General features: G+C 46.2%; 3 protein-coding genes across 3 annotated transcripts; 2 read left to right on the top strand and 1 right to left on the bottom strand.

Annotated features, from left to right (window-relative positions):
• The first annotated feature begins 4,070 nt into the window (after window positions 1–4,070).
• Window positions 4,071–4,855, top strand: LOC149348909 (uncharacterized). Its single transcript, XM_089585938.1, has one exon. It carries the CDS (start codon window positions 4,170–4,172, stop codon window positions 4,719–4,721), a length of 552 nt encoding a protein of 183 aa, XP_089442064.1. The 5' UTR covers window positions 4,071–4,169; the 3' UTR covers window positions 4,722–4,855.
• An 8,051-nt stretch (window positions 4,856–12,906) lies between these two features.
• LOC149348908 (uncharacterized) lies at window positions 12,907–37,707 on the top strand. The gene is made up of 10 exons (XM_089541865.1): window positions 12,907–13,048; window positions 15,642–15,671; window positions 16,860–17,039; window positions 19,293–19,515; window positions 20,307–20,460; window positions 23,497–23,609; window positions 25,781–25,913; window positions 30,432–30,608; window positions 34,271–34,390; window positions 37,498–37,707. Exons 1-10 carry the CDS (start codon window positions 12,907–12,909, stop codon window positions 37,705–37,707), a joined length of 1,482 nt encoding a protein of 493 aa, XP_089397991.1.
• Window positions 37,708–47,312: 9,605 nt separating this feature from the next.
• Window positions 47,313–70,618, bottom strand: LOC149348907 (uncharacterized). Its single transcript, XM_089585937.1, has 9 exons — window positions 70,597–70,618; window positions 64,938–65,099; window positions 62,204–62,429; window positions 60,724–60,901; window positions 57,370–57,500; window positions 54,243–54,405; window positions 52,287–52,526; window positions 48,733–48,864; window positions 47,313–47,576 (listed from the first exon to the last, which is right to left on the bottom strand). The coding sequence occupies exons 1-9, from the start codon at window positions 70,616–70,618 to the stop codon at window positions 47,313–47,315; spliced, it is 1,518 nt and encodes a 505-aa protein (XP_089442063.1).
• Between the last annotated feature and the right edge of the window lie 918 nt (window positions 70,619–71,536).

Here is a 71,536-nt window from a genome sequence, read left to right as displayed (position 1 = left end):
GGCAATGTGCTCTATATCCATGGTCGTTGTCGTCGGAGGGTAAACGATGATGATGATGACGTCCTCAGTCTGTACCTGATGCTTCGGCAACGACCGTTTTCTCCTCTCCTTCTCTGCTTAGCACGTAGTCTCAAGGAAAATCAGTGAAACTCGCGAATTTCCATCTTGAAACTAGAAATGTTGCAGATGGACAGTGGAAGGAAAAGAAAAACATTTTGCTGATACACTAGCGAAAAGCTTAGTCTATCTGCTGCCACAGTGTATTCACTGCAATTGCTTCTTGCAGTTGGTGAGGGATTATCGCACTTTGTACGGTTGTTCTTCCTACGGGAGCTTTTAGAGTAGTCTACGTATTCTACGGAGAGAGAGGCAGCACGCATTTCTGTCTTCCGTAAGCAATATTCGAAGCTATATATTCTTCGCTTACTGTGCCCTCTAATTCATATTCCTCTTCTTACAAGTTCGCCTGGGGGGGGGGGGGGGGACATGTATGGCATATCATTTTACTTATGCGGATATGGGTGCCGTATACCCTTATGAAAACAGCATCATCATCAACCCAGTTTCACCCACCGCTGGTCAAATGCCAAATACTTCTCTCACCGATCTCGAACTGACCACATCGTGCAGCAGTTACAGACACCCGTACCCTGCAAACCTCCTCATCTCATTTTCGCACATGCTTCTCTGGCACGTCGTGATTTGTTTACGTGCTATTGAAATCCACCCAATTATATGAATTAACCATCTTTCACTATTTCTCAAGAGCGTACGCACTGGCCATGCCCTTTTTGTCGTCTTGATCTTAGGTATGGCATCACAAACTCCCGTCTGTTCCTTGTACCATTGTGCTCTCTTCCGGTCTCGTTACCAATATAAATTCCTTCGCTTTAATTCGCTGCTTTCTATCCCAGATGCGAATTCCTGACTTAAATAAATAAAAAAACTTTGAGAACACATTCTTCGCGCCAAGGAGATATGAGCACAATAGCGTGTTAGTATCCTTCTGCGTGAAATCTCTCGCGTGAGACCCTTGGAAACCTGTTCTTTGTTTTTGTTTTTTTGGACATTCCAAGGCCGATGACAAAGGGTTCCAGGCAAGCGGTTTCTCGCAAATGTCACACCGCACGCTATGGCGCTCAGATATCGCTCTTTGGCGGCTATAGGCGCGCAGCTTACGTGGTGCCAGACGCGAGAAAACCTCCTCACATCCATCATATCTTCTGAACAACTCTATTGTCTCCCTCTATCGCTGTTAAACATTAACTTTACATTAACATTAACGAACTTTCATTAAAAGACTCTGTTGTCCCTGATGACTGGCGCTTAGCTAGCGTTGTTCCAATTTTTAAGAAAGGTGATCGTTTGAACGTTAACAATTACCGTCCCATATCGCTAACTTCAGGTACCTGCAAGCTTATGGAGCATGTCGTATCTAAATATCTTATGTCATTTCTGGAAAAAAATAACATCCTGTCTCCCTTTAAACATGGTTTTAGAAGAGGTTTATCTACGGGTACTCAGCTCGTCACTACAGTTCATAAATTCGCTTCATCGATTGACAATGCTGGACAGGTTGACGTCATATTTTTAGATTTCAGCAAAGCGTTTGATCGCGTCATGCACAATAAGCTCATCTTTAAACTTCAGCATCTTGGTCTTCCAACAGCATTTGTCGAATGGATTAAAACCTATCTTTCCAACAGAAAACAGTTCGCCGATGTTAAAAAAATCTCATTCAGGTATTTTACCCGTTACCTCTGGTGTACCTCAAGGCAGCGTACTTGGGCCTCTTTTATTCCTTATTTATATCAATGATTTGGTTAACTCCGTAAATACGTCCGAGGTCAGTATTAGACTATTTGCAGATGACTGCATTCTGTTTAAGAAAATTAGCAGTACTACCGACCAAGAATGCCTGCAGTCAAATCTTAATAATGTCCTAGAGTGGTGCACCCTTTGGTCCATGAAAATAAACAGCGACAAATCGGTTCTTCTTCAGGTTACTAACAAGAAAGCGCCATACAGTTTTAATTACGCAATAAACAATCTTCCACTGCTACAGGTGAGCGAATACAAATATCTTGGAGTCACCATTACAAATCGCCTTTCATGGTCCAGCCACATTAATAACATTTGCTCGTCTGCTTCAAGAAACCTTGGCCTTCTAAGACACAATTAAAACACGCTCCCTCTGAACTTAAACAACTTGCCTTCAACACACTAATTCGTCCGAAACTTGAGTATGCTTCAGTCGTATGGGATCCGCACTTAAAAAAGGATATAAAGAAACTTGAAATGATCCAAAGAAAAGCCGTCCGTTTCATTTTTAACGCTTACCATAGCTCTATCTCACCATCCGTTCTGATATCTACGAAGAACATATCCACTCTAGAAAGAAGGAGAGCACTTGCAAGGCTTAAATTTCTGTACTCATTTTACTCTAGTCAATTTAATATCAATGCTGCTCCCTATATATCCCCCCGTTCCACACGACAGACACGCAATAGCCACAACCATAACCTTACCCCGTACTTTGCACGCACAAATATGTTCAAAAACTCATTTTTTCCCCGAACAATCACAACATGGATCTCACTGCCAGCAAATGTCTTTTCGGCTCAGGATGCCGCTGCTTTTGAAAAGAGTATCCTATTGTATGTGTAAACTTAACAATATCATTGCCCTCTGTTTGGTTTTCTTTTTGTTTGTTGCCGGAACGCTGTATTTGCGTAGTGTTTGATATTATTTTTGCTTTTGAATGTTGCCCCCCTGCTTGGTCTCTATGACGGCAGTATGTGTAAATAAATAAATAAGCTATGCAGCTGAGGTGCAGTAAAAAGAAAGTATGCGTCGCTGAGGGCTAGCGCGCTCGCTTCGCGACCTACGAGACCCAAACTTAGTCAAGACTGCCCAATGATTCACTGGTTTATTTTGTCACGAAATCAATTTAATTTCATTTAATTGCTTCTGTGGCCCTTTGTACTTTTGGTGTGACGTAATACCCCACATACCACCATGCGACCTCTGACATTACCGCCAAACATGATTCCCTACGAAGGTTGTGACGTCACAGTCCCTTTCGACCAATGGGGAATTATCGTCCCACAGACTGCGGCGCTCGCCACGAGCGAGAAGACCAACGTTGTCGCGTCAAAACTGCTGTATACTTTAATCCTTGGGGAAATTAGTAGGCCGCCATACATGACTTCAGGAGGAGGAGGAAAAAGAGGAAAGGCAGAGAGGTTAACCGGACGAATAATCGGTTTGCTACCCTACACGACTACACGGGGGAAAGGGGGGGGGGGAGGGGATAAAAAAAGAAAGGCAAAGGGGAGTAACGGAAAATTGAAGAGACTCCAAAAAGTCAGTATTCGTTGAAGTTACAGCCTATCGTGCAGGCCAGAAGTTCACAAGAAGCGGAGCAGTGCCTTGGAGGCCTGCACCGCCGACGATCGCCCCGGCCAGTTGCCGAGAATCTTCATTTCCGTCAGTGGGCGTGGATTTAGGCGCTCCAGCGCACGGTTGAGAGACTGCCTTTCGGCGCTGTGGGCAGGGCAGTCACAAAGAATGTGGGATATAGTCTCGTCATACCCGCAGATGGCACATGCAGGGCTATCAGTCATACCGATTAAGAAAGAGTAATGGTTGATGAAAGCTACACCAAGCCAGAGGCGACAGAGCAGTTTCTTCACGTCGTGGTAGGCCTGATGGAAGCCGGAGCTCAAGTAATGGAATTGAGTGGGCGATTTGGTTTTCCATCTTGACAGTGAAAGCACTCAAAAGAACAAGGACGACAGAAAAGGAAAGACATACAAAACGCTTTGTATGTCTTTGCTTTTCTGTCGTCCTTGTCCTTTTGAGCGCTCTCACTGTCAAGACGGAGCTTAAGATCTGTATCCAAGGATTTTAAGCGTGAATTGCAAAAATGGCCGGAATTCCACGCAGCAAGCGTGATTGATGTCCCGCGCAAGTGCGCGAAGCCTGCCCGCTGCGTCTGAACTCGAAATGGGGATATAGTCTTAAAAATAAACAAACTAAAAACTAAAGCTTTATTGTTCCATCCGAAGGGGCAGCATATAGGCAGTGTGCCACCACTCTATTTCGACAACGCCCCCATTGAGTACGTGGAAACCTTCACATTACTCGGAGTGGTATTTACTGCTACTATGTCGTGGGACGCTCATGTAAGCAAAGTGTGCCTATCCCTTTCCAGATATATTGGGATAATTTCGCGGAATAAACATATTTTACCCGCCAAAACTAAGCTGAATCTGTACTATGCGTTCTTTTATTCTTATGTATCGTATTGCTTCCTTGTATGGGGACAAACCACAGCATCTAACATCCAGAAGCTTCTAGTACTGCAAAAAAGAATACTTCGCGTAATTGCTAATGTACCGTATGATGCTCCGACACGTCCTATCTACCAGCAATACAGAATGATACCCGTAACAAGAATGTTCGATTACAGGTTTGCATCCTTCTATAAAAAAATAATAGCCGAAGACGACACATTTCTTTCTAGCATTGTGACACTTACACCACATCGGACACCGTATATGACACGACAGCGTATCATCTATTCATTACCACGATGCAGAACAAACTATGGTTTTTCCACACTAAAATACATTCTTCCCAAATACTTGAACACGCCCTTTTATGACATGTTGCTCAGCATGTCTGTCTCGGCTATTCGAAATGTGTTTGCAAGCTAGGTCCCACAGTATGCGTACCCATGTATAGAATTCTATTGCATTGAACCGTAAATGTTGTGTAAAACCTTTATTCTGTTGTGCGGAAATACTACTTGTCCATGCAAAATGAAAACAAAGTTTCCTTTCATGCATGTATTTAAAAAAAAAAGTTTCTTTTTATGCACGTATTTAAAAAAAAATGTTTCCTTTTATGCATATATTTACATGCCTTGTCTTTCCGTCTACCTTGCGTTGTTACCAGTGTATGTAGTAACCATCATAGTCGCTACCAAACTGCCTCTTTGTAGGGGTGGCGAGGCTTGTCAAGCGGTCGTAATGACTGCTTTTTTCTTGCCGCCCTCAGTTTTTGTAAAAAAAAGCTGGAATAAAGTGATTGATTGATTGGGATACTTGATAAATGCTATGTACCTTACACTTCGCCTCAGGACTATTTTGTTCTGAAAGTGTAAATGTACGCTCGCTACTAGACCTAAATAAATTAACTTTTTCCCCACTTCCAGTACCTCTCTGTCTAGCGAAAGGTGTTTGCCTTCCCATATGAAGGTAGACAGCAGTCAGTGACATCATAGTCGAAATCAAGAGGAAGAAACGGGCTTGGGCAGGGCATGTAATGCAGAGGCAAGAAAGATATTCGGTGCTCCTTAAGAGTACCGGACTGGATTCAAGAGAAGGCAAATGTTGCAGGGGGCGGAAAAAAGTGGAAGTGCATGTGGACGTGCAAGGTTCGATCCCCCAATGCCACCTCGTAGCCAACAGTGATACAAGCTTTTCTCGTTAAATTTTGCCCGTTTCAGTGAGGCCTCATTGATGGCATGAATATGGCCTGCTATCGAAACGATTTCCATAAAGCCAGCTTGATATATTTGTTAGTTGAAGGTTAGCATTACTCTAATGATATTTGCACTTGCCATAGTTACTGTTCTGTGGCCATTGCATAGTAAGGTGGTCAGTCCATAACTATAGAATTTATTTATTTATTTATTGTACCCTCAGGGCCCAAAGGCATTACAGAGGCATTACAGAGAATTAAAAGCTATGTAATTATATATTTATAGATGTTGCTTCTGTTGTCATCAAACCACCCTTCATGCTGATCTAAATACTTTTGTTTTTTATCCACGATTCTCATATACTCACTGCTGACTGTAGGAGGAGTCAACGAACCTCTCAGTCAGTCCCGTGGCAGCTTGCCGCTCTGCCGTCGGCGCAGTGATACGAGCGATCGGCGAAAGCAAAGAGTCCACGCGTATTTTTATTTTCGTGGACCTAATTTGCAGATATGTAGTCTCTGACTGAATCTTTTTATTCACGGAAACCTAAAAAAGTAAATAAAGGCGAAAGCAAAGCCATCACGTGACTACCTGAAAGGAACTCTATGCGTTAGCTGAGTCCTCCTACCGTCAGCGGTGAGTTCAAAAAAGGCGGCAGCCAGGACGTTGAATTCGATTTAAATAAGGGAAATCGGCCGCGCAGGGCAATAACAGGAAGTTTCTAAGAATGTTGGGAACGTGTAGGTCGGGTTCCCACGGTAAAAAGACGAATTCAGATTCCTCTTTAGTGCACCTTTCACTTTATGTGTGTATAGCCATATCTCGGCGTGAATATTTTGATAGTGATAAAAATGGGAGGAGACACCTAAGCTCCGCCTTAAGGATATGACGAGATAGCGTTTAACTGCCACCTGCTACGCTGGTCAGTTTGCTCGCAATCCGATGGGTAGGCTGTGATGACGCCGCAGGGTCACGTGCCCTTGCTTCTCCGGCCGGTGGCCACGTGTGCCACCCTCCGTCACGACCCCGAAAGTGTGCTCTAGCGTCGCGTCTCGAGGAATGTTATTTGCAAGGGCATGACAAGCAATGTCAGCATGAGCATTGTTCGACAAAATCATATGCTTTAATGCGACCACTAAGAGAGACTTTATGCGAGTGCATTTAAAGAGACCAGTTTCATCTCTGTCAAATAAGTGTTTGCTGAACTTGGAGAATAAGCACGCGACATTTCTCAGAAAGTCCCTCTTTTTGTTCGCCGCCACATGGGACGATTGATCACAATGCATTAAAATGTCAACAGATCGCGCTCACGCAAAGAAGCCACATGGCGCAGTTTGACGGCGTGGTCTCGCCGTGGCACATACTGCTTTGGGCTTGGCTAAAGAAGCGGCTCAGTTATTGCTTTACGGTATTGCTGATCGTCTTCGTGTTTAGTGTTTACGGGATACGTACAGGGTCTATCAACTGTCCCTCGGCCACGGGCTCGGCTTCTGACTCATGTAGTGAGGCATTTATGATACCCTCGTAGCTCGGTATTTCAGAATGGTGATGGTTTGGTTTGGTTTATGGGGTTTAACGTCCCAAAGCGACTAAGGCTATGAGAGACGCCGTAGTGGAGGGCTCCGGAATTTTCGACCACCTGGGGTTCTCTAACGTGCACTGGCATCGCACAGTACACGGGCCTCAAGAATTTCTCCTCCAAAGAAATTCTAGCCGCCGCGGCCGGGATCGAACCCGCGTCCTTCGGGTCAGCAGCCGAGCACCATAACCGCTGAGCAACCGCGGCGGCTCAGAATAGTGAGGAAGAGGGTCATCCTCGCCTCGGTTGGCCTTGGTAGCTTCACAAGCGTGCTGAGTGCCCGATTGTGTTGCTCAAAAGAACAGCCTGTGGTATGATGAATTCAACCTACCCTACACGTGTCTGTAAGAAATGTTTTATTCCTTCCGTAAAGCATCACAAGACACTCTATTTGCTGTTTTGACTCCAGGAACAAAGAGGGGCTTCATCGCTGGGCCATAGCAAGTGTCGAAATGTTAGAGCAGCTCTATTTGCAAGCTTATCTGCTGCAAGCCCCCAGCTTTCAGACATTCCCGATGTCGAGCAAAGCCTAGCGTCTGCCATCACATCTGCCGTTCTCAAGCTTGCGACATTTTAAAATTTCAGAATCAAAGATTTATATCGATATTGACGCACTTCGTGACGAAGAAATCTTGAACGTTTTCTTTTGTTAAGTGTTGCCAAAAGTACCAATTTCAGAATGCGGGGTGGCTCAGTGGTTATGACGCTCGGCTGCTGACCAGGAAGAAGAGGGTTCAATCCCGGCCGCGGCGTTCGAATTTCGATGGAGGCGAAATTCCAGATCCCCGTGTACTGCGCGATGTCGGTGCACGTTAAAGATCCCCAGGTGGTCGAAATTTGGGAGCCCTTCACTTGGCGTCCCTCGTAGTCTGTGTTGCTTAGGGACGTTAAACCCCTACAAACCAAACCGAAAGTATCAGTTTCTAAGAAGTAACATTTCTGTATAAGGCATGTTTTCTGCACTCCGTGTAATATATGTGTGTATGTGTTGTAGCTTAAGTTAAGGACAGCGCAGCGAGCTATGGAAAGAAAAATGATAGGTGAACGTTAAGAGATCGGAAGCGGGCGGAGTGGGTGACGGAACAAACCTGGGTTAATGACATCCTGGTCGAAATGAAGAGGAAGAAATAGGCTTGGGCAGGACATGTAATGTGAAGGCTAGATAACCGCTGGTCCTTAAGGTTAACGGAGTGGATTCCAAGAGAAGGCAAGCGTAGCAGGGGGCGGCAGAAAATTAGGTGGACGAATGAGATTAAGAAGCCTGCGGGGATACGGTGGCTGCAACTGGCAAAGGACAGGGTTAATTGGAGAGACATGAGAGAGAGTCCTTTGCCCTGCAGTGGGCATAGTTAGGCTGATGATGATGTGTATTGTGATACAAGGTCATCGCTCGCCCTATTAGCACGCCCGATCCTGGCGACAACTACGGGAGTTGTACAAAGGCAGCCTTGCCGCCGTTGCAAACATCTACTTTCACACACTCTTCGAGGCTCTAACTGCAAATATGAGGAAGACATCCAACATGTCCTTAACGCTTGTCGTGTCTGTCGTTCAACACTTGATACTGTCAGCTGTTTTATGTTATCTGAATATCAGATTCTTCGCCACCGAGTTCTGTCGCTTCATCGTTTGATGAAGCAGAAACATACCTGACCTTTCAGTCCTTGTAATCTATGTACGCGTCCTTTATTGGCCACTTCTATTCCTTGTGTGCACGCCAACTCTTAGGTGCTGTTTGATCGTTGCCCAGAGCTGAGCGACTTTTCCCCTTGCAGAGTGACGGCTGTGTGGCCATGGGTTACTGGCAGGATCCAGTCGCTGTAAGTGGCCGGGCGGAGAGCAAAAGGAAATTCTATGAGCTTTGTTCCACTATAATCCGAATATTCATGGCATTCCCAGACGATGTGGGTAGCGGTCGCTGGACTTCGGCAGTGAGGGTACATCCCTTCGTCGGGGTCGTTGCTGTAAAACTTGCGTCTTGATAGCGGAGTTTGCGCGGTGTTGGTTGCGAGGCAGTGGTCTGGAGTCAAGCGTGCCCCTTGATAGCTCCATAGTAATAGGCCGCGCTTGGTCCTGGGCGCGTTCCTCTCTTTCTAGGCGAAGGTGCTGAATGGATCCAACGGGCAGGCGTGTGTACCAGCTAAGGTGGTAACTGCGTTCGGCGTGGATGCTATCTTGTGAGCTGCTGCTCGCTTCTCGCTGTTGGCCCGCTCATTACCTTCAATGCCTGCATGTATAAGCACTTAGGAAATCGTCGCTGTGACGTCTAGTTCGAGATTGAGTTCGGAAAATACTGCTAATAAATCACCGACGATAGTATGGTATGTCCACAGGATTGCTCTCATGTGCTTGCACGTTTCATACGTGTGAAACGAATCCGTGTACAGGTAGAGTTTTTGCCTGGAGTCGTATTGCGTAACTGCTTCCAGAACCCACTGCGCTGCTTTCAGGTGAGCTGTGAATTCTACGTCCACAGTGTTGACGTCGTCAACGATGGACAGTATAGCCGTATTCACCATGCGAGGGGTGACGTTGACACACGCCACTGTCCGGATATGCTTGGGAACTCCATTCTCGCCGGTGTTCACTGGCTGTGGGGAGTGCAATCTCTGCCATATCGGTATATATGGTAGAGGAAATTGCCGGTGGTGTGCACGCTATCCTAAGGCTGCGCAGATTAGCGAAGTACTTGCGTCGTTCAGAGTCGACAACTCGTGGACCCATACTTCGTTCAATGGTTTACCGTCCGTAAGTACAACTGTAGTGGCCCAAGGAAAACGGACACATTCATCTGAGGGGGGAACTTGCGATATGAAGTTTCTCCAAGATATAAATGATATAAAAAGAGTGATAGTAAATTAGCAGATTGCAAGAGAGGACATCTGTAGCAGTGCAGGTAACGGCAGAGGGACAGGTGCACCGATGAGATTAGAAAATTTACGGGGATAAAACGAAAGCTGTTCGAAATGGTATGAATGCTCCTCGACTAGGACACACCGAACCGATTTTCTGTGAATTTAGAATCATCCGCTTGCCACAGCTGTACTAAACTATACTCCTTCGGCGGTGTACAGCTAGTGTTAGTAAAAACAATATCCCAATGGCAACCCTGTCAGGATTACAATGCCAAGAGTCAAAGTAGTCTACATGAACTACATTCAAATGATTTGTACCTAAGATCCGAACATATTATGGTTATCAGATGGTGAGATGCACTCTCCCGCATCAACTAAACAAGGAGTCCGAATTGACGCAATGCTAATGCAAAATCTTCTACGTTTTTGTTGTTTTTATCTGAGGAGGAGTAGGAAGAACATTTATTTCCACCGAATATGGCGCGGCAGCCACCTCCGGGTCCGCACGCAGGCGTCCGGGGAGGCAGTCTGTCGCACCGCGGCCGGAGGACATCCGATCCTGTCTAGGAGAAGAGGTCTGAGAGTCATATCATGTTGTGTACCACAGCAATGCCACTAATGATGATGATGATGATGATGATGATGATGATGATGGGGCTAGGTGTCCAGATGCTCAGGATGTGTCTTTCAATCGCACGAATGCGCACCGCTTCGTGAGGAGCGCTGCCGAACGTCGTAGAAGAGAAGGGAGAAGTGTGGCACGTGTCTCGAGGTGAACGTGATTTCCGCTTTCATCCAGGCAGACCCTGTACCCGGTCCGACTTTGACGCTTTCTTCGACTGGTTCCTTCTGCCGTTGCCTGGTTCACTTCTCAGGACGACTCGGTGAATCGCTTGCTCTTTGCTGGCTGCTGCACGCATTTATGTACCCCATCAACTTGTTCGCTTAGTTAACTACAGACGCAGCATAGGGCTATCGGCATCTGGCCGGAACAGCGAACAAAGGTCAGTCTTCTCCTAAACGAAGGCTATACACATGACAGCGTGGTCTCCAACAGGAAGTGACTATGCGCACGACGCGAATGTCGAGTTATTTCACTGCACGTTTCGAAACCGTTCACGCTTTTCGTGAGATGAGCTGACATCTGACGTCGGTACATGATTCTGACCGCCACCTCAGTAGCTGCAACAACTTCGAAATCCAGCCGTAAATGCATTGGCCAAATGCAGCTGTCATAGTTTGAGAGTGGTAACTGAATGCCACATGAAATTCGAACTGTCGCCTCCTGCATCATGAGTGCGCGGTAATAATACGCAACGCCTTAGAACCGCTGCCATGTTGTGGTTTTACCGGCTGTTGATGCTGAGAATAGCTTTGCGATGATAAACACCCCCACTTGGACTGCGTGATCTCTTTTTCTTAAGACTATGTTTATAGCGGTTGGGCACCTAACAGAGTATTTCTTTTTAACTACTTCTCAATGAGATATCATTTAGGACGTCGTCTCACAAAAAAAAAATTCCGGCTTCTTTGTCACGAAATCTCTTTATTGGTCGAGAGAGGTCACGTGACCTTGTGACGTCATCACAACCTGGCCACCGTAGCATATGGCAACTTGTCCATCGGGTTGTGAGCTTGTCCACCCCCGTGGCACGAGAAAATGAAATTAGTTCAAATAAATTCAATGAAATTACCACCTGCCCATTGTGGCGCTGCTCATTAGCCTTACAGGAGCTGAGGAGTGCAAAATGTATCTCGCAATCTCCACCGGTGCTTGTGTTTGAAGCTGCCACCTGCCGTGGTTGTGGAGCATCGCTTAACCACTGCACCACTGCACAGTAGTGGTATGAGGACTCTCCACGATCCATGAATACGACTTAGGGTTCATGACGTCAGCACCACGTGACCACCAGGGTAACAATCACAGGGCACCGCCAAGTTTGAAAATCCGAGCACCCCAAAATTTAAAGTTGACTCAGCACAAAAATGTTAACGGACCGCCCAAAATTTTGAAATTAGGCCAACCTATGGCAATGGAATCGGTTTGTACCTAAGTGTTGGCGAGAAAATCACAATAACAACATTACACACTAATTATAAACATCATACTAGGCAAATTAATTGCTATTGCATTCTCTTCTTAAGAATGTGGTTATGAAAACGAAGTTTTTTTTTTTACTTCTTTTGCTGCCTAGATGAAATGGCAGGGTGGATGAATAGAAAAAGGCGCTACAGGAATGGCGTTTGATCGATTGTCGCTGTTTGAATACCACAGACGGAGTAACTAGCGACCGAAAAACGCTAAAGAGCAAAGGATGCGTTTTCTCAGCGCATAGCACTAGGCGTCGAGCGAAATTTTTATACTTCTGCTATAAGGCAGATCCAGACAACCAAGAACGTTGACGGACTCGCATCTGTGAAGACGTCACTTTGCTTTCTCTGGTCCTTACGAACAGAGAGGTAGCACGCCTTCACAAACCACGTGAATCAAAGTTTAGCGATTCCTTGGTGTGCTGGACAAGAAGAGGACACTAATATGTCTTCGCCTATGCGTTTTTAGGTTGATGTGGGTTTTCTGAGCACACTGTGTAGTCAAATTCAGAAGTGAGCTAGCGCACGTTTCCTTCATGTCCTTTCTTTTTTAAGTTTTGTGTTTTCACGCGTTAGGACGTCGTAACTGAGAGCCATAGAAATAGAGTACAGGTGTCCATTATTTAGTACATTTTCACCGCGCCACGTACCTTAATCTTATGTAGGGCACTGGCGTTGTGAGCTTCACAGAACACAAAGCAGTTTCAGTGCAGACTTCTCGCATCTTTATACTTAGATGGCTCTGCTTGTTCCGAATCTCTATATCTCAGTCCAAAGCTATTACCAGGGGTCTTCGCTTTCATCGCTGTCGAGGTCTCGCTGACCTCTCCAGACTGACTGAGTTCACTCCACAAGGACCGTTATTTACATTTCCAGGTTGCCGAATCGCCATGTCGTACGATCCTGCCTACCACGACCCTGCGGCTTACGCCCCAGCTTACGGTCCATACGGCTACGACCAGTCTGCGTACGGACAGCCCACGTATGATCATACGCAAAGCACCACGCAGGTCCTCACGTCAAGACCTGAAGGTATGTATGGCAGTGGCCTTATCCCCCTTCCAAGGGTTCATTTTCCAGGCTTGCAAACAAGATCGCCATCAATGGTCGATAAACCACACTAATAGCATTGCCTAAACCACATCTATGGTTTATAGAAAAATGCTTCCCACGATGTCTATGGCTCGGTGTTGCCTTCACGAATAAGTATGCTTTACGGATCGCGATGGCCGACAGCCCTTCTTGTGTACTGCGCCTGTGATGAGGCAATCACCCATATCTTGTGTGAGTGCCCTGCCTTTGTAGCCGAAAGACATAAGCTGCGATGTTCTCTGGACCACCTGGACCCTCGCCCTTTCACAGAGGCCAAGATCCTCGGTCCGTGGCCACAACAGTCGACTGCCATCAAGGCTTACAAGGCACTCTTTCGCTTTTTGAGACAGACTGCCTTGATTGACAGGCTGTGACTATTTCCCTTTGCTTCTCTCTTTCCTCTTTAATAACCCTCATTCCCTTCCCCTGTGCAGGGTAGCCAACCGGAATCCTTTCTGGTTAACATCCCTGCCTTTCCCTCTCTCTCTCTCTCTTCCCACGATGTGCTACTATTAGTAAAATGTCATAGCCAAACTCCAGCATAAAACGGAAGAGCGGCTACCAGTGCGAAGGAAAGAATTTATGTCCCATTATATAATTTTTTTCTCTTATACTGCCGAATGACCTTGCTTGGCCAATTCTGTCCCAAAATTTTCAGCAGCTTCATTGGGACTCAAGGTTCGTTGCAAATTGCCTCAAACTGTTTCGATAGTTTTGTTCGTACATCTTTATGCACACAGACTCAAATCTGGACAAACGTCTGAGCCTAATTGAGATCATGACACCACGAAATTACGTCCTGCGGGATGCTGATACCAATACGCTCTTCAAACGCGCAATCCACCATAAAATTTTTTCAACACCTGTTCGTTTATCTTTTCTCATCGTTCTGTTTTTTCAGACGCTGAACCTAAGTCGTAAGTAGCCTTGCGTTGTAGATCTAATGGAGTCAATCTTTAGCAGCTGCTCCAGTGCTCGTAATTTCTTCACTTTAATAAACTGCTTGGAATAGTAACAAGTGCGTTACGTAATCTTACGGGAACTATTTATAAACTAGCCCTGCTGGAGAGTTTCATAAGTAGCCTTGTATTGTAAATCTAAGGACGTCCGTCTTTCTCAGCTGCTCTTGTTGAGGCTAGGAGGAACCTGAATGAAAATTCGTTCGTAAATACGGAACTGAAAATTATCAACACAAAGAAAACAATGAAAAAAAAATGCGATTCTTGCTGGATGCGATATAGAAAAAGTACAACACTCTTAACGATTTGAAACTAATCTTGTGTGGACGCTTGCTCTTTCTCTGCAACAGAAGCCCTGCATGAAGACATCTTTGTTTGATCAAGATGTAGTAGGGCTTAGAAATATGTGAAACGCTTAAGAAGCCCATGGTCTAATTTCGCAATAGCACATAGAAAGTTTAATTTCCCTGCTGTGTTTATTTAACAAAACGGCTTTTACATCTCATGGCGTCAGTTTTAGTCGCCCTAAGGTTCCTTAGTAAGTTTCACTTTAAAAATTGATTATTTTGAACTTACTAGCGAACCTTAGGGCTATTTTAAAATAATTTTAAAAATTGATTTTAAAGTAAGACTATCAAACTCGGCGATACAGAACATGCATCAGAAAATGTGCGATGGCTGAGAGCCTTACCCTCTTCTCGTTCACGCAAACGTCAGTGTAGGTGTTCTAGCTACCTAAGTGCGACGCTGTCCTAGTGAAACGTTCCATATCACGATTGCCATAATTCTATATCTGTTCCATATGAATCGTATGGTTTATGAAATATACTGAATCGATATGGACTTTACAGATTGCGCACATGGAAACAAACAGAAACCTATGACGCCATGGAGGTTATATGGAAATCCTTTGGAAACCATACGGAAAGAAACGGAAGACATGCGGAGAAGATAATAGTAATAGTAATGCTTATTTCACCACCAGAGTGTACGTGGTGGCAGGATATCAACAGCAAAAGCTCCCACTTGGGCAGCTTGACTCGGCCATGGACATCCAGCATCTCACTTTGGCAGCAAAACAGTGGCTCATACAACTTTCTATACACATGTATTGAAGGATACGGGGAATATATGAATTTCTGTTTTGTTGCGAAAGCAACACTACGCGAGTCACCGAGCCATTTCTTGGAGCTGACGAAGGGCCATACTGCGCATGCGTGAGGAGCAGTGACGTCACATGGCGCACAGCTGGCGCGCCGCCGCCGTCGCTGCGTGGGTGACTCAGAGGTGCCGCCGCCGCGCTCGCCAGTTGCGCATGCGCAGTAGCGGCGCATAGCTAGCGTGCCGGGGCCGCCGCCCCTGCCGCGCGCTCTCCATCGCCTCTCTCTCCTTGTTGCTTTCGCAATCCTCCAGGTTTAACCAGAGTTAAACTACTGCCATTTTCTTATGTCATATTATATGGACTCCGTTATTTATGGGCCTGTTATCTCATTCGCTCCGTTTTTTCTCCTCCAGGGAGAACCGTGTGACCGCAACCATTTGTATAACGTGCATCTGTGCTTCCGTGCTTGCAGCCATCCTCATGCTGGTGATTCTAACACTCGGTAAGAAGAGTCCCGACAAAGCAGCTGTCCGATATGTATTGCCTCATTCATCCCTCATAGTCCTCGTGACGCTATAGATGTTAAATCCTGCATACCATATACATACCATACCGAGCCCTGTCATAGCATATCGCGCTGTACGGTTTGTTTCAGGCAATACTTTAAGAAATTTTCGAAAATCGAATTTTTGAGTTAGAAATATGGCTTTTGCGGCATGGTATTGCCAGGGTTGACGGACACCAGAAAACCGTTGAATCATGTTAACCAGTAAGATGGCTAACTAATTACCTATAATTAACTTTTTAATCATTAGAGTTAGGTTCCTGGTGGCAATTAGAGATTTGTAGAGTGTCGTTGGTAAAGTCATACCAATTTTTAGAATTTCGAAAAGGCGGTTACCCTCGGCGCTGTGGCTCGACAAAACTTGGCTATTTCGACTGCTTATGTGCACTGTGGGAGTTGCTTTCCCTGCATGCTCTTCGAATGCGCCTGTATTTCCCCACTATGCAGGCAAAAATTATTTGGCCCCACCGCGAAGGGTAATCGCGTTTTGTAAATTCTGAAAACTGATATGGCGGTAACTAACGACCGGCTACAAATCTATAATTGCAACCAGGCACCTATAACTCCATAGTTAAAACGTTAATTATTGGAAATTAGTTAACCAGCTTACTAGTTAAGGTTCAGCGGTTTTCTGGTGTCCTCCAACCCTGGCAATACCATGCCGCTAAAGCCATATTTTTATATAAGAAACCTATTTTTGAAAATTACTCAGTCTCCCCTGAAACTCTAGGTATTATCATACCGCACTATACTATACGGCGCCACCCCCAGCGGCGCAGGCGAACAGGCCCAATATTGGATATGTATTGGCAATGGCCGGTTCTACAAATGACCAGAGTGATACCATACATTTCCAATATTGCCTATTTGTCTGTGCTGATTGGGACAGTACACCGCCATGGCACAAAATACCATAACACAATGGGGGATTCCGATACGCAGTCCCTATGCTGCACATATTCGGGACCGTCTGGAATTGAGTCATTGGTCGGGAAGAGAACGAGGGAGTTCTAGATCACGTGTCTATTGCATCGATGCCGCATTACGATGTGACTGCACAGAAATGGACGTGTAGAAGAGTCAAGGCATATGTCACTAACTAAGCCACTGCATTCCATGTACCAGATAGACGGCTTGGCTTCGTCACCGAGACCCAAATTATGGACACCACGTACTACGTGCCGCGTCTGCTGTCTGGTGGTCCCGTAGTACGGGTGCCGGGTGCCCCTTCAGTGACGACGACGACGACGACGGTGACAAATAGCAACGTCACGCCGACAGCATCCACCCAGTCTCCCAGGGCAGGTCAGTCATACGGCGACAGTATACCCACGTAATCGTTAACAGGGTTACTGTAATTAAATAATCGCTTTATCCGAACGCCCGGTTAATGCGAACTGGCATTTGTGGAATTCAGTAATCGCTTTATCCGAACGCCCGGTTAATGCGAACTGGCGCTTTGGTCCAAGTCTACGGGTGGCGTCGTGTAATGGCTACCCCTTCATTTTTGTGGGTTATGTTTTTTGGAAAACAGGAGCTGCGTCTTTAATTGTAAGCGAATATTTATATTGCTACTTTTATTTCGAGCCAAACTTTGTGCTGCAGGTTCCAGCCTTCATTACCATGCCTCTTTCGAACGTTGGGATCCAAAGTATAGAGAAGTGGGGAAGATGGGATTTTTGTATGCACGAAAAGTACCCGGATGGGGACGGATAATTGCACATGAAGGGAAAAGCCCTCTTGTCGAAACAATACGTAGCTAACTGAAGCTTGCTTGCGGATTTTTGTTTAAATTTAAAGCGCTGTGAGGCATGTATAGTAATTTCAACAAACCTTAGAATGCTTTCAACGGATATGGCTGATATTGATGATATTTTGAAGTTGAAGTTGAAGTTTATTTTAAAACACCGATCACATTTAAATCAATATCAGTGTCTGGGTTCTCAGTCCACTCTGTTCTCACCATTTCCCAAACCACACGGTGCTATGACTGAATAACAGGCATTCATTACGTCGTCGGCATGGCACTAATATATGAATGGTAAAGAGGGAGTGGGAACATGGGTTCTTTGACAACACAAAATTAGCAAGGGAGTGGGGAGCCTGAGCAAGATTAGCCAACGTTTCTACAAAACGACTTGTCTTCGTCTAGGCAAAGCGTTAATCACTGGTTTGGGTTAATAGGCCCTTCTGCCGACCTAGACGACCTAGTGTGACTGTGCGCTTGTGTCGTTACAATAGATCTTTTTTTATTGTCGTGGGTCTCCCACATGAGGAAAAATTCCTAGCGCTCAGTGGTCGACACAGTATGCCTTCGAACGCGTAAAGATATGTATGTCATTTTGTAATCGCACAATGTCATCTTCTTACACCTACTCATTCAAAGATAACTCATTGAAACAAGTGTCCGAGTACAAATACTTAGGTCTTCCTTTTTCTTCTAACTTGTCCTGGTCAAAGCACATTAACACAATATCTAATAATGCAATGTGGAGGATCGGGTATCTGAAACGTACACTTTGGGTTGCCTCCCGAGAAACTAAATTGGTAACCTACAAAGCTATAATTCGTCCACTTTTGGAATATGGGTCGATAGTCTGAAATCTTCATAAACAGTCGGATATCAGTAAGCTGGAATCCGTCCAAAGGAAAGCAGTACGGTTTATTTGCCGATGGTATGGCAGAAATTTTTCACCTTCTCGCCGCGGCAATGAACGTTTAAAATATTTTCATGGTATTGTGAATTCATCTTGCTTTGCTTCATTGTCTGAGTTTTTGCAATTTTCAAAACCTTCAAGTAAAAACCAGCAATCAGTGCTTATTGTGCTTTTTGTCCTCATTCTCCTTCACACATCATGACCTTGACAAGATAATCATTGTTAGTCATCTATACCTGTACCATACGTGATCTTTATAAGGCTGTCAGCGCCAAATAAAGATCGTTCAGTTAAAGTTTAGCGCTCGTGTTGTGTCCCTTGAATATTGTGCGCTATGGATCCTCATGTTGACTACCCACTAGCCCGAACCTTGACCCTTCTAAGAAAAAAAATTGGAGGCTTATCAAGGTTAAGCCCAGTGGATGCGAAGCATGTCCTTAGCGTTTGGAGGCATCTTGACCGCATACACGCCCGGCGCAAAGACGCTGGCGCGGTTGCGGGCACAGACACTGACGCCACGGCGGGCGCGCGCCGCCTCATCCCTGGCGTGACGTCACATATCACGTGATGAAGCGATGGTGGCGCCGCCGCCGCGTCACGCGCGACGGCGCGAACCGAAGCGTGGAGGCCTCCGCCGGGCGACGTCCGACGGCACGATATGAGGCCCCATCTGCAGCCGGTGTGACGTCATCACGTGACGTCACATCATGTGATCTCACTTCAAGGTCAATGTATGCGGGCCCATCTGCAGCCGGTGTGACGTCATTACGTGACGTCATGTCACGTGACCTACTTGAAGGTCACTTGAAGGTCAATGGTGGCCACCGCCGGGCGTCGCGCGAAGGCCCGAAACCTACGTTAATATGCTTCGCATAATAGTTGTTTTTATCATATCGCGCAGTCATCGACGAGCAGCCCTTGGTCTGCACCATGGGCTCCAAGACAAGCTCCGCGTCGATGTTCCCACCAGATGGCCTCTGCGAGTTCATCTTCTTCGACTCGGTCGAGAAAGACAACCGCAACCCGCTGGCCCTTCCTAACCAGTGGGAAAACGATCTGACAGTCTTCCTTAATATCTACGGCCAGTACAGCATCACGGCCTTCGGAATTGGCTTCGCCTTCGAGTAAATGGGCAGCCATCGTGAGCCATCGAAGCCAGGCAATCTGAATTCGGGGCTAAACCGTAAACAGTTGTGGTAGATTTGCCACTATAGCTCCGTCCAGCCGGTGAAGGCTGAGGCCTACGGAAGTTTTGTTGGCTGTGCGCTTTCAGAAAAGCGGCTTCACTGAGGACGTTCGTTATTCTCGCGTTCTTAATATCAGTTACGATATAAGACTCTTCTATGAAATGAGTGCCGAGTGTCTTCTTTGTGCTATGCCTTGCGAGAAATTCGTGTTTGGGTTGGTTTGCTCTTTAACCTCAAATACCTCAGGATCTCATTTTGCGTTATATTTGGCTTACTACTACAAAAACAAGAATAGGGAGTGGGCCAGTGTTCTTGCGGGTTTACGTACGTAGAGTTGCAAAGCTGCCGAGGTAGAAAAGTAAGCATCTCGACTAAAGGGTTTTTTCTATGAGAGTTTTATTTTGTAAGAAGGGTAAACAACTTAAGGTGTCGATTACAAAATCACCAAAGTGCAAATTTTAAAAAGTAGTCAATAATTGTGGTTACATTAGTTAAAAGCAGACAAACGGTAATAAAAAAGCAGGCCAATGTAAACTATGTGCAGTAGTTGGTAAGAGAACGGGTTGTAAGTATTTTGCAAAGTACTTTCGCCTCCACGCACTTTAGACATTCAAAGTGTCCCCTGAATTTTATGGTTTTGGTAACTCCGGTTACTTCGAGCTGAAAAATCCAACCGAGCAGCACGGGAAAAATACAAACCACACCTGAAGGTTGCCCCCATTACGCAGCAAGGCCTCCAGCCTCGTGCGACAGCTGAACACAACCAATTCGTCGCTGCTGGAGCCCTTCTGGAACAAGAACATCTTCCACTTCGGCATCCTGGACACGGCCACGTGGAACTTGACGGAAGCCGAGGTGGAGGTCGCCTTGAACCTCTTGAAGGCGAGCAACTCTCAGTTCTCAGTTCCCACACATCGCACGCAGAAGCTCGAGCGTTTACCGGAGTAGATTGTTGCGCGTGTTGATGCATTGTCGATCATGAAAAACGTGGGACAAAAGGGAGAGGGCAAAAAAAGGTACCACGGTTTTAATGTAAATAAATCGAGTAGAAGTGCGAAAGCGTGCGTTTAGACTGGTCGGCTCATGGTATTGCTTTGCGGGGTCGTCGGCATGTCTGGCGACTCTGGTTAAACTCTGGTTAACCGAGGTTAAGCTGATCTTGTCTGTTCGCATGGAAGTTGAAGAGGACGATGTGCAATGCACAGCGCGAGAGTGGGTTGCAGTTTAATAAGAGGCCGACCTTTGTGAGTCTTGTGGCGAAATCGAGTCCATAGAACACTTTTTTCTCTCCTGCCGGCGGTTCGCTGCTCTCCGTAGAAGTGACTTGGAGATTCCCCTCTCTCGACTCGGGCTTCCTCTATCTATTCCGATTCTCTTATCCTTCGGGGCAAGCGCGAAGGGATATGCCCTGAGACCAGTGTGCGATTATATTCACGATTATATAATTTCATCTAGTAGATTCCTCTGCTAGAATGTGAATTCGCTACTTTTTCTTTGCCGTATTTTTTATTTTGCACAAACTCTAGCTTTAAGTCCCAAAATTATGGAAATACTCCACTACTTGTACATGAGTGCGTTTGTATCCGCTATGCACCCTAGCCAATCTCCCGCCATTAAGCCTAAAGACATCATCGTCATCATCAACAAGAGGAGTGATCGGCTGCACCGATAGCACAGCGCTCTCGGGCAGTGGCCAGCGAAGCTGATGTTTTCGCGCCGTCGCGGGTTCGAAACACTGTCGCGGCAGTATTAATTTTATTTCGGCATGGGCTGATGCTATACTAGGTTCGGCCAAGGTGACCCTCCGATTGGCTACACCTGGCGCGATGCTCCTCCGAGCTAACCCGAGCTTACCCGAGTCTCCGAGGCTTCATGCAAGATGTTAAGGCGAAAGCCTTACTTGCCTTATGCGTGTGCGCAATATCTGTTTAGAAAAAGTGTCCGCTAAACCTGTCAATAAAATCAGAGGTCACCGAAGGTCACCATTAAACACCAATTAATCAATCAATAATCAATAAATAGTTACTTGATGGTAGTCTGTTAGACAACCAGTTAATAAATTATAATGAATAATTCCTTGTACAATGGTGTAGCATGTCGTAACTCTAAATCGGTTGTAACGAACACACCGAATATAACGAAGATGTTGCAAGTCTTAACTCGAAACCGGTTATAACGAACACTCAGGATATAACGAAGGTCCAGTATGTCGTAACTCGAAATTGGTTATAACGAACACACCGAATATAACGAAGGTGCAGTGTTTCGTAACTCGAAATCGATTATAACGAACATACCGGATGTAACGAAGGTGTAGTATGTCGTAACACGAAACCGGTTATAACGAACACACCGGATATAACGAAGGTGTAGTATGTCGTAACTCGAAATCGGTTATAACGAGCATAACACGAAACAAATCAACACAATGAAGAATCAGAAGCGTTCCAGAGAACTCAGCAGGATGGCACATAGGCTTTCGTCTTGCTGCACGTAAGGTGACTTAAGCGCTCCCCCTGAATTTTTATTTGGTTTGGGCCATGTCAAGTAGTGCTTTCGCGAACGAAAGGAACAGGCACGGCCCGCCAGGGTGGTGCGATTAAACGGAGTCGGCATACAGGCCACGCTGCGCTTTCAATACGTGTGGTAGGCCGGAAGAGAAAGGAGTAGGCGAGGAGGGAACAGCAGGAGAGGTGAATGGATACCCAGAAGAAACGTTCACAGTGCGCTAGCTATGGCTGGCTTACTCGCTGCGATTGCCTTAGATGCACGGAGCGACTCACTTAACCAGCAAACAACGACAAGTGACCACATGAAGTTAAAATAGTATATAGACCTAACTTTTGAGTGCGTGTTTTCTTCTTTGTAATGAGGTGTAAGGCATCATTATACACGGATTACCACGCGGTATTCTCCTACGACCGACAAATAATTCATAATGGAATTTCTTTCTCGCGCTTTTCAGTTTCGGTTTCAACAGCCGAATGATGACTGTGACGTCAAAAAGAGGTTATAGGTCACGTGAGGCATGAAAAACTGCAATATACCCGGTACATCTACATACGTTATCAGTATGGCTCTTGAGGAAGGCTGGCTTCAATACTGTAGTGTATTAAAACGATTAAGCAACGATTGTATCGCAGTTTTTATATCCCTCACGTGACTTATAGCCTTTCTCTGACGTCACAGCCTCCGTTCGGCTGCTGAAACCGAAACTGCATGACAGAAAAATTCGATTCGAAATTATTTAGCGGTTGTAGGCGAATACCACGTGGTGATTGATGCATAGAAGTGCCTTCCGCATCATTATAGAGAAGGAAACATGCCACCAAAACTAGGTGTCTATACTCCTTTAATAGGGTATACTACAGCTCCTTTGTGCATCAAAAAAAACAAACTATCCTGGACCACGACGATATTTTGAACTACGAAAATTCTGCGGAAGCTGTATATTTTCTTTTGTGCCGTATGGGTGTGCTTGAGAGAATCCTAATGAATAAGTTCTTCCTTGTTACACTACAGAAGTCTTATGAACTTTGATATCGGTTCTTGGAGGAATACTGCCGAACCACTTGTTTGGGCTCATTGTCACATGTGTGCGACCACTTAGAATTTTTCCAAGATGTCTGTCAATTCTCAAGTTATTGCAGCGAACTTTTCTTTACACATGTAAAAAAAAACTGCTGCTTCCTGTTTGCTTCGCTTAAAAATTAATTGTATTAAGGATAGCAAGTGTGTCCGTCTCCTTCTTTCAAAGGCATGTATCAAAGTTTTCTTCGACAAAGTTCGGAGAAGTACATTCTAGATTCAAGCAGGTTTACATCGCAAAGCACTCTATTCAAGCAAACCTTGCGCTGGTGCACGCGAGATAGTTCTTCTCTGCTCACTCAGCTAACTTCAGCCGCGAATTTCCCTCAGGCCCTCGACACGCATGCCGAGACGCAAAGGCAGCGAGGGAACCCATCTTTCATTTTCTACGCCGGAGTGCTGTTGCATAACAACTGGGATGCCTTCTACACCGACAAATTTTTGTAAGTTGTCACGGCGCTGTTTGAGATGTAGTAGTTAAGGAGCTGTGTAGTAGTTAAGAAACTGCACTTCGCAAACCTTGAACATCGGCGACTATCGCCAGCTGACGCCGACTGCAGGAATGCTGAGCTTAATATTGTTTAGAAGCAGTCCTCAACGGCTCATTAGGTATTCATGTAACCGCCTTTGACATAGAGGCCTTCATCCCATACATATTTTATATAAAGGCCTTCACTTTAAAGGCCTTTGACATCAAGTCCTTTGAGACATTAGTACTAGTTCCTAAGTAGTAACTAAATAGTAAACAAATATAACCAATTAGTCCACAAAGAGAAATGAATGCATTTAAAGCACGTAAGTCGTCTCCAAAATTTTTTTTAACTTTGCGGCGCAAAGACCATGGCTGGCTTTTATGATGGGCATGACTGGAAGGCATTGCGCTTTTTATGACATTTCAAGTCAATTATAAATATGCCTTAATATAAACCAGAGACTACCTCGTGTTCAGACTTTGCGCTGGTCAAGTAGCGAGGAGCGCACATCGCCTAGTTCAATCGCGTTCAAAACATTCATAAGAGAATGGCGATCATTTCCCCCACAGCACTGAACAGCTCCGTCGTTGCACAAACATCGTTTTTGACTTAGCTCTAACAATTGAATGTAAGCGCTCACTGAGTAATTGTGTCGACGTGGGCCATAATAGCAACGCTTGAGATGGTGACCATCGTAAGTTATTTAAATGGCATTCATGTGGCAAATCTCAACGGAGTTCATAACTTACCTCGTACCTAAGAGCTCCTGTCTGGCGGCATCAAGCCCAACCAAGCGCAACATGCCTGCTTGACTTTTACTTGATTGTTGTAAAACATTATTGTGGCTGCTAAATAACGATGGAATACGACAATAGACAATAGTATTATGCGCAGAGATGTTACCAACCATATCGGCCCGCCGCGGTGCGCTCGGCTGCTGACCCGAAAGACGAGGCTTCGATCCCGGCCGCGGCGGCTGAATTTCCATGGAGGCGAAATTCTAGAGGCCCGTGTACTGTGCGATGTCAGTGCATGTTAAGAACCCCAGACGGTGGAAATTTCTGGAGCCCTTCACTACGGCGTCCCACATAGCCTTAGTCACTTTGGGACGTTAAACCCCCCTAAACCAAACCGTTACCAACCATGACAGAGTCTGAACACAAAAAATGGCAGGCCAACAAACAACCACAGCTGAGAGAGCTTGTCGCCGGTTTGTACCAGACATGGTTGGTCTTGGTATAGTATTTGCCAAGCAGCACAGATAATGGGCCCAATATTGGAAACGTATTGGGAAAGGCCTACAAAGGACCAATGTGAAACGATCCATTTGCAATATTTGTTTACTTGTCCTGCTTGGGTTGGATGATGTCAAATGAAGTGTTTCTTTCCTTTTAGTATTCTTTCACGAATAAAATGTTCATCTGGACGTTTCTCTAGCAGTACTTTTTCTCAGGTAAGCCGAAGTCAAGATGCCATCGCGTAGTCCCTACTCACGACAGAACCGGTATCAAACTGTAGCAGCGTTTTCTGCCTGATTGTTAAGCTTGATATGCAGAAGCTTCGGCTTACATACACTCTACATGTCATTGACGAATTGACTCCGATATATACGAGGGCAAATTACTTGCAAAACATCTGTGTTAATCGCTCGCAGGCGTCGAGTGTTCTCACAGTACGTCAATCCACTGTTCTTCAGCGGAGGACCAAACCGTGCGATTCTGCGATAAGGCTCAGTATGCATACCTTGTCGTGTTCAGGTGCCTTGTTTCCTTAGTACAGGGTGGTACAACGGGAAATTAACTTTTTATGATCTCAAGGCTATAAAACCAGTAGACAGTTAAGAGAAGTTTATTTGGACTCTCGATCAAAAAGGCAGATCCGTCCCTCTACAAAAACAAAGATACATTGCGGCAACTGATGTCGCCCTATGCACACACACTCACAGGGAACGTAAGTGTCCAAAAACAAAGTGTCCAAGAAAGTTCTAGTGGGCCCATACGCGGGGGAAGCACGCCGAGTTGAAAACCGCGCACAAAAACCCGCGCACGAACAACGCGCACCACACACGCGCGCCACTCTTCTGTAGCGGGGAGGAGGCATTGGAAATGGCGAGCTTAAACCCCTGTTATATATACACGCAGGAACTTCTACAAGCCGGACCTGTTCATTGCCCAGGGCCATTACCTCTACGGCGACAACACCTTCTCCGGTTGTCTCGTGATGCCGCCTCAAGTAACTCATGTACCACTACTAGGTATTTACAAGCACGACATGGTGAGATTCCGGTTAACAAGACCTTTTCGTCTGTTTCCGTTCTGTGTGTGTGTTTAAATTCTAGCCGCCGCGGCTGGGATCGAAGACGCGGGTTCGATCCCGGCCGCGGCGGCTAGATTTTCTTTGGGGGAGAAATTCTAGCGGCCCGTGTACTGTGCGATGTCAGTGCACGTTAAAGAACCCCAGGTGGTCGAAATTTCCGGAGCCCTCCACTACGGCGTCTCTCATAGCCTGAGTCACTTTGGGACGTTAAACCCCATAAACCAAACCAAACCATCCACTTTCCTGACCCAATGCAAAAGTACAGTGTGACACGCCATACACCCGCTCCACTTTACGGACCCAATAAAGAAGTATAGTGTGACACGCTCTACCCCGTCTCCCCCTCCCCATCCGGCACCCGTCGCCTCCACCTTCTTAACGTCTTTCCTGGCCTACTATCCCGCTCCCTCCTCTGCCCTGAAAAGGGAGGAAGGAGATTTCCCTGTCTCCACTACGCCGCCTGCCAACCATCGCCTCCCACCCTCCCTTTGTCTCCCCTCTCCAACTGTCCCTCACCTTCCTTTCTCTGAAATTGGAGATCGGTATTAACGCAATGGCGTTAAGGCTTCCGTTGTGCATAAAATCCTGCCTCGTCATCGGTATCGGATTTGTGAGCGAAAAAAATTAAAGGGGGGGGGGGGGGGGATTAACGTAGTTAAACCGAGGAGACGTGCGAAAGCAGGTGTTCATTCTTCAATAGACCCTTTAGAAAATTCAGCGCCATCTGGTGTGTGGTGCGCAAACCGCGGTGCCTCCGCCATTACTTGGGCATACGCCTGCCGGTATGCGCTCGGGCCAGATTGAAAAGTACGGCGCCTGTCGAAGCCACAACAAGCGTAATTTTCTTGTTTCTGTGTCCTAGCCATGTTCCTTAACATTGGCTCTCTGCACCAAGCTATAGTCGCGATGCCGGCATGCTGCTGTGTGCATTTCTGCAGCCAGCGCGGCGAAGAGACGCGCACGGAAACAAGCTGTGTTTCCAGAGCACGGAGCGCACGGGGTAGCTGTATGCTTCTTTCTTCTCGTCCGTGACCTGTTCATTTTCGCATTAAAATAAATGATATAAGTATTGAAAGAGCAGCGAAAAGTTCCTTCTACCGTGTAGCCGCTCCGCTGTATAGTGAGCACAAAAATAAAGGTGCCACCTTCGGCGCACTCGAGGACATGCATTCCGATGCTGGCGACTGTTTCGGCGCGTCACAAAATCAAAACGTAGCTCAAACGCGCTTGTTTTGGATTTTCAAGCATCCACGTCCATTCATACATAGTTCCGTGTGCGCGAAAAAGAGCACGACGATGCAGCGCGGCGAGGAGCGCCGTCGTTCTCTCCGTTGCGAACATGCAGCAAACGACAGGCGACATAGGCGGAGTGCAGCAGCAGCAGCTGGGTGTTTTCGTTCGGTCAGGGCTTGTGCACTCTGGCTAAGGCAGGAGACACATGTCCAGCAACACGTCCGGCGCGCCGCTTCCGAACTGCCACACCACAGCAAGCAGGCACACACGCCGCGGCAAGCACTGCTGCGCCGCTCTACCAAAGCTCCGCTCACAACCGGTGTCGCACTTCGCCGCAGCGCAGCAGTGCCTGAGCGCTGCTTGGCTTGGTGTACTAATATTGCAAGAAAAGACGGCATCGCCTTGTTATCAGAAAGACTGCCAGCTATACTCGAGCGGCGACAAAGCATGCCAGCTGATGTTGCGAGCTTTCAGCAACGGCACCGCTCGCGGGCGCTCCGGGCGAAGAGCTCTGCGGCTGCCTGTCTGCCGTGGTCGTCGCTAGGCCTATAGCCTGCTTCGAATCGAAGCGGCAGGGGCCGGCGCTTCGGAAGTCGCCTGCGCTATAATCGAAGGCCTATTCTTCACTCCGCTTTGCTGTCAACAGCATCATCTCACAATAAAATAATAGTATGGTCAATTTCTACGGCGCCTTCAGCAGCGGAGCTAGCGGGCGCCAGTCGAGCCGGACCCCAGCGTCGGGCCAGCGGCAGCTTCGAGGCGGTTCTCGCAACAAATTCGCTCGTACCACAGTTGTCACTTTTACCAGCAACTCGGTATTGACCAATGACCCAGAAAAATGATATATTTTCTCATTTCCCTATCCCAGAGTTTATTATTTACGTCGAGAACACACTTTAGCTCGTTTTTATGACGCCGGCAGACGGGATCAAGGCTGGCCGGCCGGCAGGCTCGGCTTACTTCACGTTCGCACAAGAAAATACAAAAGAGCCATGCTACCAGAAAGGATGCTTGCTAGATTCTAGCAACGACAGCATGCCTGTGCTAGAGTGGAGCTTTCGGCAACGACACCGCCTGCGGCAACGCCCGGCGACGAACATGTGCGCTGGTCCCCGACTGCCCTAGTCGGCACTGCTGATCGAGCGCCCGTATCCGGATCCACACGCATTTCGCCGTGCAGTGCGACTGCTCGTAGTCGAGTCCGGTCCAAGTGTTGTTAGCCCTCCTTTATGGACAGTAGATTTGACCTGCAGGGTGACACGGCAACGCGCACTGTCGACGGATCGCAGTGATACCGGCTTGTAGCTTCGCTGAGATGTGCGGCCGGACGATAGGAGTCGAAAAGCCTTCCCGAAAATCCGCCCGGGATGACAGTCAGGTCCCTCGACCACTGCAAATTTTCCGCCATCGCTTTCACAAACGCAACCAGACATGCCACAAGGTGGAAACTAGTGCAAAGGCTGTGCAGAGCGCTATAGCTGCGCGTCTTCCAGCCAAAGGTGCCCAAAATATGGCGCACGGCGCCGACGAAAGTTGCTGATGATGATGCCTGCCGAGTTGCCAGACTGAATTTTCTAAAGGGTCTATTGTAGGGGACACTTAAGCTCCACCTTGAGGGTATGACGCGATAGCGTAGTGAGTCGAAGGTCATTCAGAAGGTCAGAAGCAGAAGGTCATTCTCTGCTTTACATTCATAGATCCGTGGGAGTCCTCATACCCGTCGTGGCGCAGTGGCGCAGCGGTTAAGCGATGTGCCACTGCATTGGCAAGTGACTGTTTCTATCACAGCCACCGGTAGGGATTGTGCGACCCATGTTGCTCCCCCCTAGCAACCTCTCGCGCAACTGGTGCGACGCTACTCCGAACTTGACCGAACTTCACCGAGCTTACCCGGGTAAGCTCGGGTAGTAACTCGGGTTGGAGCGCAGCTGAAGCGGCTGCTAGGCAACTGCGACTCAAGGTCGTTTGGTAGCCGCACTTCCCCGAGCATACGCGACGAGCCGAGCTGGGCTCCAGTAGTATTGCTTTCGCAACAAAATCCCCGGAGAAGCGACTTAGGGCGGGGAAGGGGGCGCACCTAGGTCACGTGACTTTAAGGCGTCATTACAACCTTCCCACCGGATTGTGAGAAAACTGCCCATCGTGGCAGGTGGGAGTTAATGATTAGTTGGCAGAGGTTCCTCTGGAATAGCAAACCCGGGTCGCACAAGCCCCACCGGTGGCAGCACTTTCCATCGCAGGGCAGTGGCGCATCCCCTAACCGCTGCACCACTGCCCCAGGAGTGGTATGAGGACTCCCAGGGATCTATGAACGAAGTTGAGGATGATCAATCCACATATCTATAAATATTAACCCATTAACCCATCGCGTCATACCCTTAAGCTTGATCTTAAGCGTCCCCTCAATTTTTTTTCACATCTCCGCTTCAGCGCCTGCCATCCGAGGCTTCAGACGGGTGGACGTACGGATTTTTAAAACACTGCGGTTCTAATGCTAACGCAATAAAAGCGACGATCAAGTCGAATCAAAGCACGCAATGAAAAAGCCAGCTGCCCTTAAGAAGCACGGCACTCCGGCCCCCACCCCACTTCAGCCTCTGAGATAGGGGGCTGCCATCTACACACAGTAGCCCTCGTCATCGTTGGAGGTCACTTCTTTTAATGCGAAATCATTTCTTGGCTCATCAGTGGCGTTCGTCTGACAAGACAAATCCATAGCCAATCAAGACTAGCCACACAACAATCCATGCATTGTCAACTGGCTAAACAGTCCTTTCACTAATTAGTCAGTAGATGAAAACAAAATAAAAGTAAAAACTGAAATAAAACCAGAACCAAAACCTACAAAAACAGATGGAACAAAAATAAACTAAATATGTAAATAAAAAAGCAAATATAATATAAGTAAAAATAAAAATAAAAACAAATAACGACGAAAAAGGAAAAAATGGAGGACACGGAAAGTCTTTCGCATTTCTGCCCTTAGCGGACCTAGGTGTAATCCTGCAATTCTGGTTTTGGGCAGGAATTGTACCAAAATTTAGCATGAGTAGCATTTACACCTTTTAGAGATAATGCGTTGCCAGCGTCAGTAGTACTGCCAATTTCAAGATACGGCTATCTTCGTGCCCGCAGTGCACTAAACAGTGATAAATATAAGAAAAGAATGCACACAAGTAACGAACGAATGACTTCCTTTCCGAACTGGGCAACCTGCTGAAACGATCAATGCTTTTCACCCAGTCCATGGCGTCTCGCAGCTTTGAGACGTTGTCATCGAACGGAGTGCCAATAATCTGGGCGCTATCGGTGACTCTGAAAGGCCGCTGGACGATGAAGCTGCTCCAACAACAGCTGGACGAATTTCTCTCCCAATGCGTGCACAACGCAAGCGCGCCCTCCTTCGGCAGTTTTACAGAGGTAAACCGCCATCGTTGAAGACTTTTCTGTCCTAAGGACCTGTGTCGTGTTGATGTGTCTGTGTACATACGCTAACCTGCAAAAGGGGACATGAAATTCATAGCCTTGCCTTTAAGGGGCGCCTCTGTGTTTATAGTGGACAAAATTGGCAGCAGCTTCGCTCGGCTATGCCAGGATGTGTGTAGGCAAGGCGGAGGCGAGCGCTACGACGAGGCAAGCGGTGTGACGTCACACCAAACGGCGGCGGCGACTCCGCGGCGAGGCGCGCGGTGTGACGTCATGCCAGATGGCGCGGCGAGCGCGCTGCGTCCGCCAGCTCCAGCGGTTGCTAGGCAACGGCTCAAGGTCGGTCTCTGTGCCTCCTCGGAGCACCGCCACAGCGAAATCGCAAGTTCGTGGCAATTTTGGCAGATATGATCGGGACAGTGGACACCTATTCCCCTCATGGACTTCATTTTGAGAACACTACACTCTACACTTGAAGTGATGTTTTATGCGAAGCATACTAGCCGCACAACCGAGCTCTGATTTGCTGCGCCGCGCGCGGCCGCGTAGCTACCACTTGACCTACATCGGTGCACCACGTGGTATGACGTCACAACAGCTGTGAAAGCTGGGGCTCAACTCGTGCGCTCGCTTGCGGACGCGCAGCCTCCACCGGCGGCCTAACTCCCGCTCCTTCCGCTATAGGGGCGCTGACGTCACAACAGCTGTGAAAGCTGGGGCTCAACTCGTGCGCTCGCTTGCGGACGTGCAGCCTCAGCCGGCGGTATGCTTCGCATCCTAGGCTTAACCATAAGCTATTTTTGCTGGCGACATACATCCACTTGCCAGCATGAAAATACCGCGTCCTACGTACATTGTTGATTTCGCAGAAGACATCATAGTGAATGAAAACTACAATCAGGGCTGTAACGTCTATCGTACAGTTCGCATCGTTTGTGTTATCTAACAGCGCGCGTGTCCGTGCTCGCGGAAACAGGCAGTCGCCTTTCTCCAACCGTTTCCTCCCTGAGAAACAAAAGCAACTGGTCGTTAACGTAATGAGGACAACTTCATCCATTGTTAATTTTCAGTAAACATCGAGAGTTTGGCTCTCAATGACTACGCTGACTTTCGCCCACGTTAAAGAAATATAGATTTATGATCGAGAAAACTGGATTTAAAATTTGAACTTGTTTTTTTTTCCCCCGCCGCTTATCTTAAACACTTTGTGTCAAAAGGAAAAGGTTGCCGGGATCCTGTTTGAACGTCAGCTGTGGTGTAGCCGAACGTCACGAATGTGCGTATACCGAGAGTCCCAGCTAAATGTAACCAACCTTTTAAAAAAGACGAAGTGCCCTAGCCCAGTGATACTAAAGGTTAATCAGAGCCGCATGGCCTAGTCTCGAGTATTTTTTTTATTCTTCTAAGTTAATTAGTTCAGCTTAATTAGCTAACTTTTTAATTATTGACTTCAGCAAAAAAGCGTCAATGGAAATGTTTTAGATCGCCTCGAAAAACCGCTAGTAGTGCTGTTTCCATGATGGTACGATTTACGTAGCTTTATTTATCGGCCTTAAAAGAAAGTTATCACGTGTCCAGCTGCTCGCTCGCATCTCTGTTCCAATGTGCACCCGAAGTCTCATCGAGGAGAGGACTTCAGAAAAAACAGGATTTTATTCTCTCAGGCGCATCTTGGGACGTTTAGTGGCACCGTTGTCCCGTGGAAGCTTTTTCTTATGGTCCGAATTACGGTTAAAGGCCGGTAAAGAAACTACTTTACGTAAATAATACGTTGCTGCAAATTTTTCAGTCAGCCGTTTTTCAAAGCGATCTGCAACTTTTCCATTGACACTTTGTTCATCAAGACAATTAATTGCCCCGCCGCTGTGGCTCAGTTGTTACGGCGCTCGGCTGCTGACCCGAAAGACGCGGGTTCGATCCCGGCCGCGGTGGCTGAATTTCTTGAAGGCGAAATTCTAGAGGCCCGTGTGCTGTGCGATGCCAGTGCACGTTAAAGAACCCCAGGTGGTCGAAATTTCCGGAGCCCTTCACTACGGCGTCTCTCATAGCCTCAGTCGCTTTGGGACGTTAAACCCCAACAAACCAAGACAATAATTAAAAAGTTAGGTAATTGAGCTTAACTAACTACTAAGTCACGCGACTGTAAAGAACCCTCAGTTGGTTTCAGATGGCAAGGGCATCTCATGTTTTTTAAAAGCTTGGTTACATTTAGCTGGGACACCTGGTATAAACTGCCTTGACCTGAATGCATTTCGCTTTCGTGAATGGCCGGCAGTAGAGACACCCGTGTTTTCTTGTTTCTACCTTCTGAAAGTTCAATTTTCAGTGAGTGTAGCGTCTTTCCCATTAAAACGGTGTAACCTCTCGATGCAGGCCAACAACAGCGTCTCCACATTCCTCTTAAGGTGTGAGGCCATCATCTGGGGAAAAGACTTAGATACCAGATACAAGCACCAAATTAGTTATTTCATTTCATTTATTGTTCCCTTAAAGGCCCGAAGGCATTACATAAGGGGGGACATATTGGTTTACAACGGCGATGATGGGAACATGCATAACAACAAAAAGAACAAACATACAAACAAACATAAAAGGGGTTGTAGTCACATCAGGGTTTCCCAGCAGGTTATACATCATTCATTAAAGATATATGAAGCAATACTCGCTACAAAGAGCGCAGAAGTGATCAAGATCTATGTGAGGTGAATTTTTATTTTCTCGCGGAATGTTTTGTGATCAGTGCATGCAGCGATGTCGTTAGGCAGTGAATTCCATAGTGCTAGTGCTATCCTAAACCATATTATTCTCTCCTAACCAAATTGTTAAAGTGAAAGAAAAAAATTTCTTTGTACTGGCACTTTGAAAAAATCTCCTAAATATAAATTTGATGTTAGCCGTCACTAATTTAGTTAGGTCATCGCTAGGTAAAGAAAGACCACATTGCATCACACAAAGCAATATTCAGTGGAGGTGGGCTTACATAACCATCTAATGTGTTCCGAACGTCTTGCGTCGCTTTATTGAACATTTTATTTAACAAATACAAACAGAAATAGATGTAAATGATAAGAAACAATTTTATTAGTTTACCATTAGAAAAAGACAAGAAAATGGTGTTAAAAGTACTCAGTTATTTCGCTAGAAAACATTTGCTTTCGGTTTCAAAAGGTGCGCAGGGGATTAGAATTTTGCTGTATCTTTAAAAAGAATTATTCTAGCCGTTGATTCATTAATGAATTGGTATTTTGATGAAACAAATTTTTTATTTGGTCTTTTTTTTAATAACGAGATTTCAGTGTGGACTCATGGATAAAGTTACATCTGAGGCGGCATGCTCAGGTTTGTTATGACTGAGGTTAGCGCCGAATGGTCGTTATAAGTGAGGTGGCAAACTAAGATTCTTTATATCGGAGAGACGAAGTTTGTGTAGGTATATACAGAGTATACTAAGGCAGGTTGACACGTGCCCATCATGGCAGGTGCTCCCGCCTGCCAGTTGAGACTTAGTCAGCGGTCGCCATTTCAGCTTGCACTGGCCCCTCTAATCCTAACGCATTAACAAACACGCCTGGATCAAGGCAATACCCATACGAGAGATTCAACCATTTACACAGCCGAATTCTAATCGATTTTGTCGTGTTCTCGCTCTGTCCCAGATTTGCAACGACCCCAGCTTTCGGCACGATTACAGTTTGCCACTTGATTCCGTTCTGGCCATCCACAACACAGACGATTTGTTCTTCGCCTACGACAACGAAGCCGGCCTCTGCAAGAAGGTGAGATACAAAGGGCGCGGTTACTCTCTTAGTGCGAGTGGAAGCTTGACAAATACGGTTTCCGTGGAAATGCGCAAGCATTACTGAAATCATATTTACAGTATAGGACGCAGTATACAGAACTAAACAATGTGAATAAGCAAACAAGGGAAGGGGAATGAGGGGTTCGTTATAAATATGACAGAAGCCAACAGCCACAGAAACCAAGGGGCACAGGGGATTTTTAATTTATTTATTTATTTTGTGGTGTTGATCACTTTAGAATATTACTGAATATGTTATCGCTTAAAGCTAATTGATTAGAAAAGCGGAAGAAAAAACAACCACATGCCGCCGGTGGGATCCGAACTCACGACCTCCGAATTACGCGTCCGGTGCTCTACCTCTGAGCTACGGCGACGTCTTTCAAACCTTCTGCTTTCGGGGGTATTTATGTTTACAAGTAACCTAACCTTGAGAGTGTTCATCAGCGCCACCCACGTTCATGAGCGGCGGACGTAGAGCGTCCTGAGTTACCGCAAGTGTGACGTAGAACGTCATCGAACGGAGAGGGTGGAAGCTGCGTGAGAACCCTCTTATGCTTCCTTTGGCTTCAAGGCTGCCAGAACCGAGGCCCTCGCTAAGCAATTAAGCAAACAAGAGAAGGGGAATGACGGGCTTGTTATAAATATGACAGAAGCCAACAGCCACAGAAACCAAGGGGCACAGGAGATTTTTAATTTATTTATCTATTTTGTGGTGTTGATCAATTTAGAATATTACTGAATATGTTATCGCTTAAAGTCTGTTGGCTTTAAGCCCCATTGGTTGGTTTTTAGTATGGAATTAGCACTGAAATGGTTTCTAATGTTTGTGCATATTGTGTGCTAGGGAGTTTGACAACCATCTCTTCATTAAGGAAATACGAATTTTAACGACTCAGGTCACAAGGCCCAATCTTACGAATCAGAATAATGCAAGCAACCTTCCATTCGCTCCGAATGAAACTGGTGAGCAAATATTTCATGAATAAGAGAGATAAAATGGTCATATGGACGGTGCATATGCCTCAAAAATACCAGTGGACGAACCATCTGGGCATCCGTTTTTTGCATAGATCTAATCGCGGAAGAAGTCCTATAATTTATCTTTCCCGTATTTGAATGTCCGCCATAGCGATAAGTTGGGCTGGATAACAATGAATGTCACGCGAATTTTTTTGTGGTGTTCCTCACTACGCAGCAAGGAAGGATATTTATTTGAAGTACTTTCAGTACACACCTCCGTTGCATTGGTATTCGCTTAGAAAATTATTTTTATTGCAGCTGGATTCAGTTTCTTTAACATTTGACTTAACAGGGCTACGCCCTGGTTTCCTCTCTCATTAGATAATTCTTTAGTTTATAATTCTGACACATATTTTCTCTTTGTCCCTCTTTCCTTTATTGTCCGTTTTTTTTTTAGATTTTGGCTGTGAGGCAGTCGCTGCTATGGCGAATGATTTCCAGAAAGTTCTGTTGTTAGGTGTCACGTTGTTTCTTGTAGTTTTCCTTTTATTCACTTACTGCGGTGATATCTTAGGCCAGTTCATTAATACGAAATCATTATATGGATCTGTCGCGTCAGCAAAAGGTGTCCGAAAATTTGTCTGCACGATTATGTCGTTCTCTGAAGATAAATTTGTGAAAGCGTAAATGCGACAGTTAGTGTAGGATGAAATGTTGCCATGAGAAAAATTTGGTTGATGAGGTTTGACTAGTTAATTAAACGCGAAAAAACACCAAAATACACTTATACCCGTGCCACACGGACAGATTTAATGCCATTAAGTGCTTACTGCCTTAAGTTTTAATGGCATTCGTACGGTGCCACACGCGTAAATTTAATGACATTAGCCTTACTGCCATTCGCGACCTACTGAGTTCGCCACAACTCATTCGCCCGTGCAATGTGTACTCTCGTTCCCATTCCACACGCAGAAAAGCATGCAGCTTTGTTAGTAACAACTTCCTAACCAGTAGGAAATAGTTAATTCTTAACTTTCAGTCAGATGAGGCATCTATACCGCATTTTCGATGCGAAGAGCACCATTTTAACCAGCCTTATTGACAGGTACGCTCGACTTATGTGCTGACATGCGAGTTTATAGCTACTTTTTCGACTTGTAAAGCAGGAACAACCGTATTTTCTGGAAAATCGTTTTTATATTACATTTGAACAACATTTCTCATATATTGTGCTCATTAGCAATGTTTATATTAAGATGAAACTTCTGACTACCTTGCAAGCGTTATCGTCATCGTCACTTTCGATAATGGCATTAAATGTGGACGTGTAGCACCAACCCCGAAAATAATGACATTAACAAACTTAAGGCCTTAAGCATTTACTGCCATTTCTTGTGAGCGTGTGGCACGGGTATTAGACGTCAAAATAGCTATGGACGTCGGTATAGTATATGGACGTTGGAACAGCCACGGACGTCGATGTAGTATGTGGACGTTTTGCTTTCACATTGCTTCAATGCTGGTGCCGCAGTGATCTAGATTTTTTTTTTACACTCAGGTGTATAAATTTATTCAGCCATCTGCATTTTCTTCTTTGTTGAATAAGTACCCCGGCTGCTTAGATTTGTATTGCACGCGTTTATTTCTCCAGCGTTTGCCTTATGGTTAGCTTCTTTATCCAATAAAAGAAATGGCGAACATTACTATTTCGGGGCAGTTTTTTTTTTTTCAGAAACGAACAACTGAACAAATACTTCAGATAGGCGATGTTTTCCAAGGTAGCATCCTGATGGAATCCGAATGTAAGTCGTCTTTAGCGATTGGGGGAGGGGAACTCATATATCATCTCGTGAGATGATTTAACACCAATAAACACCTCATGAATTCGGGTTTAGGCACCAAGTAATCGCCTCTACTTGAATGGAATCGCGTGCGTCACCTAATTCCTTAAATAATTTTCTCATCCTAGTAACAAAGCCCGTCAAAAAATTTTACCACTCCTCAAATGCTTTATTTGGTATGCTAGTAAAGCCGGCTGACAATTAGGAGAAAACAACAACAAAGGTTGGCTCTAGTTTTGGACCGTGGACTAGTTCTCATGTTCTTCCATTTCTCCGGCAGCTGTGCTACGTGAAGGCTCGCCACCCGCAGATACCTTTTGGCATCACTGTATACGACCTGGATTACGAGGACTCCGTGGAGACCTGCCGAGGATTGAACAAGTTCGGAGCCTTCTCGCGGCTACACGCCATTCGGGCAATTCTCAACTACTTCAGGACGAAGTTCAGGAGCGCTAGCGATAAGGCTGAGTGCCGGAATGTCATCCAGTGACGTCCCCTTGTGCACTGCGACCTCCTGGGGCCGCGGACTATTGTAAATATACAAAGTCTTGAGTGGTAAACCCGTTTTATCATTATGGTTGTTACCATAGTAAAAATAAACTCACCCCCAGGACATCCTTGTGTTAACTGGAATTGCAGCTACACCAACGGTGATAATGCCAGTCATAGTGCTTAAAAACTCTTGTAGGCGTGTTGAGTTGAGGGATCAGGTGTTTCTGGAATATGTAACCCTTGCTAGGGGTGTCCTTTGTGGTGATCGTGGTTTAGGCTAAGTGCGCCTCTCGCATGATCACTCACCCATCAGTAATAATTTTAGCGATAAGACTAGAGATTAGATACGATAATAGATAATAGATTGTGTCGCTCTTAGAACGCTTAAAAGATAACAGTGCCACCGGTCCGGACGGCTTACCCACGATCCTGCTCTCTTCTTGCGCTTTTGCGTTGTCAAGGTACCTTCAAATTCTTTTCACAAAGTCATTACAGGAAGGCTCCTTGCCTGATGAATGGAGGCTTGCTAATGTTGTACCTATACATAAATCGGGACCTAGGAATGTTGTTTCAAATTATCGACCAGTGTCCTTGACCAGTGTATTATGCAAAGTTTTAGAGCATGTGTTTTATACTAGTATTATGAATCATCTTAGTATACATTCATTATTAAATACTAATCAACATGGCTTTCGCAGTGGTTACTCGTGTGTCACCCAGCTTACCGAATTTGTACATGACCTGTCAAGTGCTTTAGATAAGGGATATTCTGTTGACTGTATTTTTCTAGATTTTAAGAAGGCCTTTGACGTTGTATCACATTCCTTATTAATACAAAAATTATACTGGTACAATATAAATGAGAAGGTTATTAGGTGGATAAAAGAATATTTGAGCGTTAGGCGTCAATGTGTTGTTGTCAACGGGAAACAATCGCATGAGGTGGCTGTAACATCAGGGGTGCCTCAGGGATCCGTCTTGGGCCCATTACTGTTCATAATTTACATGAATGACATCTTTTCAGGTATTTCTTCATACATGCGTCTTTTTGCGGACGATTGTGTATTGTATAGAATTATTAACGATCAAAGTGACTGCGATGCATTACAACAGGATTTGTGTAAAGTGGCCCAGTGGTGTGAGAACTGGAGAATGCATATTAACTTACAAAAATCTGTACATATGTGTTTCACTAAAAAGAAGGTTCCCCATATTTTCACTTATAACATAAATAATAGCAGACTGCTTTCAGTGTTGGAATTTAAATATCTTGGTGTATATTTAACAAGTTCAATGTCTTGGCATCGTCACGTGCATTTCGTTACTGCCAAAGCCTGTCGTGTTTTAGGTTTCCTGCGACGTAACGCTAAACTTTTCCCTTTAAAGACTAAAGAACTGCTGTATAATACAAACGTTAGAAGCATACTTGAGTATGCTTGCACTGTCTGGGATCCGAAAACCTTGCTTGACGTTCAAAAGCTAGAAAGAGTTCAGAATTTGGCCGTTCGTTTTGTTTTCAATAACTATGGGCGATATTTTAGTGTAACGAGCGCGAAAAAATCTTTGGGTTGGGACTCACTTCAAAAACGTAGGAAAGTACTGCGTTTAAAATTATTTCATAATATATTTCATTCTAGAACTGGAATAGACAGAACCAAATATATAGCCAACCCTGATTACGTGTCTTTACGTAGAGATAATTCACTTAAAGTTAAAGAATACAGGTGCCGGACTGACCTTTTTAAAATGTCTTTTTTCCCCAAAACGGTTTCGGAATGGAACAAGCTGCCTGAGGAAGTAGTGTCCATATTATCAAATGATTCATTTTCTTCCATGCTGTGACATTTTTTTGTGTATAATAATTCCGTGTTCTTTCTATCTCATTGTTATCTTTTTTTTTGTAACCACCTGCACGCGGTGGCATTTGTGTACTTTTTCTTCTACCCCCCCACTGTAATGCCAGCCAATGGCGCTGTGGGTATGATGATAAATAAATAAATAGATATAAGATGAGGTAAGCAGTGTTCGGGTAGAGGGAGCGGTAGTAGTTAACGGGCCCTGGGCAGTGCGCTGGTTAAATGTGTAGGGCTTGTGTGTTGCGAAGCTCAACATCGCACTTTAGGGGTGGCCGTAGAGGATAAGCGATGTCGAAGCTCATCGTGCATGAACGACGTTGACGGCACTCACAACATGAACTCATCGAACAGCTTTACGGTTTTCGCTGCATAACTAAGGAGCAACGGAGGAAGTGTAAAATGCGTGCCTGTCTGCGAAAAAGTGAAGTGTGGTACAAACGGAACAAAGTGGCCAAGTGTTCGAATTCAGCTAAATAAAGCGCAAAAGTCGGTGAAAGACACGCGCTTCGGCATCTAACAGCTTAGTGCTCCTGAAGGGTGGTAGCGGTGGCGGCCCTGCATAGGTGACGTCGATGTTCCTGGTTCAAACAACGCCTTCAAAGAAGTCTCTCCCTGCTCCTGGCGACGTTCACACGGAGTGGCAGGTTTTCCCGCGAACACTTCGGGGCCCTCCAGCCACTCGTGGCATCCTTCAGTAATGTTCCGATACCGATCGGGGCCAGATTCGGTGCCGCACACGGCATCATCTTCCTTGAGCCGACTCTTCATGATTTCTCTGGCACTAGAGCGCGACGATGTGCGATAAGTGATGCTGCGTGCCGGTCTCGTCTCATTTCTCTCCTCTTCCTGATGCTGTTATTACTGTGGTGACTAACACACACGCACACGCACACGCACGCACGCACGCGCACACACGCACACACACACACACACACACGCACACGCACACACACACGGCCCAGAGTATCCGGAAGGTGAATCTATACCCACTTCAACCCACATAGGATTTAGTAGTGACTAGAGTGACCCTAGGGTTGTCTCAATGTACCGATCTCACAAGCTGCATACGGCCCCCTTGCGGGTCCTTCAACTCTTCCGTGTACCGTCGTAGCGCGCCACCTAGGAAATACTCCTAGTGTTCGTGTAAATCATTGAGGAAGGAAAAAAAGAGAAGAGGCCGTCACGTGACATTTTGTGAAGCCGGAAACAAGCTCGGCGCCATCTTACTCCGGCGGGCTTCTGTTTACATTTCGCCGCCGCGCCGATTGCTCGCGCGTTTCAAAGCCAACGAAGGAGCGTGCTACCGCATGGGCGCAGGCCCCCGCGCGAGTGGCGCTTGGCTGCTTGCCGGTTTAGGGTGCCCTGTGCTGGTGTTCGTCAGCGGAAAAGTTAATAAAGCGGAAATACCCGTGTCAGACAGGCGGCTACTTCCAGTTACTGCTTCGTACTGCGTCGTATTCGTGCCGTCTCCAACTGCTCGGCCCTGGTCACAATTAGTTGCAGCCCGGAAAAATGCTTATCTCAACTCCTGCAAGCGCGGGAAGTGACCTCCGCTTTCAATTACTGCGGTGACGCATCTTTACATGCAGTACCCGTCGCCACTTTTGGCTACGTTTTTTTTTTTCTGACGGTGGAGATTATAAGCTTCCCTGGCAGTGGCGTAGCCAGATGTTTTGTTTGGGGGGGGGGGGGGGGGGGGGGGGGGGGGCTCGTGTTGCAGCGCGGCCTCCTCATAGAATTTGCGGAGGGATCAAACGCAAGAATATATAATAACTGCATTGCCGTTGAGAATGCCATTGTGCATTAGATAAAGCTCACTGTCTAGAAAAGTGAAATATGTATTCTTTAAAATAAAAGAATGTATATTCGTATGCCTCAAAAATCGTGTTAACTGATAATAATGCTCCCATGTTTTTGCGTATTTGCTAAATAAACAAAATATCACGCGAAGTCTACAACTACATCAGTCCGAAACCAGCAAAGCAGTGCACGCCACTGATATGAAAAACGTAAAGGCCATGAAATGAGCTAGTAGCTAAGACAAATATTTTAATGAATCTTTGTCGTTCAAGAACCTAAACATTTTTGTACATATGCAACGGGCAGGGAAAAATCTCAATGACGCTGTCCTTAGTGCCGGTGTACTGCACAGCAGAAGCTGTCACCGGTCATGTACCGAAATTTTAGTCGCAACAGCGAGCACATGAACAAACGAGGAATTCTACAAAATATGCATTAGAAGTGTGAAGATAAAATGCAGCATTATGAATGAATGAATGAATGAATGAATGAATGAATGAATGAATGAATGAATGAATGAATGAATGAATGAATGAATGAATGAATGAATGAATGAATGTTTATTTCGCTTTTTGCCATTACAGAAAGCGTGGGTGACGAAATAAAAGCGGTTCACAATAACCGCTTGGCGGGCTTCGTCACCCGAAAAAGTCGACGATGACAGCAGCGGCAGTTCTTGCGGCATACAAATAACAATTCACATCTCAAACAAAACAGATTGTGCTATAATGCAGGTAGGGGGTTAGATATATATTAAACAACGACGAGGAAAGAAAAAAAAACGGTCGACATATGTATATCAGTACTAATACAACCTAATCAATAAAAGTTCCACGAAGTGCACGAATAGACATTGTGTTTATATTGTTATAAAGAGAGGAGTTCAAACATCTTGGTAGTATATATTTCAGCATATACTAGCATCTTGAAGATACAACTGCGAAGATGCGAAGATGCAACTTGCGAAGATACAACTTGGCAACAAGCGCAATCGTCGAAAAACGAAAATGACAGTTATACCGACGTCAGTGACAATCGCTGGAGCGTTGCAAAAACACGCATAGGTAGCAACGAGGTATATCTGCCGATGTAAACGGGAGCGCGAATGGCACACACACACACCGCACGTACAGGACGCGAAACGTCCGCACAATGCGCCGACGACCGCTCTAGCGCACGCCGTATTGAATCACTGGTGAACGAACAGCGCGAATGCAGCGGCGGTCTCCCGACGGCTCCGAGCAGTGACGCAGTAGACGAAATGCCCGTGCGATCGTGGTCGCCCGAGCACGTTGAAATCAATGCACGCAACACCGAGAGTTTTGCAGCGAATTCCACCTGAGATATGAGTGAACGGCGCCAACGTCAGCCTGTGAGCACGATCAAAAACAAACTCGAGCAGTTGAGGAAAGCACGCCTACGCCGCAACTCAAATGCTACGCCGCGGCCGTCTGCTATCGCCCGGTTTGTAAACAGCAACTACGACGCCGTTGCTAAGCTGCCGGAGTAAGATGGCCTCCCAATCGAGAAAAAACCACGTGATTTCCTCCACACTTTTCTCCCAGGGTGCTGTGTGGAAATGGCCTCTCCTCTTTTTTTCCTTCCTCCATGGTGTAAATGCTCCCGCAGAATGGAGGAAGTAAAGGTGGAGGACATTTTGTAAAGCCGCTCCCCCTCTGCTCCCTCCTTCACCCCCCCCCCCCCCCCCCCCCCCCTCTACATGGCCGAAGTCCCGGCGTGCTTGCGTATCATGGAGGTAAAAGTTTTTCTTCCTCCATGTTGCGTATGCGCAGCAGACTCCATGGCGCGGATCAAGATCGCCCCCGCACGGCAAGCATCTCTGGCAGTGCAAACGCCGTGGCGCCTGTACAGTGGCGCCATCTCACGCCACTCGCTACGATCAAAGAGCTCATCGAGCGGAAGCGAGTGCCGCACGAAAGAGGAGACGCGCATGATTAAATTTCCCTCTCGACACCAGGTTGCCCGACAACTAGATGACGCTAGAGTTACTGCATATGCTACCAAAGGTACCTTTGGTAGCATATACAGTAACTCTAGATGACGCTGATGCGCGTTTTCAATCGCACTAGGTGCCCACGGCAAAACCACAAAAGAGGCAGTACAGGGGATAAGGGTGGGGCATCGAAGCACGGGAAGCTCAAATTAAAATACTATATGAAGAACGCCGAGGAAATTGGACGATATCAGGTGGGAAGCTAAGGTATCTAAATACTTATACAGAAAGAGCGTTGACTCACAGTGGCGGAAAAGAACTAGAAAACTAACCAGTAAGCATGCCAGTCATGAGGACGGAGAAAGAGCATTAAACGACAGGTTAAAGACGTAAAGGTAAGAAGTGGAATAATTCAATGGAAAAGAAGCGAATAATTGAATGGAAAATAAGCATACTGCAGAACTATATCGATATTGGAAAGGGCAGATCAGGCAGGAATTGTTCTATGATAACTCAAGAGGCCGTGCCCTACTCTTTGAAGCTAGGTCAGGGTGTCTTAGAACGCGCAGCTACAAAAAGAAATTTAACGGGGAAGATGACGCATGTCCTGTGTGTGGTAGATGTGTAGAAACAATTGAACACCTCATACCCAAATGTGATGGTGTCCATCCGGATGTCGATGCAGGCGCAGTCACTCTCCCCCGAGGCCCTAGGTTTTAGAGATAGCAGTGGTCATGTAAATAAATCATCGGTGGAAGTTAGCAGAAAGCGATTGGAGGACTGGTGGCTGGAAAAAAGAGGGTTACATAAGGTTAGAAGTGTAGGAAACCGTATTGAAAGAAAATGGCGAATTTTAATGACAATTTACTGCACAATTAAACAAAAATAAAGAAAAAACAGCGTGGTGGCAACTGCCACCACCCCGTTTCAAAGGGGACGCTCCTATCTTCTATTCATCTATCCATCCCATCCCGACTGTGGTCCATTTTATTCTCTCCACGACTGTACATACAGCCTCCACAGCCCGCCATATTCAAAGTCAACCTGAAGCGCCAAATCCTCTTATGCGCCATAAAACCCCCGATAAACCCCACACCCCTGATCCCCACACCCGCACCGGTTGGCTGCTTACAGTACGCGGATAGGCCTACATTGTCGGCGCCCCATTCCCACGCCGGCTTATGTCCTTAGACATATATTGTAGATGGATGAGGGACCGTGCGTGACTCATTCCTACCGTACCCCAACGCCCCACCGCTACCCTTTGTCACAGAGTAAAAGTCCGGCCACTCATTGTAGACCACTCAGGTCAGCTATCCATGAGATTCGCCATACCACGAGGGCAAATGTCATGGGGACTTAATTTTTGCGATAAAATACATTTGCCGGGCCTATAGTAACGTTGGTTGGGCGCTGTCAGAGTGCGCGCGCGAATTCCCTTCGTGTGTAATTTTTATTACATCGCCTTCCGTGTCTGCACGTGCGCTGGCCTTTGCCGTACTAGTAACACACGCAAGCTATTTCGTGGTCTCTTCTGACCTCGGGTCTGGCCCTATAGTGACAGCCACGTGTCGTGGAAGATTTTTCTGTTCCTCACGAGCGCTGTGACAGGCCAGAAGCATCTCGTTGTCCTCCTCCATCTGGAATGTGCACCGTTACTGCATTCAGCGTGCTCTTGCCATGAACAGCATTCATCGCCTTCGCTGCGGCATTAAGCGATGGAGCGGTGGAGCACCGTGCTCCACCGCCTTCGTGTCGCATCACAATACCTGATCCTGAAAAAAAAATTCGGTGCTTTCTAACGCCGCCATTTTCAAAAGATTTGTCAATAAATCCTTTGCACAGCAGTTTCGTACGAGCTTTTTGTCGCCACTTAAGTGCTCGTCGGCGCCGCCAGCTGGCTTGAGCGAGCTGTGGTTGATGCGACTTTCACGCTTCTAAATGCTTCCTGACGCTACAGTCAAAATGTAAATCCACTTCACAGTCTGGAAATCCCTTTAGGGCTTTCTGGGCTTCGCCACATTGCTCGCTGGGCTGTTCTGTTGAAGTGCTAGCACGGTTGAAGTGGCAGCGGAACCATTTGCGACAGCCCAGAGAGGAGGAGTTTACGGAATCCTCCTCGCCCGATGGAAAAGTCTATGTCCAAAAATAGTATTTCAAAAATGTATTCAGCGGCTTTCAGTTTCGAAGAATTAAGAGCAAAGCAAAAAGTAGGCACTTTGCACATCCCGACGTGAGCATCTATGACATGATGTGAGCATCAATAAAATACCTATAGCGGCACAAACATATAGAGCATTCGCAAGCACAGTTTGAGCAGTTAAATCTGCCAGTTACACGTAAAAAAATCGTCACAAATTAAGGCAGCTTCTGCAGAAAAACAAGGTTGTGTGTACACTCGCTCGCTTGATTGCTTCCGAAAATGGTCGCTCATGATTGGAAGCATCACTCGCCGCGCGGCAGAGCTGCTGGGAGAAGTTTGTTCTTGTACATCGCCCTTAATGCATTACTACATTAGCATATGCAGTAATTCATATGCTAATGCATAGACTAGCATATGCTAGTCTCGAAGATCCGTTTTATTGCGTTAGCAATACTACTGTAGGTTTCGCCTCGTCGCGTAGCCCGGGTAGGGACGGATGACCTTGAACAGTGTTGCTTCAGCCGTGCTCCGCTTGATGGCAGCGCCGTCGGCGTGCCGCGCGGCAGCGGTGCCGAGCAGTTTGCTCTGTCTACGACAGATGGCGCCACTAGGAGGTCCGCCACTCCTGGCCTTCGAAGCCGGCGTTAGCAGCATTGGCACGCAGTGCATCGATTGCATTCGAATGATATTTGTTAAGCAATTTGCCTAATTTCTAGTCAGACCACATAAATAACACCGAGTAGGAAATTGCTCGAGTTGGGGAATCGAACCAGGGTCTCCGGAGTGCGAGACGAGCACGTTAACCACTCCCATTACGGCGAGGTTCAGGTGTCCACCGAGATATGCGAGACAGATACATTTCCTTTCCTCAAAAACCAATTTACCGATGAGCAAGGCGTACAGCCGAACGGGCGATGGAGTTTTGCGGACTCCCTGGCAGCGTGGCGGAATAGTCACGTGACCAAATATGGCGGCGCCTATGCTCCCGCGCTGTTAAGCGTCTATAAAAGCGCGCTTGCCTTGGCGTGAATGCTTTGCTATGCAGTCCTCTAGGGAGAAGTGGCAGCGACAGGAAGAATCCAGAAAGCGACAACGTGCACAAGAGACGCCAGAACAGCGTGAAGAACGTCTTGCAAAGCGTCGTGCTAAGGATGCAGCTCGGCGACAACGTTCTACCTTGCAGAGTGGTTCCACGTCATCGGTTACTCGTGAATCTCAACACCGCACTGCTCAGGAACGCAGCAATGCTACCAGGCGAAGACAACGCGCCGAAGAATCGCCAGAAGAACGCGCGTACCATTGCTAACGCAATTTACCCGGTTTAACCAGAGCTAAACCACTGATTTTTTTTCCCAGTTGCCTGATTGGCGTCACACTTCCTTTTAGTTTGTAGCAGAGTTCGCGTCTCGCCTTGCCTGATTGGCGTATTAGTCGACTCCATGGTTTGGACGGTGCGATTTGTACTCATAAGCGAGTAAATGTGGCAGAGATGTCGTTTTTCTTTACAAGGACATGAAATTGAAGTGCTAAAAATGTAAAAGCGCATGTTGGCATTGGTCACCGACGGGCGCATTTATGCGCTAAAGAAAAAAGCCACCACTAAGGCGCTTATGTACAACCCTTAAATGTCCGAGTTGCTCATTTATGTGTCCCAGTTAGATGGGCGCAGTGAACGATGACTGCTTTATTCCTGTAGATCAAACTTGGGACGTCAGCGAAAGACATCGCAGAAGTCACGTCCTTCTCTGCCGCCCTTAAAACGAAAGCGGTAGTCTTGCGGCGGTCGTAAAACTTCTATCCTCCCCCTCCCAGTCTTCCCTCCCCTCCACCAGAGCGGCAAAGACGCCGTCTCAGACGCCATCTTCTGGCCAGCTCTCGATCTTCCAGAACTGTTCCGGAGTGAGGACCTGTGGCTCCACCTTGTGGCACCCGGCCTCGTCAGACTCGTTGAAGTAGTCGTGCCGCAGGTAGTTGCGCAACTGGTACATCATCCGCAGCCGGCTGTACGGCCCGTACGGGCTGAGCCGGGGGCAGGCGTAGTCCGAGTCGTCGTAGTCGATGGCGTACACCGCGAAGCCGAACAGGTACGTGAGGTTGGTCCGGCTCACGCAGATCTGACAGGACCAAAGGTGGACAACGCGAAAGGTCACAGAGAGGCATCTAGTCTCATGAATCCTGGTCGCCGCAACAAAAAAAATGTTTTCTTGAACACACGCGTGAATTGTTTGGTGCCTTGCTCCTATAAAACTCATTACCACTGATTGCCCGTAAAGCGCTTGTATTGCATCGTTGCTATCTCTATTTTTTCAAGACCATTTCTTTCTACGTCAAATGCACGTTCCTCTTATTCTAAGCTCTCCTCGATAACATGGATAACCAGTCCACCTGTGGCAGACCAATGAACCGCCTACAAACTTAGTAGTCAAGTAATACAACAAAAGACAACACGATAAAGACACTTGTCATGTCCCGCCGCGGTGGCTCAGTGGTTACGGCGCTCGGCAGCTGACCCGAAAGACGGGGGTTCGACCCTGGCTGCGGAGGTCGGATATCGATGAAGGCGAAATTCTAGAGGCCCGTGTACTGTGCGATGTCAGTACACGTTAAAGGACCCCAGGTTGTCGATATTTCCGGAGCCCTTCACTACGGCGTCCCTCATAGCATGAGTTGCTTTGGGACGTTAAAGCCCCATAAACCATAACCGAAACACTTTTCATGCACCTTGAGCTTGGCGCATGATAGCCTTGGATGCTTATGCGCCACTAAACTCAACACAACAAAACAACAAACACTTGTCATGCACTGCAGACCGCAACGTAATAGCAACTCACCGAGCCTGTCCATTCTACTCTCTACAGAATATAAGCGTGCAGGGTTTGGTTTATGGGATTTAACGTCCCAAAGCGACTCGCTATGAGAGACGCCGTAGTGAAGGGCTCCGGAAATTTCGACCACCTGGGGCTCTTTAACGTGCACTGGCATCGCACAGTACACGGGCCTCTACAATTTGGCCTCCATAGAAATTCGACCGCCGCGGCCGGGATCGAACCCGCGTCTTTCGGGTCAGTAGCCGAGCACCATAACCACTGAGCCACCACGGCGGGCCTGTGGGTTTGTCAGAAGTCATGAGGCCAAAGGGTCTGCTTACGGAAAGGGTATATTCGGCCACTTATAATCCTATGAAGCTATCAAAGATCCTTTAGAGTATGAACACTCTTGAGTGAGCGAGGGGTCCAAGATAGGCCCCTAAATAGATCGCGGCACTCCCACCTTCCGTCTGAGGCTGACGGCGTCGTCCCAGACGATGGTGAGATTCCTCTGCTTGTCGTAGGTGATGCATCCTTCGTCGAGACCCTTGGGTGCGCAGTCTAAGTTCTTGCTGTACACCGGGTCGGCGCAGATCTGCGAGAAACGGGGCGGAAAACCAAACGTGCATTTTCGAGCACACGCACTCCTAGCTCAGAGAAAAAAAGAGCAATATCGAACGAATATTGCGTAATTAGCCATCTGCGCTATATCCGGTAGGAAGGAAGGGAAAACTTTATTTTCACTAATGGTTGTTCCTGCGGTTTGGCGGCATCTTCAGAGACGTCTTGGTTCAACCCCCAGGAGCCTTCTCTGACAAAGTCGTCCGCCTCTAATCAGTGGTCGGTTGCCCTCAGTCCAGGGCTCCGCTGGCCACTGCCGCCCGTTCAGCTCGCTGTACCAGACCTTGTTGGTCTTCACAGCGGTCGCTGGACAGCAGAGTCTCCTATTGCTCCGCACTCGGGTTTTGTATTTTGGGGACCACGTCTATGTTTTGGCAGGCCCATGCGATGTGGTAGAGTAGGTTTTTCGTCGCACCAGGGATATTTGTCCGCGTATATCGTAGGGTGCATTTTGTTTAGTATATGTAGGTTTGGGAAAGAGCCTGTTTGTAATTGTCTCCAAGTGACAGCTTCCTCTCTGCTGAGAGATTTGTGCGGTGGGGGATATCGCATTCTTCTGCCTCTATAGTTTTGTAGTATGGCCCAGTATTTCCTGGGTGCTGCCGCGAGTTCTGCGGTCTCTTCGGATGCTCGGAAAGTAATGTATCCTCGAGCTATCCTGTCGGCCTTTTGGTTCCTTGCCACCCCCGTGTGCCCCAGTACAAATTTTTCTTTATATCCGGTTATCTACTTTTCTGATGCCAACGTATACAACAGCGCAAGAAGACAAATCGTTTGACGCCACTTCGAATGTCCTACGTCAATTAGTTTGGCCGTAATGGAAGTTTGAAGTTTCAAGAAGTCACGGTTTGGGGAACCAAAGGTAGTCGGTTCCAATCCCTCTGACACGCTACGCTTTGATTCGACTAGTAATCTTATGGTCCGTAGCGCACTGAATCGTTTGATACCACTACGAACATCTTACGCCAATTAAGTGGTCCACAATCTGTGTACCAATGGTACCACCCAGTGGTCCCACTTGAGGGACCTTGTGTTTCATACTAACGCTATCTTGAGTATTGCGAGTATTATAGCTGACGCTCTAAAAATGTACAGTCTTTGTCAAAAGTTTAGAGTCCAGGGGGTTTACTTCTTAGCCTTACAGTGGGACTCCTGAAGCATTCTGGGAAGTCCTACCCATGGAGTGAGGCAGAACCAGAAATCATCTTAGCCAGAGGAAATTTGGAGCGCTGGAGATGCATTATGAACCATAAAGTGTGGCTCAGAAGCAAACCCCCTGGGTTCCAAACTTTTGACAAAGGCTGTACATTAATGCAGTGTGGTGAAAAATTCTAAGTTTCGGATATTATTTGCACTATCTGTTTAGGGTGATTGGACGAGAAGCCTCAAGCTTCAGCATTTACTGCTCCCGCAGTGGGCGCCGATAATTGTGGTTCTTTCCGATCGCTCAATGCCAATTACAGTTAGGACTGATGGTCTCACAGGGGAGCCAAGCTTAACGGTCAGCATGATTGGTTCCTAAGTACGAGTATTCGGTCAATGAACGTTGAATTATTAGCTATAGGTATTGGTTTGACGTCACGTTATGTTGCTTTCGTGGCCACAAAATGTTATAATCAACACGTATTGCGCTTATTTCTGAAGGAAGTTCCCAAAACTGCTCCATTGAGTGCGGTCTCATGAAAACTGAGATGGGAGAAACTTCGTTTCAGGTGTGTGGTGGCTTTTAAGCTGAGTCTACGCTCCCTCGTATTTGTACAGCCACTTACAACAACTGCCTTTATAACCAGGCGGTTAGACCTGGCACTTGTTATAAGTTTGCCAAAAGGGGAGTACGCTCGTCAAAACCGCAGGCATAGGGACGTCGCAGAAACGGTGCTAATGTATAATGAGTGCGATGAAAGCGGCCTATTGAGCCTCGCTGCTGACAAACCTCGCAAAGCCCACTTCATCATGTGTAATTGTCTCGGTAGGTAAAGCATTTTGTTTTATGTCGTAGTGCAGCACGTAATTAAGGCACGCCTCAGTTAGCATCGAAACGAAGGTGATGACTATCGTTCTGGTCACCCAAAATTTTTTTTTCCGGCTGCTACTATCACTTACTGTCTGGAAAAGAAAACACAGCTGTAAGGGATTTAGTAACCAATCTGAAAGCCATATTGTGCATTTTCTCCGGTATCCTTTCAAACAAACTGTGCAGCAGCAATTTATCTGGGTAGATTAAGGGTATGTTAGTCGCTTTCACTGTGGCTCCCACTGTACCAGTGAATGGTTTGTTCGTGAAACTAATGTGGAAGACGCACGTCACCTGAGGACAGACGTGACATTTTCGGCACACCTGTGCGAAACGCCCGAAAGTACGTTTCTGCCAAAAGGATGTCCTTTCGTCACGCAGCTCTATAACTGATCTCACATTCCACTGTGACCGACTGGTCAAGTGAGGAAGATCACACGACGAGCTCGGTTACACGCATCGTCATCATTAATTTCACTTACAGGCCCACGTGCCTCCAGATAACCGGTCTGTACCTGTAAACTTCCTAATCTTATCTGCTACTTGATTATTTCCCTGTGCCGCTGCGTTTTGCTGTTCTTGGATTACAGATATATTCGACAGCTGCCCGATTTTTAACAAATGAATTTGCACCCAGAAGTGACCATCGTCTGCAAGGATCTTAATTGGTGTTCGTCTACGGTTTTCGTGTAGTGATCAATGATTACATGCTGGCCTGACAAAGTTAGGCAGAGGGTCAACTCTGCCGAACCTAGTTTCACGTAGCGAAAGCCACATAAGCATGATTAAACATGGTTTATCTTTGGTACACCTTTTATTGTTTCTTAAAATCGTCTTCATTGATTGGCTTGAGGGAGAAGAAGACTGATCGATGGTCAGTAAAGTAGTTAGCCGCCGTTTCGATCTTGGACACGCAGTAGTTATACGTGAGAGTTACTTGTCGGTAGGCCAAGTCAACTGTGCACCCTAAATACGAATACACCTATCTGGGTGTAAAAACGGAGTAAACTGTCCTCTCGCGGACTCCCTTTTTTAAAGGGTCTGCGCTAGAGGACAACTTGAATCCTTTTTTTTATTCCCTTCCGTTGAGAGTGTGGTCCCAGACCTCCCCGACTGCGTAATCTGAATGTTAGGATCCGAGCCAACACGAGTTTTGGTTAATCTGTACAGGTTAGTCATAAAATTCAAGGTCAAAGTTGAAGGCGGTCCACTCTACACAGTGTACCAGGCATTGTTAGGTATATGTGCACAGCAACACTAGCCATGACTTCTCAAGGTCGTTTCAAGGTCATTCGGAGGCTCACGGCGAAGCGCGTCTCAGCTGTAGTAGTGTAGCTTTCGGTACAAAACAGTGGACACTGTTCTTTAGGCGGTTAGCTTGCCTCGGAGTAGGTGGTCCACGGGACCCAGGCGGTCAGGTTTGGCCGCCGGTGGTTGGGATCCGTGATGTCCCCGTGGGCGTCGCACCGCTTATTCCAGCCGTAGTTGCCGATGGCTGGCACGTTGTTGTCCTTGACCCAGGGCGCCTTGTTGACCAGTCTCAAGGTGACGCTGAGGGTCCTGTGGTAGCGGTCCATGTAAGGGATGTACTCAATGATCCGGTTGTACAGGTAGGCTTCGAGCTGGAAAGACAGCGCCAGAACCGGGTAAGGAACCAACCAGTCACGTCCTTCACGTGGAGGCTAACAAAGAGGGTTCAGCTAAAGTTAAGGACAACGCAGCCAGCTATGGAAAGAAAAATGATAGGTGTAACGTTAAGAGATCGGAAGAGGGCGGAGAGGGTGAGGGAACAAAAGTGGGTTAATGACACGCTAGTCGATATCAAGAGGAAGAAATGGGCTTGAGCAGAGCATGTAATGCGAAGGCAAGTTAACTGCTCGCTCACAGTGGTAACGGAATGGATTCCAAGAGAAGGCAAGCGCAGCAGGGGGCGGCAACAGGTTAGTTGGGCGGATGAGATTAAGAAGTTTGCTGGGATACAGTGTTCGCAACAGGCAAAGGACAAGGTTAATTGGAGGCATGGGAGAGGCATTTGCCCTGCAGTGGGTGTACTCAGGGCGATGATGATCATGAATGTCAACCTCTTCCACTTTTCGCTCGTGGTAATCATCAATGATAGGGCTTTCTTGCCGGCAACAAATTCATCACGTCTACGCTGAAAAAGACTCCGCGATTGACGTTTTGAAGGGAACGTTGGAGTAGCCCAGACACTGAGAAGAGGCCAAAAAAAAAACCGAGCGGACACACGGAGTCTTCCTGCGAAATCGGCCTGTGGCCTCTATCTTATCTGCAAAGCCGGCCTCTGATATAGCGGCATCTGCATCTTATTTTTGTTGTTTTCTAGCTTATAAACACCCCGACAAATTTTCGCTATTTCGACTAGTTACGTGCACTGGAAAGGTTCCTTTCCCTGCAAGCTTCTCGAAAGCGCACTTATTTTGGCGCCATGTAGCCAAAATTTATTATGCTACAGCGCCGAGGGTAACCGCGTTTTTAAAATTCTAAAAACTGGTATGTTTATCACTGACGGTGGGCTACAAGCCTCTAATTAATTGGAGAGCCTAACAATAATAGCTATATAGTTCACTATTCAATATTAATTAACCAGCCTGGTAGTTATATCTTTGCTATATTCCGATGTAATACAGCGCTGACAATGCTATGTCGAAAAAAGCGTTTTCAAACTCGAAAAGCCCATTCAAAAAAAGTGTAACGTCTTAGGTGAAACACCCTGTATAAACAAACCATCATTAACTTGGTCTCCCGGATTTCAGCTCCCTACAAATAGCGCTCACGTCCGTCGAACGCTACTAATTAGCCTTTTCAACAAGACGTGGTGCTCTCTTGAGAGTGAGCGAAGGTGCCAGCGAAACACAGCAAACTGGTTGAAAACAAACGCAAATGGTGCCCCAGGCAGGAAACGCTTACCCGGAGCGACAAATGCGCTTGCGAATTGACAGGTTAGGGCTTCCAGCTGTAGCCGTCTGGCGCCATCGCCCCTCAACAACCCAAACTGGGCATGTACGGCACAAGGTTGCGGATAGTTCACAGCTCCGGAGAAAGTGGATGAGAGGGAGATTCCGCAATGGCCACGTGTCCACATGCATGTGGCCACGTTGAGCGGCCACGTGGCGAGGTCCGCAGAGGGTGGATGATAGGGAGATTCCACAGCGCCCACGTGGCTACATGCACGTGGCCACGTTGAGCGGCCACGTGGTGAGGTTCGTAGAGGGTAGTAGACGATAAGAAGGCAGATTCCACAGCGGCCACGTGGCCACGTTGAGCTGCCACGTAACGAGGCCACGTGCGACTATTTGCGGCGAAGCGTTAGTACTCACAATGCTTGTCGGCTCCCGATGGTAGTGGTAGGTGGTGTTGAGCCGGAAGAGGACCTGTGGCGTCTGGATGACGCAGTCTCGGCCCTCCAACATCTCGCTGTACGGCACGTGGGTGAGGTACACGAATCTGTGCACGTTATCGGGGCTCGGGTGCCCGCCCTCCCTGTGAGGGGAAACAACAAAGGCTGAATGGGTGTTGACCTACTCACAGTACAAGTTCCTGCGTGAGCTGTTATACGAGGAGTGAGTGCAACTCCAGGAAAATTTTGCTGCAAGTAAGAAATGTTCGTTTGCCCCATGATGGATATGTTGGTGTTCGTTAGGCAGTGCGAGAAGTGTTTATTGTTAGGAAAATCGAATTTAAATGGAAGTTATTTTCCGATTCGTCGACTAAAACTTGTGACGTCAATGAGGAGTACTTCGTGATTGCCGTTTCAAAGTCAGTAGCGGTAAGTCTTACCTTTAGTGATCCCCGAAAGAAATCAGACCACATTATGACACTCTGCTTGTGAAAACAATGGGTGGTCGCTATACATGTGCAAACTTTTAGGGCTGTTGTAACTATTGGTGAAAGCAACTTTTATTTAGCGAACGCAGCCTGCTCCGGGGTAATAAATCGATATAGATCTACTTCAGTTTGCATTCAGTTCAACTTCAATACAGTAGAGACATCAAATTCTGATTGTTTTCTCTTTAATGCTTCAGAATGCACCAATAAACATAAATTACCGCTTGTAATTAGTTTACATGTCGTAGTTTATCATCTTTAATTTTTCTCTCAGGCTTTCATGAATCGATTGCAGTTTCATGTACCAAGCGATAGCTATAAAACAAATAGTTAGGCCGCGTGAAGCATAGAGAAACCGGTATTGTAACTGTTCATCTCATCCTTCGTGATCCCAGCTAATCAGGCAGGCAGGCATAAGATTTCCATGTATATAAAACTAGCAGTCAGCGATTATATTGCAGGTTTTTATGCGCGTTGTGGGATCTGAAGTTGACTCTGATGTTAAAGTCACCGTTTGGATGTTGAAACCGAAATTTAGTGAGGGAAGAAAGTGTTACAGAAATATTTATCGGATGCAGGCTAACGCTACGCGATTAGCGACGTGAACTAATGTATTGTCACCATTGCAAAGAAAAAAACACGCAACAAAAATTTGCTTCTCGGTACTCCTTTAAGAGGCATGCAAGTGCAAGGATTTCAAAATCACGTGAGAGGGGTTCAATAGACAATGAGGCGATTGCATTAGTACCATGGCTCATAGATAATTATTGGATGATGTGTGGCCGTCTTTATCATAACGTCATACCATAGGAACGACGAACATTCAATCTCGTGAGGTTTCGAACTACCAGCTATAAAATATGCGTATAGATTCCTTCGGAAGCATTTGTGTGATATAGAGGCGCCCTGCGCTTCGCATGCGTTATCGGTAAACGTTTGCCTACCAGGGTCAGTTGTGTATGGGGCTGTGTGCACCACTTTGGGCGCGTGCTGTCACCGGAAAACTCGACAGTGAGAACGGAATATAGAGGGGCTCAGAAACGCCTGCTGTTATCAGTGGGGCCCGTTTAGGAGAAGGCGTGTTGCAGCTATCGCTGTGAATCTGAGCCCGACTTTTTGCTCCTCACACGTGACCTGCGTTCGCGTAAACGAAGATCACGATAAGCCCGCATGGGCTGCACGGAGAGATCAGTACTAAATAAATCAATGAAATAAAGAACAAAACTCTTCTGAAGAACGACGCAATGTTTTGTCCTAATGACAGATTGTTCTGTCATTTTCTAATATTTTGTGGTAGTACCGTTTTTTAATCAAGGCGGAAAGCTGGGCTAGTTGGTTTGACATAGTTAATTAAAAGACTAGCGCATAAAACTAGGACAAAGGCAGAGAAGGAGACAGGACGAGCGCTAAACATCAACTGAAGGTTTACTACACCAAACATGTACTTAAAACACTTCAGTGGCACATGCGCACACTGAGTTACAAAAAACTAATCAACAAGTGGCAAACTGTTTCGAAGATACATGGTTTCTTTCCTGGTCAGGGCAAGTGACGTCGTGCTTACACACTTGTCACCTTCCCTCATAATGTGATAAGCCTCACAAATCTCACGACCTAACCTTGTGCCTCCCCTAACAAGCACACACGTGGCATCAAACGCCGGCACGCACCCGCACCGCTTACAATGCCTTTGTAATGTCTCTGCCTTTGTCCTAGTTTTATGCGCTAGTCTTTTAATTAACCGTTTTTTAAACTGCTTCTAATGCTGTCGCATTAAATGTAGTATTAAGTTGCTTGCTGTCGTGTCAGCAAAAATAGCGTCCGAAATTTTTTCCGCACCATTACGTCGTTCTCTGAAGATGTATGTGTGAAGGTGTGATTGTGACAGATAGTGTATGATAAAATGCTGCCGTGGGAAAAGTTTTGTCGATGAGGTGTAAATGGTTAGTTAATAAACGCGAAAAATACACTTAGACGTCAAAATAGCCATGAACGTCGATATAGTACGTGGACGTCAGAACAGCCACGGACGTCGATATAGTATGTGGACGTTTAGCTTTCGCATTGCTCCCATATGGGTCGCCGCAGTGGTCTCAAAGTTTTCATGTAGGCTGTAGTTCTGGTATACTATTCTGCAGTAAGTACACAAGATTCTGGTGTTACTACAAGTTCACAGAAAAACATTACAGAAAAATCTGTTATGGAGACAGAAAATGCTCTGTTTTGTTTCCCGACTCAGAGGTACGAGTGCTGCAGAAGAAAAATTTGAGGGGGCACTTTGACTGTCTAAAGTGCCTAGAGGCCTTTTCCGCACCCTTTTGACTGCCTCTGTCATTGGCGTGCCTGCTTAAACGCAGTGGCGCGTTATGGTGGCGCCACCTAGCGGCATGCGCAGTAAGGAGAAGCGACTCAGTGACGTCATCAGTGGCATTGGTGACATCACCAATGAATTATGGCAGACCTAATTAATGACTAATGAACACTCAATTTACTCAGTGGCCAAGAATGAGTATTCATGGCTACGACATACTACACCGCTGATGACGTCATCAGTTTGATTGACAGCTATAGTGTGACAGAATTTTGGCCGACAGTATGAACCATAAAAGGCAGGCTTACACAAATAAGTTGTATATTTTGTAAGGTGCGTCTTGATCGTAACCACCAGAGATGACGCTGTTGGAAGCCATGATGGCCATCATGTTGATTCCCAGCTTGTGACCCTTTAGCTTGTGGTATCCGACAAACGACTGCGCAAAAGGAAACAGCCGCACTGGTTAAAAAAACCCGTGACGTAGTTATCAGTTGCCGTTATCAGTGCCATGACCGGGACCAGCTGCGACATTTTTTAATGTAATCGGAGCCGTCAGGTTGACACATCTCGCGGTTGACACAGCTTGCGATATTCAAAATCCCACGCCCGAAAAGGCTGCACAAGCTTTCGTTAAGAAATGTGGGAAGGTGTTATCAGGTAGCGTATAGTTAGTGGTGGCGTGAGTATAATCAGGAGTGACACCACTGGCGTATATTCTGGGGGCGCTAGGGGCAAATTGAAGTTGGCTTCTATCGATAGACTTTGGCATTCTACAATCTAAACACAGAAACGCCAACCTATATTCTGGGGCGCTAGGGCCAAATTGAAGTTGGCCTCTATCGATAGACTTTGGCATTCTACAATCTAAACACCGAAACGCCTACGTATATTCTGGGGCGCTTGGGGCAAATTGAAGTTCACTTCTATCGATAGACTTTGGCATTCTACAATCTAAACACAGAAACGCCTACGTATATTCTGGGGCGCTAGGGGCAAATTGAAGTTGACTTCTATCGATAGACCTTGGCATTCTACAATCTAAACACCGAAAGGCCTACGTATATTCTGGGGCGCTAGGGCCAAATTGAAGTTGGCTTCCATCGATAGAGTTTGGCATTCTACAATCTAAACACAGAAACGCCTACGTATATTCTGGGGCGCTAGGGGCAAATTGAAGTTGACTTCTATCGATAGACCTTGGCATTCTACAATCTAAACACCGAAAGGCCAACCTATATTCTGGGGCGCTAGGGCCAAATTGAATTTGGCCTCTATCGATAGACTTTGGCATTCTACAATCTAAACACCGAAAAGCCTACGTATATTCTGGGGCGCTTGGGGCAAATTGAAGTTCACTTCTATCGATAGACTTTGGCATTCTACAATCTAAACACAGAAACGCCTACGTATATTCTGGGGCGCTAGGGCCAAATTGAAGTTGGCTTCTATCGATAGAGTTTGGCATTCTACAATCTAAACACAGGAACGCCTACGTATATTCTGGGGCGCTAGGCGCAAATTGAAGCTGGTTTCTATCGATAGACTTTGGCATTCTACAATCTAAATACAGGAACGCCTACGTATATTCTGGGGCGCTAGGCGCAAATTGAAGCTGGTTTCTATCGATAGACTTTGGCATTCTACAATCTAAACACAGGAACGCCTACGTATATTCTGGGGCGCTAGGGGCAAATTGAAGTTGGCTTCTGCCGCCGCGGTGGCTCAGTGGCTATGGTGCTCGGCTGCTGACCCGAAAGACGCGAGTTCGATCCCGGCAGCGGCGGCTGAATTTCTTTGGAGGAGAAATTCGAGGCCCGTGTACTGTGCGATGTCAGTGCACGTTAAAGAACCCCAGGTGGTCAAAATTTCCGGAGCCCTCCACTACGGCGTCTCTCATAGCCTTAGTCGCTTTGGGACGTTAAACCCCATAAACCAAAACCAAACCGAAATTGGCTTCTATCGATAGAATTTGGCATTCTGCAATCTAAACACAGAAACGCCTACGTGTATTCTGTGGCGCTACGGGCAAATTGAAGCTGGCTTCTATCGATAGACTTTGGCATTCTACAATCTAAACACCGAAAAGCCTACGTATATTCTGGGGCGCTAGGGCCAAATTGAAGTTGGCTTCTATCGATAGACTTTGGCATTCTACAATCTAAACACAGGAACGCCTACGTATATTCTGGGGCGCTAGGCGCAAATTGAAGCTGGTTTCTATCGATAGACTTTGGCATTCTACAATCTAAACACAGGAACGCCTACGTATATTCTGGGGCGCTAGGGGCAAATTGAAGCTGGTTTCTATCGATAGACTTTGGCATTCTACAATCTAAACACAGGAACGCCTACGTATATTCTGGGGCGCTAGGCGCAAATTGAAACTGGTTTCTATCGATAGACTTTGGCATTCTACAATCTAAACACAGGAACGCCTACGTATATTCTGGGGCGCTAGGGGCAAATTGAAGTTGGCTTCTGCCGCCGCGGTGGCTCAGTGGCTATGGTGCTCGGCTGCTGGCCCGGAAGACGCGGGTTCGATCCCGGCAGCGGCGGCTGAATTTCTTTGGAGGAGAAATTCGAGGCCCGTGTACTGTGCGATGCCAGTGCACGTTAAAGAACCCCAGGTGGTCAAAATTTCCGGAGCCCTCCACTACGGCGTCTCTCATAGCCTTAGTCGCTTTGGGACGTTAAACCCCATAACCCAAAACCAAACCGAAGTTGGCTTCTATCGATAGAATTTGGCATTCTACAATCTAAACACAGAAACGCCTACGTGTATTCTGTGGCGCTACGGGCAAATTGAAGCTGGCTTCTATCGATAGACTTTGGCATTCTACAATCTAAACACCAAAACGCCTACGTATATTCTGGGGCGCTAGGGGCAAATTGAAGTTGGCTTCTATCGATAGAATTTGGCATTCTACAATCTAAACACAGAAACACCTACGTATATTCTGTGGCGCTAGGGGCAAATTGAAGCTGACTTCTATCGATAGACTTTGGCATTCTACAATCTAAACACCGAAAGGCCTACGTATATTCTGGGGCGCTAGGGGCAAATTGAAGCTGGCTTCTATCGATAGACTTTGGCATTCTACAATCTAAACACAGGAACGCCTACGTATATTCTGGGGCGCTAGGGGCAAATTTAAGTTGGCTTCTATCGATAGAATTTGGCATTCTACAATAAAAACACAGAAACGCCTACGTGTATTCTGTGGCGCTAGGGGCAAATTGAAGCTGGCTTCTATCGATACACTTTGGCATTCTACAATCTAAACAACGAAACGCCTACCTATATTCTGTGGCGCTAGGGGCAAATTGAAGCTGGCTTCTATTGATACACTTTGGCATTCTACAATCTAAACAACGAAACGCCTACATGGGAGTAAAAAGGTGGTAGGCTGTCCTCTAGCACGCCCCCTATTATGGGAGGGCGCTAGAGGACAGCCTACTCCTTTTTTACTCCTTTCTGTGTAGAGTGTAAGGACAGACACCACTCACCTAAAAAAGTGTTTTTGTAACCCAGAAAGTCCGTAACGAGGCCCGCCCGCCGATTAATCCAAAACCGCGCTGTTCCAGTTGCAACCGAATAAATACGCATTGGCAACAGCTGAAGCATTATACGTGACAGCTTCTGCAAGGTGTCAACTTACATTGAAAAGATTGAAGACGTTTACGACGTATCGTTGATCTAGGCAGTAGGCCATGCATTCCATATCCACCACGCCGTAGCTGTTGACCTTGTGATCAGCGAAGTAGTCCAGCCGATCCCGGACGCGCTTCCCGATGTCGCCTTGGTTGTTAAACTCGAGTTGCGTTTCGGTGATGTTTCTGCAAACAGCGCAGCCGAGAATTGCCAACGGCAGAATAACTGGGTTCCTTTTACTACCTGTAGCCGGTGTAGAGGTTTTAAGCATCCTTTAGGGGTATTAGTCAAGGGACTGCAACATTTTGCCACATGGATTCAGCAAAAAATCTGTTACAGCTTTTAAGAAAACTGAAGAGCAGGTAACAGCATCCATGCGGGAAATGGCATCCAGCTTACAAACGCAGAGATAGAAACGAGATGCGCCAATCTTTCACTCAGAGTGATCACGTATTCTCCTAATAACGCGTAAAATTATTGGCCAGTCAATAAGCCACGCGTTTATTTTTTTAATATTTGGCTTTCAGGCCATTGCAAAAATTATCAATCAAATGCTAGGTGAATTAATGGCAGGAAATAACAAGCGTCGACCAATCGTTGCACACAAAAAGAGACGTTTCGGCTCCGCTACGGGAGCCTTGTTGAATTAATCCTGCGGTGAATTAACCCTCCGGTCAGTTACAAAGTGACCAATAAATCAGCCTGATTGCTTGAAAATCAATTAATTAACCGCTCATAAAATCGATGTATGCTCAGTTTAGCATCCAATTCATCATCATCATCATCAGCATGACTACGCACACTGCAGGGCAAAGGCCTCTCCCATGTCTCTCCAATTAACCCTGACATTTGCCAGCTGCAGCCACCCTTTCCCCGCAAACTTCTCAATCTCATCCGCCCACCTAACTTTCCGCCGCCCCTGCTGCGCTTGCCTTCTCTTGGAAGCCACTCCGTTACCCTTAAGGACCACCAGTTATCTTTCCTTCGCATTGCATGCCCTGCTCAAGCCCATTTCTTCCTCTTGATTTCGACTGGGATGACATTAACCCGCGTTTGATCCCTGACCCACTCCACCCGCTTCAGGTGTCTCTTAACAATGCACTTCCCCTGATCAGACTGAAGTGTAATCGGCATAAAAAAAAGAAAGTAAGAAAGGAAGGAAGAAGGAAAGAAGGAAAGAAAGAAGGAAGGAAAGGAAGAAAGAAAGAAGGAAAGAGAGAAAGAAAGAGAGGAAGAGAGAAAGAAAGAAAGAGAGAGAGAAAGACAGAAAGAAAGAAATAAAGAAGGAAAGAAGGAAAGAAAGAAGGACAGAAAGAAAGAAAGAAAGAAAGAAAGAACGAAAGAAAGGAAGAAAGAAAGAAAGAAAAAAGGAAGAAAGAAAGAAAGAAAGAAAGAAAGAAAGAAAGAAAGAAAGAAAGAAAGAGAGAAAGAAAGAGAGAAAGAAAGAAAGAAAGAAGGAAAGAAAGAAAGAAAGGCGAAACACGCACAGCAGCGAGATGCCGATGCCGAAGCGCGTCCTGTTGGTGTGCTGCTTGGCGTGCTCGGAGAACCGGCGGACGGGCTCGGTGAGGGGATCCTTGAAGTGGTGGCGCAGGTAGTGATAGGTCATCTGGAAGTAGATCAGCTCGCACAGCCCGTCCGGCGGGTAGCGGAACGAGGGCTTCGCGTCTTCGGTCACCGTGCACAGGAAAGGCGTGTATGGGTACGTCCGCTCTGCGACCAAGAAAAACACACCGGCCTCCTCATGGCACATACCACCACGCAGTTAATTTCGGCTTGACCTTGTGAGGCATTGAAGGTCATTGAAGATCTGGTGCCCACTGTCTCAAATAAGCTGTCAAGGTCAAAGGTCAAGGTGAGGTACCTAATGGTCATAGTCATATGATCACGGGGTCATACTACATAGTTTGGGTCATAGCACCACGCAGTTAAGTTCGGTTTGACCTTATGAGGCATTGAAGGTCACTGAAGATCTGGTGCCCACTGTCTCAAATAAGTTTCCAAGGTCAAAGGTCTAGGTCAGGTACCTAATGGTCATGATCACGTGGTCATACTGCCATATCTTGAACCATACCATCGCGCGGTCAAGTTCGGTTTGACCTTGTGAGGCATTGAAGGTCATAGTCACATCCACATCGAAATCCTAAATTGTACCCCAAGGAGTTTACCGCTGGTGTACGACAGCTCCGGTGGCGCGAACTACCAAGAATGTTGCGTTGCAACATGAATGAGAGGTGGTGGCACCAAGTGGGCGGTGACGCGGGATGGTGCGCACCCCACCACACCTGGCGAAGGTGTGCACCACCTCGGTCCTGGAAAGGTGGGCACTGGCAGACGTCGCCAACGATGCGGTGGTTTCGCTGAATGAGCTATAGCTGTCCCTGTTAAACTGGCCGTCTGGCTGCGTCAGAACCAAGGGGCTGGCAACAAAGAGCGAGCACACAGAGTCTAGCGCGAAAGCGCACATTTTCCACATGGTTGCAATCGGAGATGGCAACCTTTATGATAACGCCTCTTGAAAGCCTGCCGTTGTGTTGCGGAGAGTCTTCTTGGCTCACTCATCTGGAAACAATACTTCATGCTTCAAATACCGTACAAAAGAATTTTTGAACGGGGAGTGGTTTATGATAACAATCAATATATCCGCGGATATCCCATCGATAGGCTTCAATTTTTTTTTTGCTATTAAGGTTTTTGTTATCGTCAAAAGCGTTCGCCACTGGCTTTCTATGGCAGTCTCAACTGCTCGATGCGAGCGATGGAAGTATTATAAAAGAAAGATTTTGCTACATATAGGAAGAATGAACCGTAACCTTCAATATCTCTATACGAGTAATTTACAATTATCCGACATTCAAAATTTTTCTCCAGAAATGTTGGACATGTAAGATTACGCGATTCTAGCATCTACTTTGATCGCCGCTGTGACCGGATTTGCGGAAAGTTTGGGGTCACGCAGGTCACAAATCAGAAAACACACCGAATAAGCGGATTTCAACGATTCTCACGGTAGGAGGAGGTTTCATTTTTTCGCTCTGCGCAAGCGTTCCTGCCAGTACCATAATGGCTTCCTAGAGGGTTAACCCCAACCAGCGTCTGCCTCTTTGCCAGGAATGGGCTCGGAGTGGACTTGAGTAGCGAGCGTTGGTTTCACCTCGCCAGCGCTTATTGCGTAGCACGCCCAGTCACGTGACAGCTCTGCGCAGCACAGCCGTACCCACACGTCCGCATTCATGCGGCGTGACTACAGATTCCATTGCCAGACAACTTATCAATCAGGACAGTCACGTGGACAGGACAAAGCCGATACCGCGTTGGATGTCATGCATAACGGAGGCACTGACCCTATCGCATTCATTACTCGAGTGGAAAGTATCATAACAGTTTATGAGTCGGTCCTCTACAATTGGTTGCAACTTTGCAGTGACATGGTGCGGGTGATAGAGTTTAAACATATTTTTCGCGTTTGCCCTGATAGGGTTTGTCTCTCATCGGCGTGTTTCTATGCCCCCATATGTCTGTCTATCTGCCTTACTACTTGTTTTTCTACGGGATTTCTGTACAACGCCTATAAGAAAAAATAATAAACTTTAGCTTCTGATATGAATTCAGCCTACTTCAGCCTGAAGGACTCATAACATCCACGATCATTCATTTGCTCCGATTGTTGCTAGTTCTAAGTGGAACTTTTTAATCAGAACAGTGCAAGCCAAATTGGCTGCCACCATATGGATTTTTTGTCGATTGGGTTGTTGGAGAATTGGACCGTCGCTACCTATTGCTAAAGTTTGCACGTTTCTGTTCTTTTGAAAGTATTGAAAATTTACGTATTCACTTCAGCACGGGACAGGTGCACAGGTCAACAGTACCTGAAAATAAATAAAAACTCCAGCTAACAACTTATGCAAAGTGGAATCTATGAGAGCGGGGCGACCGCACCACTCCTCATCCCATGGCTCGAAAAAAGCATGAGAATTACCCACTTCCCAAGCAGCACGGGTAATCGGCCCAATATTGGAAACGTATTGGCAAAGGCTGGTTTTACAAATGGCCAGAGTGAAATCATCCATTTGCAATACTGGACCGATTACCTGTGATGCTTGGGTTGTGAAGCCTGTGAGCTGTATCCTCGAGGTCTTGCTGCTTCGGTTATAGTGCGAGAAGTTGTGGGAAAGAGTATGTCTATGCATCTGCGTGTATCCGTTTTGACTCGGGGCTCACTTGTCGTAGCCGTTGAGCCGGTGGTAGTGGACGGTGCCGTGGTGGACTCTGTGGCCGCAGGTGTGGTCGTCTCTGTGGTCGGCAGGGGGGCCGGTGCGCCGCCGCCTTTGATAACCGCGTACAGGGACGTCGTCGATTCGGCTGGCTGCTGCGGTTCCTCGACTGCGGCGCACACGACGGAGAGTCAGCAACGTGAACTCGCTGCTAAACTCTAAACACCAATGCGTCTACACTCTAAACAGGAAGGAGTAAAAAGGGAGTAAAGTTGTCCTCTATCACACACCCTCTAAAAGAGAGTAAAGAGAGACTAAAGTTGTCCTCTAGCACACACCCTTTAAAAGGGAGTAAAAAGAGACTAAAGTTGCCCTCTAGTACAAACCCTTTAAAATAGAGTAAAAGGAGACTAAAGTTGTCCTCTAGCAGCCACCCTTTAAAAGGGAGTAAAAAGAGACTAAAGTTGCCCTCTAACACAAACCCTTTAAAAGGGAGTAAAAAGAGACTAAAGTTGCCCTCTAACACAAACCCTTTAAAATAGAGTAAAAGGAGACTAAAGTTGTCCTCTAGCACAAACCCTTTAAAAGGGAGTAAAATGAGACTAAAGTTGTCCTCTAGCACACACCCTCTAAAAGAGAGTAAAGAGAGACTAAAGTTGTCCTCTAGCACAAACCCTTTAAAAGGGAGTAAAAAGAGACTAAAGTTGCCCTCTAGCACAAACCCTTTAAAATAGAGTAAAAGCAGACTAAAGTTGTCCTCTAGCACAAACCCTTTAAAAGGGAGTAAAAAGAGACTAAAGTTGCCCTCTAGCACAAACCCTTTAAAATAGAGTAAAAGCAGACTAAAGTTGCCCTCTAGCACAAACCCTTTAAAAGGGAGTAAAAAGAGACTAAAGTTGCCCTCTAGCACAAACCCTTTAAAATAGAGTAAAAGCAGACTAAAGTTGTCCTCTAGCACAAACCCTTTAAAAGGGAGTAAAAAGAGACTAAAGTTGCCCTCTAGCACAAACCCTTTAAAATAGAGTAAAAGCAGACTAAAGTTGTCCTCTAGCACAAACCCTTTAAAAGGGAGTAAAAAGAGACTAAAGTTGTCCTCTAGCACAAACCCTTTAAAAGGGAGTAAAAAGAGACTAAAGCTGCCCTCTAGCACAAACCCTTTAAAATAGAGTAAAAGCAGACTAAAGTTGTCCTCTAGCACAAACCCTTTAAAAGGGAGTAAAAAGAGACTAAAGTTGCCCTCTAGCACAAACCCTTTAATATAGAGTAAAAGCAGACTAAAGTTGTCCTCTAGCACAAACCCTTTAAAAGGGAGTAAAAAGAGACTAAAGTTGCCCTCTAGCACAAACCCTTTAAAATAGAGTAAAAGCAGACTAAAGTTGTCCTCTAGCACAAACCCTTTAAAAGGGAGTAAAAAGAGACTAAAGTTGCCCTCTAGCACAAACCCTTTAAAAGGGAGTAAAAAGAGACTAAACTTGCCCTCTAGCACAAACCCTTTAAAATAGAGTAAAAGCAGACTAAAGTTGTCCTCTAGCACAAACCCTTTAAAAGGGAGTAAAAAGAGACTAAAGTTGCCCTCTAGCACAAACCCTTTAAAATAGAGTAAAAGCAGACTAAAGTTGCCCTCTAGCACAAACCCTTTAAAAGGGAGTAAAAAGAGACTAAAGTTGCCCTCTAGCACAAACCCTTTAAAATAGAGTAAAAGCAGACTAAAGTTGTCCTCTAGCACAAACCCTTTAAAAGGGAGTAAAAAGAGACTAAAGTTGCCCTCTAGCACAAACCCTTTAAAATAGAGTAAAAGCAGACTAAAGTTGTCCTCTAGCACAAACCCTTTAAAAGGGAGTAAAAAGAGACTAAAGTTGTCCTCTAGCACAAACCCTTTAAAAGGGAGTAAAAAGAGACTAAAGCTGCCCTCTAGCACAAACCCTTTAAAATAGAGTAAAAGCAGACTAAAGTTGTCCTCTAGCACAAACCCTTTAAAAGGGAGTAAAAAGAGACTAAAGTTGCCTTCTAGCACAAACCCTTTAAAATAGAGTAAAAGCAGACTAAAGTTGCCCTCTAGCACAAACCCTTTAAAAGGGAGTAAAAAGAGACTAAAGTTGTCCTCTAGCACAAACCCTTTAAAATAGAGTAAAAGCAGACTAAAGTTGTCCTCTAGCACAAACCCTTTAAAAGGGAGTAAAAAGAGACTAAAGTTGCCCTCTAGCACAAACCCTTTAAAATAGAGTAAAAGCAGACTAAAGTTGTCCTCTAGCACAAACCCTTTAAAAGGGAGTAAAAAGAGACTAAAGTTGTCCTCTAGCACAAACCCTTTAAAAGGGAGTAAAAAGAGACTAAAGTTGTCCTCTAGCACAAACCCTTTAAAAGGGAGTAAAAAGAGACTAAAGTTGTCCTCTAGCACAAACCCTTTAAAAGGGAGTAAAAAGAGACTAAAGTTGCCCTCTAGCACAAACCCTTTAAAAGGGAGTAAAAAGAGACTAAAGCTGCCCTCTAGCACAAACCCTTTAAAATAGAGTAAAAGCATACTAAAGTTGTCCTCTAGCACAAACCCTTTAAAAGGGAGTAAAAAGAGACTAAAGTTGCCCTCTAGCACAAACCCTTTAAAATAGAGTAAAAGCAGACTAAAGTTGTCCTCTAGCACAAACCCTTTAAAAGGGAGTAAAAAGAGACTAAAGTTGTCCTCTAGCACAAACCCTTTAAAAGGGAGTAAAAAGAGACTAAAGTTGTCCTCTAGCACAAACCCTTTAAAAGGGAGTAAAAAGAGACTAAAGTTGTCCTCTAGCACAAACCCTTTAAAAGGGAGTAAAAAGAGACTAAAGTTGTCCTCTAGCACAAACCCTTTAAAAGGGAGTAAAAAGAGACTAAAGCTGCCCTCTAGCACAAACCCTTTAAAATAGAGTAAAAGCAGACTAAAGTTGTCCTCTAGCACAAACCCTTTAAAAGGGAGTAAAAAGAGACTAAAGTTGCCTTCTAGCACAAACCCTTTAAAATAGAGTAAAAGCAGACTAAAGTTGCCCTCTAGCACAAACCCTTTAAAAGGGAGTAAAAAGAGACTAAAGTTGCCCTCTAGCACAAACCCTTTAAAAGGGAGTAAAAGCAGACTAAAGTTGTCCTCTAGCACAAACCCTTTAAAAGGGAGTAAAAAGAGACTAAAGTTGCCCTCTAGCACAAACCCTTTAAAATAGAGTAAAAGCAGACTAAAGTTGTCCTCTAGCACAAACCCTTTAAAAGGGAGTAAAAAGAGACTAAAGTTGTCCTCTAGCACAAACCCTTTAAAAGGGAGTAAAAAGAGACTAAAGTTGTCCTCTAGCACAAACCCTTTAAAAGGGAGTAAAAAGAGACTAAAGTTGTCCTCTAGCACAAACCCTTTAAAAGGGAGTAAAAAGAGACTAAAGTTGTCCTCTAGCACAAACCCTTTAAAAGGGAGTAAAAAGAGACTAAAGTTGTCCTCTAGCACAAACCCTTTAAAAGGGAGTAAAAAGAGACTAAAGTTGCCCTCTAGCACAAACCCTTTAAAATAGAGTAAAAGGAGAGACTAAAGTTGTCCTCTAGCAGCAGAAGGAGTGTGCTAGGTGACAACTTACTCCTTTTTTACTCCTTTCTGCTTACAGTGTATCAGGGTGCCGCTGACAAAAAAAATGCTGCCTACATCGGTCAGTGAATACTTATTGAAATTTAAACGCTTACGGTTCGGCAAAAGTGAGACGTGGTGACTTAACAGTGCTAAACCGCTATGCGGGATCTTTTTCGTGTTCCCTTGCGTCGCTTTCGATCGAGGTTGAGCAGTTAAATCACATCCCACAGCACATTGTGGAGCATAGCTGTTAGACTGGTTACACTGCGAGCACAAGCCACGAATAAAACGGTGAGCCTGGGATTGAAGTCTTCTCGAGCTACTGCTACTGTTATAAGAAACCATAGCTGAAGTTTACTGGCACGACAGCAGCGCCTCGTCACTCCCCTGGTGGCGAGAGGCGAAATTACAGGGAGCGCGCGGGGACGCGTTTAGCGTTGTCAAACAAGCTTCGCGCTTAATAATTTTCTATATTTTTTATCGGAATCCTCTTCGTCTTTGCGGAAACCTACAATAAGCCATTACTGCTATGTTGTTGAGTGTTACAACAGTCTGCCTAATTCACGAGGACCCCAGAACCACCCGCGGACTTTTATCGCTCCTCAACCAAGTGATGAAAAAAGGAGGCGCCAAGTGCGATCACAGCATCCGGATGTTTCAAGTGTTTCTTTGCCTCAGAAGCGGCTTAATTGTCATGGTGGAGCAGTATTAATGAACATAGACATACCTCTGAGGCTAACAGAAATGCTCATATAGCCTCCTCCGAATATCAGATTGTTGGGCGAGTTGCTGCACGATGCGTAAGAACAGCTGCAAACTGCGACGTCGTGTTCTTGCGCTGTTTTATTTGAGCCGCTGTTCTCTTGCTGACATAGCCCGTGAGCGACTCCATTCCTGAAGGGGTTGATCAGTTCTAATGCTTTTCTTGCACGCTGAGACAAAGCGCGTGGTTACCAGACAGGCTCGAGTGGATACGATAGTACCGCAAGGACTAACGAGGTGGTGAGTAGAGATGGTTTGCTTTGATTCATTTCCAATCATCAGGGCAGAGCCACGAAACATTGCTGTAGTTCTCCCTTCTTACGTCGTGTGTTTCTTGTTATGCTTTCCGATTGGAAACGGCACGTGAGACACTGGACGCCAGTTTTTGTTCAAACTGTACTTAGTACGAGATCGTTGTACAGCCCGTACCCAACAAATCTGGACGAAAGCATTTTTGAGCGAGAAAGAGTTAATGAATGTAATTTTTTTATAAGGTGAGATTTCACTCTAACAATCAGTATATACGCAGATCTTCTGACGGCAGCCTTGCATCTTTTTTTTGTATTAACATTTTTACTATTGTCAAAAGCGTTCCCCATTGCTTGTCTATATATGGCTGTCTTCACTTGAAAGATTTCGAAATATATCAGAAGAATGGACCATTATCTTCAGTATCTCTATAACAGAATATTAGCATTTCAATTTATCACAATTTGTGTCCGAGAATGTTGCACATGACTAGCGACAGCTAGCTTTACATGCAGGTAAATGCGCCGTATTAATCAAAGCTGCATCAGCCGCTTTATGAGGGCCTACATATGGGCAGCCGCTTATTAAGAACAGCTTAACAATAACGTTAAGTAACCCAGCAATCAGCTTTTGACGAGGCTATATTTTATTAAGATTCACCTAACACGCTCTCTTTAGGCTTTGTTATACCGTCTATTACGTTATTATGCTACTATGCATGTAGCATGAGCGACAGCACCTGCGAGGCACTTTAATGCACAACTTTGGACTCTTGTGTGGGAACCGAAACGTCATTAGCTCTCTTTCGATGAGCGCCGCCGATTTTTTTCGCCTTAACATTGTGTTCTATCAATACTACATCGCGGATATCAGGAAATGCTAATGGCTGCCTCCCTAAGCAATTCACCGCGCAGGAACAGTGCTGTTATAATTTGTTGCTGTACTATCGGGTGCTATCGCTGACATATTGCAGATTAAGGCGCGCCCTAGTGGCGTACCCTGAACGGCATATATGAACGGTCGTGAGTATCCCTTTGTGAAATGCGACAGAGGAGACGTGTGCGATGCATGACGCCGTCCTCACCTTTGGAGTAGATGAAAAACATGGCCACGGCGGCCACCACCAGGAAGACGAAGGAGCAGAAAAGAAGCATTCCCGTGCGCTGCTTCACTTCTTCATGCCTGTGAAGTATATGGTATACACATATGCCCAGGCAGAAATCCGGGGCGAAAATACGCTCCAGTGATAAAAGAGTAAAAATAGAGTAATCTGTCCACCGCGCCTAAATGGGAACAAAAAGACAGTAAACTGTCCTTTAGCGAACTCTCTTTTAAAAAATTGGCTGTGGCTTAGCTAAGGTTAAGCCTGGATAAGCGAAAAGCTCTCGCTGCTTTTCAGCCAACTCCCAAGCTATCACTTCTGGATTGGTGTTTCTGCGCCGTCCGACTGTTGCTTCTTCTTCTCCTTCCATAGCGAGTGTCTGCGCCTGTCCTATGGGCAAGCGCGCCTTAGATACCCCTCCTTTCATATGCGCACTGCGCATGGCTGCGGCGAAAGGTCAGACGATGGCTAGGATGACCGCCTCTTCTATGGCCGCCGCCGCTCACGCGTTCTCTCAACGCCTTGCGAAAGAACGCTCTCCTCTTGGGACGGCGGCGGCGACCGCGCGGCAGTGGCGAAGTGTAAAACGGTGGCGAGGAGGAGAAGCGGCGACGCTCAGACGACGGAGTCAGCGCGCGGCGGCAACGACGGCTGCGGCAGCAGCGGCCACCTGCGCTCCGCGTGACGTCGCTCGGTTTCGTGCATGCGCAGCTGTGGCTAAAATTGATCACAGCGCACGCCAGACCCGGTGTTGACGAGCCTAGTGAAGCTTTTCGCTTCAAAAGGTAGATTGTGGGAGGACAATTTATTCCCTTTTTGTTCCCATATAAGCGTATCCGTGTTTAGAGTGTATAACCAGGGCCTTTTGACAGGTGCTATGTTAATTGTGGGGAACGTTTCTGTGCAGGTCTGTAGGCCCCCT

Source organism: Amblyomma mixtum, chromosome 4, assembly GCF_055824585.1.
Source record: "Amblyomma mixtum isolate Tamu chromosome 4, ASM5582458v1, whole genome shotgun sequence".
NCBI lineage: Eukaryota > Metazoa > Arthropoda > Arachnida > Ixodida > Ixodidae > Amblyomma > Amblyomma mixtum.
The sequence above is the reverse complement of the archived record's forward strand: the minus strand, read 5'-3'. Positions and strand labels throughout refer to the sequence as shown.

Coding starts and splice junctions, on each gene's coding strand:
- LOC149348909 (XM_089585938.1), top strand. CDS start 4,170: ATGTCGTGGGACGCTCATGTAAGCAAAGTGTGCCTATCCCTTTCCAGA.
- LOC149348907 (XM_089585937.1), bottom strand. CDS start 70,618: ATGTTTTTCATCTACTCCAAAG. Junction 54,406..57,369: donor AAAATATACAACTTATTTGT/GTAAGCCTGCCT, acceptor TTCCCCTCACAG/GGAGGGCGGGCACCCGAGCC. Junction 52,527..54,242: donor ATCGGGAGCCGACAAGCATT/GTGAGTACTAAC, acceptor CTGTCTTTCCAG/CTCGAAGCCTACCTGTACAA.
- LOC149348908 (XM_089541865.1), top strand. CDS start 12,907: ATGTCGTACGATCCTGCCTACCACGACCCTGCGGCTTACGCCCCAGCT. Junction 13,049..15,641: donor CCTCACGTCAAGACCTGAAG/GTATGTATGGCA, acceptor CCGTGCTTGCAG/CCATCCTCATGCTGGTGATT. Junction 23,610..25,780: donor TTCTACACCGACAAATTTTT/GTAAGTTGTCAC, acceptor ATATACACGCAG/GAACTTCTACAAGCCGGACC.